A 72,089-nucleotide genomic window follows, 5' to 3' on the forward strand; every position below is an offset into this window, starting at 1 on the left:
TCTTTTTAGTCAATCAATCAGTCAGCAACCATTTTTAAATGATTGATACGATGCTCCTATATAACATTGTTAATGTTTAAATTTTCTTTTTTTATTCTATCTTCTTTTACTGCCCATATCACTTACATTTACTTCTAGATATTACATATGCATGTTACTGTATTAACTACTAATTTCATGTAATCTTATGAATCTCATGAATGCCACATGTTGAAATGTAAATAGACAAAATCCCCAAATCTTGTTTGGACTTGGACGATTTCATGCGGCTATCACTTTTAATACATGCAAAACGGTCATTCGTTACCCAAGCAAATTTACTGAAAGCACCTGGTGACGTTATGGTGGCCTTAGACACATACCATGACCTTTTTTGCACGTCATCCTTCTCTTTCTCTCCCCATATTTTCTTTCCGCCTCTCGACCACACACCATCAATTCAAAGCAAAAATATAATCTGGTTTTTTCCCCCCAAAACCCCTTAGATAAACCTGCCTCCCCTCCAGGTCCAAAAAAACCCAAACTCCATGCGAGTTAAACAAACACCTTTTCCGCAGAAGTTGTGATCTCATCAATATGTCATAATCTTGACTGCTCAAACAATAACATCTGACCAAAGCAGCTAGTCATTGCGTGTAAGATGTACACCCTCAGATTCCGTTGCCTCTCCTGTTCAGTGCTGTCTTTGGCAACACCGACTACCTGCCCTGACACCCAGAGGCACCAGCCCTCTCCCTCAAGCCTTTTGGTGACTCAAACCCAGATACAGTTGTCTCCAGCTGGGGAGACGGTTTTGTTATCTCATCCTCTCCTTGGAGCAGCTGTTGAGGCCACAATCATCACCACCACTGCTTGCAACCTCCCACCGGGCATAGTGGGAGCTAAAGGGCAGGGTGTTATTTTGAGCTCCGAGCTTGCGTGTGGAGGTGTATCATCGTGTAAAGCTGTGTTAAGTTGGCGGTGTGAGCTAGCCAAAGATTAGGGGGAGAGGTTGTATTCACGTATGCAGCACTCTTTAGCAGTAATGGGTGGATAGTATACCACTAAACATACTCCCTGCTCCACCTGCGGTTAAAACTACTCTGCATGCACGTACAGTATGTGTGTTTAAGTGTCTGTGTGTATCAAAGTGTAAGGGAGAGAGAGAGGGGGATGCGCGTGCATATGCATGAAAATATGTGTGCAAGAGATGGGGTTGAGAGAGGTACGGAAGCGGGAGGATGTGTGTGTCTCTGTGTGTGACTATGCACGTGGGTGTGATTCCTGCTTCTTTGTCAATACATGAACTGCATGAGGCTTCAATAGGTTCCTGGATGATGCATCACAACAGACACTGCTTGGTTTGGGATAAGTCTCAGAGGGCTCTCCAGCTATGTTCAGCTACAAACCTTGAAACCAGTACACTGTATTCTTTTGTTCATGATTTATTTTTTTTTAAGGAACCCAACATGGAAACTTATGTTGAAGAAATGTTAACCTTTTTTGTAATGGTTCATTTAGTCAAGTAGATTTTAAGAGTATCAGCAGTTACAAAATTTTGATTTTCATGAAATCCAACCAAGTTTTCGATAATATCTGTGGTCTGCATTTTTTAGCAACAGCCAATGTGTTTACATTCAGTAATTACCTCTTTAAATAGTAGTTTTTATAGACTGATATTGGTGTCGGTCCCCCATTGCCAGTCTGGGTTATAGTTGCCTACCTAAGAACAATTGATTCATGCATGTAATCCAGCACCATTTTATCACATTGATATCAGCCTGACTGTTTATGGTTCACTCCCTTTACACCATAACAGGGAGACACTAAGTCACTGTTCACGCAATGAAAATTTCCTTCAACCTGTTGTTTCACCTTAAAAGAATTCATCTGGCGAAACACGGGGTGGCTTTTGCTGTGAAGCAATCACAGAAAACTGTCACTGATCGTTCATCAGAAATGAACAGCAGATCAGTTTTAAATGTTGCAGAGAGCCATAGAACAAGAAGGAGCTGTTAAATGAAGAGCTGCAGCAACAGACTAAACACCTACAACTTCCCAACAAGCTAACCAAATTCACTGTGTGCTGCTGTTTTGTGGAAAACTGCTTGGGCTGTAGGCAGCATGAAATCAGATTTTGGTTGAAATAATGACTTCTTTGTCAGAATAACATTTGTTTGTTTGGCTGTGCTGTAAACAGATACATTTGGTGCTCCTCTGACAAAGTAGTTGCTCAAGGAGCGTTGGCTGTAGAAATAAACTGCACTTGCCGCAAACGGTAAAACAAAGATGAACAGATGAACATAACTTGCTGTGGATGAAGATCAGAATCCTTATTAGACATCATGCAGGGTTAGTAGTGACTGCAGCCAAAGTATGGCTTGTTACTAGTTAAGTATTGCTGTTATGTAAAGTGCATGGCATTTATTCATTGCAAAAGATACGTAACACACGCGCACACAAAAACAATAACACACTAATTGTGTAATTACATACCATTGTAAAAGGCTGGTAAAGTCATTTCACAGGAATGTGCCCTAAATAAACACAGAAAAGATACTGTGTCAAAACATCAGGGGAGGCTGAAAAACATATGAACACAAGGCACACTTTAGATCCCTTAAACCCAATGATATGTGTAAAGGAGCTAAAGAAGAAAAAAATAGAAACTATGAATTGGGGTGGAAATTTGAACATTATATATGTAGAGATTTCTTTAAATGCTACGCCGTATACATGTTTCGGGGTTAACTAATGTGTTCCATGTTGTTTCTCTTCATTTGTTTAGCCTATTATTGTTAAATGTTAGCCAACATCTGTTTGTGAGGAGTTTTCATTTTTCTTTTGTTTTGCTCTATCCAGTCAGTAACGAGTGACATATCCGTATCCGTATCTGTATCCGTCATTTTTTCGTCAGCACAGAAGCTGCATTTCTGGTTGCTAGGACCAGTTAACATTTTCCACAGCAACTACAAGAATTATGTAGATTAAGTGTTAAATGTTTATGCAAGTTGATTTGTAACACCCTGCATTGAGCTCATACATGCTTGCTGCTATTTTTGTGGCCGCTTTCTTACTGTTGATCTTCATGCATGTATCCAGGTAACTAGGCAATTAAGTAGGAGGATGGTGTCCTCATTATTAAGCCTAGAAATGATTGGTCGCTTTTATTACGTGGTAAACATTCGTCATTGAGCACAACACCAGACCTTTTTGAATTGCTAAAAAAAATCAATTAAGAAGTCTGGAAACGCTTCGGCTACAACTACTTTTGATCTTCCCCAAAGAAGCAAACAGTTGCAACTACATTTTAAATATTACAGGTCAAAGGTCATGACGTGATCAAATTTCTGAACAAAATGTATCCTCATTAAAAGTGTATTCCTGTGCTACACATTTTCCTGAGACTGAAAGTTATTTCTCTTTGGAGCAAACGCGGTGAACACTTCAACGATGACAAACTCTGGCTGACACCAGTGGTTGCAGCCATGCAGCCATTCAACACCATCCGGCATCAGACAGCGCAGCCTCCTGCGTTGTCCACTTCACTTTGCTTGACGCAGAGTCATCAGTGACATCACTGTAGGACACCTGCGAAAACCTCAAAAAATTGAGGTCCCCATGGTTAGAGAGTGCCTTTTGAGGTTTAAGACTTGGTTTTAGGGTTCAGGTTAAAATTAGGTTTAGGTTTGGGCTAGGGTTGGGTTTAGGCATTCAGTTGTGATGGTTAAGGTAAGGTTACGGTAAGGGGCTAGGGAATGCATTATGTCAATGAATGTCCCCACGGGGATAGCGGAACAAGTTTGTGTGTATGCATGTGTGTGTGTGTGTGTGTGTGTGTGTGTGTGTGTGTGTGTGTGTGTGTGTGTGTGTTCGAGGATGGTAGTGGGCTGCTTATCACACTCGAGAGATCAATTTTCATACAGGTTATGAGATATTGTCTTCACATCACACAAAAAGAAACAACACAAACGTTAAAAAAGATATTGTTCCTGCCCAGGACCAAATTAAAAGTTAGAAAATAAGTGTTTCAAATGCATAGATTTTTGATAATGTGCTCATCATTTTAGAGTTTAACACTCTATTATTTTAACAGAATAAAACAGACCTTGTAAAACTTCAAATTTATGATGAATGCCATATCAAGTTCTTGTGTTTAAAGCGCTATCTGGTGACGTGAAATATATCATTCGAGTTGTCCTCACACTTGAGTCATGACACACTGAAACACACAGGCCTGCGTGCAGGCACAGACACACACACACACACACACACAGACAAAGAGAAAGAGAGAGAGAGAGAGAGAATTGCCTATGGTCATAGACACACATATGAAGAAAAAGAGAGAGCGAGGCAGATGGGCGAGGAAAAAGAGAAAAAGAGATTGTGACAAGCCTGTAGGCACTAACACACATTCAGAGAGAGAGAGAGTAAGCCAGTTTGGTAGAGATAGACAGATAGATAAATATATATATAGATAGATAGATGGATAGATAGATAGAGTCTGAGGGCACAAACAGAGCAAAGAAAGCATAAGAAAAGAGAGAAGCAGTACACACAAAGAAGCAGCTTCGATGTATAATCAAGTGGTGACTCATACTCTTTTGTCAAAACACTCACATGCACGTGCACACACACACGTACACACACACACACACACACACACACACACACACACACACACACACACACACACACACACACACACACACACACACACACACACACACACACACACACACAAACACACAGACGTTGCTCTTTTCTGCAGTTGTGAGGAGACTCACTGACATAATGCATCCCATAGCCCCTTATTCTAATTTAAACCTAATTCTAACCCTAATCCGAAAACCAATTTGTCCAGCTAACCGTAGAAAGACATGTACGTGAACACACACACACACACACACACACACACACACACACACACACACACACACACACACACACACACACACACACACACACACACACACACACACCAAAACACAAATCTCTGGCTGCTTTTCTCCCTCAGTTCTTTTCAAACAGCAGATGAAGAGAGACTGAGATGGCAGGGTGACCCACCACCACAAACTGGCTTGATGTAACAGGATGTGACCCACTCAGCTGACCTGCCAAAATCACAACCTGCCCCAGAGCGTCACCCACTGGGCTACAAACCCCACTTCACGTCTTCCTCTCTCCTCACAAAATGGCTGCGTTTTTCCTCGCCCGTAAAAAAAAACTGCCCCCAAAGTCAAGCTTGATCCTGCTGAGATGGCCTGTGTGCCAGAGCATCTTCGGATTGGCTGCCTAGGGAGAAACAGATAGTCACTGACTCCTAATAGGCTCGTTTGGTCTGAAATCTCTTTCTATTGTGACTTAATTACTTGTTGTAGCCAAAAAAGGGTGTTTGTTAAACCCTTGAGCTGCTGAAAGTTGTGTTGTAATTGTGGCAGTTTTAATATTCATTCTGTATTATGTTGCAATCGGAAAGATGATCCAAATACGTGGCAAGATAAATGTCTATCTTTGGTTTCAATCAGGTGTCCCCATGGTGCATTAAACAGTGAATGAGGTATCAAAACAAAGAAGCCCTTTCACTTCAGTGCCCATCTTTGGTGATACCTGGCCAACACACATGGGGGATATGAACAGTTGATCTGGGTGTGACCCTTCGTAGTATCACGTTTAAAATTCTGGAGAGCTGGCAGAGGCCAGCTCCTCTTACAAGGTTCTTCTGAATTGCTTCTTTGTAAAGACAGAATTTAAAGTACGGACCACAAAGTGCAAGTATCGTTTGTTTAAAAGGGATCATTTTTTTCACACAGAAAGTCGTGCAATACCAGTAGGGGCCTATGTGCTGTGTCAGCTAGCTTTTGCTAGTGTCAGCTAGCTTCACTTCAAATGAAGAATGCAATATCTGACTCTATGTTATGTGTGTGGTCTGTTGTCTGTGTTATTAAAGTTATACTAGCCTAGCTTTAGTATAATTATGTGTAATTCTGTGGTATATACATAGAGGGCATGAATTTCTACATATTTCATGAAAATATTAGAAGTATTTGTGTGGGGACATTCATTGACATAACACTTGAGTGATGTTTGGACAGACAAACGTACAGAGAGATCAACAGCAGTGAACTTTAGAGGCAGTGCGAGCTGGTACATGCTGAATGAAAAGATGCAAACAGGGTGGTGTGAACTGACACAAAGATGCATCCACGTGAGTGAGTGTTTCAACTTGAGAGAAAATTTTCTACATACCCCATGAATCTGCTTCACCGAGAGAAAAAGACCAAAAAGGACAGAGACTGGTGGGAAAATACTCAGGCACAGTTGGTGGATCTGTTCGTAGCTAGTTAGCTTACAGCCAATGTCTGTACAGTCGATCCATTAGCTGTTTGGAGCAAATCAACACTTACCGTATAACGTATCCAGAAGTCAAATTCACACGAATGACATCTCAGAGCTCACCTCTAATGGGCCACAACAATCACTATAGAAGAAGAAAGAATCCTGTTGAGTCTCATTAACGTGTGATGCTGATATAATTGCCAGTCTTCAGAGAATCTTGATGTATTGCTGTTACATGTGAGACTGTATCAGACTAAATGTCCTTTGAAATGGCAATCTCGAAGACTTTCATTTAAATTAATGTCTGTTAAGTCACTATCTATCGCCCGATGAGTTAACACAACGGTGATTAAGCCTTTGGCCCACTGATGAAACTATTGCATTTTTTATATATTTGCAGGATTACAAACTGGGTGTCTGTGGTGACATTCCCTGAAAAAATGCTGTGTTAAGTTGTTGTTAATGCAAACCCAACACCTCCTGCTGCAGCTTCGCATTAAAAGCATTTCAATGGCAACGCATGAGTGGACTTTTTTTATGAAGTAGTCACAGGAAATGCAATGCGTTTGTCAGTGAGCTTAGCGCTTACCACTTTCATTCATCAAAAATGCGTCTACAAACCAAGACAAGGGTCATTTTCAGCATATCTGGACAGCGGATCAGTTTGAAATACAGCAGGGGGCAACAGAAGAAGAAGGAGCAGCCACAGAGAGGTGTTAGACGAAGAGTTTCGGGCGACAGGCTGCACACCTCCAACTTCTCAGCCAACTACCCTACTCCTTTCACAGTGCCCCGCTGTTCACAAACCCAGGCCATGTGCAGCGTAAAATCAGATCACAGTTGCTCACAGAATGATTGAAGAAGGCCAGTTATTGACCGACTTCTTTATTAACTCGACAACAGTTTGTTTTGCTGCCCCTAGAATTCTGCGACCCGTAGTATTAAACCACATTTGCTGTTACCACCAGTAACTACAGGCGTCGACAAGTCCACCGGGACGGGAATCTTCCAGATTGCCACTTTCATGTAAGGTTAACATTTACTGTAATGATAATGACAACAAATGCACTGTAAGACCGGTTCTTCTGAAATAGGTCGCAGTTTGCTCTATTACTGTCTATACAGCTCAATATCAGATTTGAACGTGCTCCAACAGGCAAAGACAGGACAAAAATGAGACTGACAATAAGAGGTCACTATGAAGTAGTGGAGACTTCGTAGAAAACACATCAAGTCTTGTCACGAAAGCTTCATTAAGATGTGTGGTGATGACAACGCAGTGTTCCCAGTGTGATTCAACCCCTCCTCATTTCCTGTTGACCACAGTCAGGGACCCAAAAAGCACCGCACGGATCAAGGCGGAGAGAGGGCAGATCAGAGGCAGATAGAGCAAGCGAAAATGTGACGTCTTCATCGTCATGAATGCCGTCGCCCCGGAGAGTCCTCGTTAGTGGCTGAGTGTGATATGATAAGGTGTGAATGACACCGGTTGTCAGGCATACCAGATCTTACGCTGTCGCAGTCTCATGTCTAATTGGACTGGCGGCGGCTTTACTCATGTTGTTGTTGTTGAGGGAGGCAGGGCTGGTTGGAGGATGCTCAGTGACAAGGAAGCATGAAATAACAAAGGAATGTCTGTGATACTCTTTCACACAAATGCAAACCCACACAGGCCTGCACGCACACAAACACGCACACCCACCCACACACAAACACACACGCCCACAAGGAAATGAGCACACTCCCACACGTGTACATACTCGTTCTCTAACGCACAAGCAAGTGCAGGCACAAACATACACTCCACACTGCTACTTTGCGAGCTCTGTACCTGCAGCGCACAGACACGACACACAGAATTTGAATTCCACTCACAGCTTTTCCTCCTCTCATGTAAGAGGAGGGAGAAAGAGGGGGGGTGGGGTGCTGCTGGTGGTGCTGACGTAGCAATTACCATAATGCGTGCTCCAGTATTATAGCCAATCCTTGAGGATTAAGGGTACAGAAGGAGAAGAGTTAGTCATTATCCTTGTATGAGCGTCATCTCTATCATCATACCAGTCATCTGCTGTGTAGATATGTTAATTGAGGGGTTGGTACTGAAGCTGATAAAGGCGGGCAACTTCACTAATGGGCTTTAGGAGACAAGAGAGGATGTAAACTTTTAAACTGCCTCCTGGAGCTTCCTCCAACCTCTGTGTAAAGCAAGATACAGATGATAAGGTGGTGAGGTGCAGAATAAGACCTGCCACACCACCTAGCAGCAGCTTGGTCTAGTGATGTATGGAGATGCATGGTCCAAAATGAAATGACTGGTTCACCCAAATTACAAAGGAAAAACCCATTTTCTCACCATCCCTTCATGGGATCCTGCCGTGCAAATAATTTTGGTTTTATTTGCACAGGCACACAGGTGTTGAGCCTTTTCATGCAGTGTATCAGTGCTTTAAGGAAGTGCCAGATGTTTCTGAGGTGCATATCTCAAAACCTACGCAGAGAAGTGAGAAAATATGTTTTCTTGTAATTCTGTAATTCGAACTCACCCTTTGACTCTGTCAGGTTTCAGTAACAATGTACCAATGTACAATTTAAAATGAAAAAGTTTCCCATACAATTTGAATTTTTACAATGTCCTTGACCAACTAATGCCACACAGGTCAGGTCTTAAATTTCCTACTAAATTTAAATAACAGCACATTAAGCAAACCCAACAAAAATACAACTATTAACTCACTGTTGCATCAAAGAACAGGTGTTCATATTAATATTATAGCTGTATCACAAATCCAAACACGTGCAGTTGTTTTAAGCAGATCTCCACCAAATTTGCACTTCAAGATCAGATTACTCAAAATGGGGAGGTCTACTCAGCTCGTAAAAAATGTATGATATCTGTTTTTCTCTGTTTTAACCTCTTTGACCTTTCTTTCTAAAAGAAAAACCGTTAATTAAAACCATTTAATCTTAGCCTGGCTGAAAATATTGGTAATTTTATTGCATAGACATATTTTTTTTGTCTTTTTTAGTCTTATCTAATTCTTCAAGTCTTTAAATAAAAACCTCAAAAAATACACGTCATAGTAAGACATGCCGGTAGTGTGGTGACAATACTAAATAAGGCATAAGCCTAGAATTCTGGGTCTCACATTAACTGAGATATCCATTGATTTGAGTACTCTCACAGGTTGTGGTTGAGAAAATAATACTACTTTAACAACCTGAATCCAGTATATTTTACTAGTATTGAGTGCTGAACAATTCAGAGCAATACAGTAGATAAATACAGTACATTATGGACACCATGTAGGGGCCGGTCTTTGACTGCTCGGCTCTGCTGTGGAAACAAGGCAGACAAACAGATCCCACCTTCACTCCGTCACATAGCCTGGGGCTCGGTGCCATGTAATGCGTTGGCCCTGGGAACCCAGATCGACGCCTGTAATAGAGACAGAGCAACACTGAGAGAGAGAGAGAGAGAAACTGATAGAGACATGACTGGGCTGATGCTGTGTCTTGTCATAAATACCAACAGAAATGGTGACTCATCAGCCCCCTCTTTCTCCTTTATTTCCTCTACATTACCACATTTTCTCAGCTGAAGGCCCTTTTTTTTTCTTTTTTGTTTTACTTGTTAATGGCTTTATCTGTGTCATGTGGCTCTTTCTATTGCCCTTCAAATATCTTTAGCCCCCACAGATACAGACACACACACACACACACTCAGAGTCAGATGCCTGTGGATGATGTGCTGCTGACACTTTCCATGATGTGTTCCTGTCTCAGTGCTGACATATTTGCTGTACTGCAAACACAGAGCTGCATTCATAAATCTGCTTTCATAAGAACAAACCAGGTGCGCTACCAATGATTCAGCCTCAGAATAACCGAGTGTGAGGCAGCGGCACTCAGGCTGCCCGAGAAAAAAAGAATTGCATGTTCACAATTCAGCTTTTTTGGATTTGATTGAGTATAGATCATTCAACAAACCCTTCTGCTGTTAGGAATAAACAGGAGGAATTGGGTAGTTAGTATTAGCTGATAGGAACCCCTGTGTCTGAACCACAGATGGTCTGAACGAAGTGATGTAAAGAACTTGTAACTTCATCAACAAAAAAATCCATAAAGAAAGGCTTCACAGTACTGGACAGTTTTTCTAACCAAAATTACCATCATGTTCATTTATCTTTATGGCGTCTCACTTTGTAATTTCACAAATGTTGCTTTCTTCAAATGATGGGAATCTCACTTTTTAAAACAACGCACATATACATATGTAGTGTACCCTCAATGTTCTTTGGTGAATAAAATAGAAACCATGTGACATGATGTGTTTGACAGAAGGCTGTTCGCTCTCCAGATGGGCTTGTGGTTGCACACATCACCTGCCAAGCCCTGAAAGTCTGAGTCAACAACATGAATGCGGATGATTATCATCTGAGACATCTCCAGGGCAGCTGCTGCAACTGGCTCAGTCCTTTCTGCCTGCCGTGCCCTTTAAAACTACAGATCTTTCCTCTGCCTCAACAGTACCACTCCTACACTTTAGAAGTACATATGTGCGGAGAAAGAGGGAACCACAGATAGAGAGCTAGATTTCTGTTATCGTAGAGAATGTGAACCGTGTGTTAGAGGATTTCCCTGCTTTGAGAGTTACACACAAAGGAGATGAAGACAGACACAGACAGGTCAAAAATGCATCTAAAGAGACTCTCTGGTCAGGTAAAAGGGAGATAGAAAATACATAAAATACAAGAAAAAAGAATAAATGCCTAAACTGCATAAACAGAAGTTACCTGGATGTAACGCCACTAAAGTGCTATGAATACATAGGTGGCACGTCAGCAGTGAAGCACGTCAGTGGCTGGGGACATGCGAAATAGAAATAGAAATTACAAAATGCTGATAGGTACAAATATAATGTAAAAGTAGCTCATAGCAGTGGTTCATCTATTTGTAAAGTTAACTAATGTTAACTTCATGGTTAGCAACAAGCTGTAAACAAAATATTGACATAATATCACCTTGTAAAGTGGATATGGCTAACGTGTTAGCAAGTAAGTCCCTATTTACACATTCAGTAGTCACAGAGCAACATTAGCATTCATTTGAGGTCAGGGTTCTGGCCACCTGGCGAATGTAAGTCCAATATTCACTCTACATTTTGCTCTGTTTTGGTCTCCATCAGCACTTTACTTGCCAAATGCTCCGCTTTGTTTGCCAGCTGGTCGCAAGCTATGTCCGTCCGGTATTTGGTGTTGTTAATATAAGAGTATTGATTAGAGCAGCTCTAAAGTGAACATGACTGAAATGTTTGAATGCAATATATACACTTTATTCCATCGTATTCGTATTTAAGTGTCCATATCTTAGGTTCAAAATTCATGCGCTATATAGTGGCCTCAAAAATTCCAACAACCGACCAAAACATGTAGTGTCCACAGCACTGGGATGTGTTGTGTGCACACCCCCGCTCACGTCAAAGCTTCACTGTAATGATTCATTTCGAGCGTACAAAGAGTGATGGGGCAATGAGAGGGGAGGACACATATTCAAGGATAAGCAAAGCGAGGAGGATGGATCCCTGCGGCCTTCTTCAAAAAGCTGTGCAGTCATCGCCTCTCCAGAGGCTATGAACTGTGACAAGTCACACTGCATGGCACAGAGAGAGATGGGAAAGAGAAACAGAGGAGAGGAGGAAATCACGCCAAAGAGGAAGTGAGGAGGAGGAGGATATAAGAGAAATAAATAATAAAAGATGAAGAGAAGTGGACAAACAGTCAGTCCTTACATCACTGTAACGACTGTTTGACAAAACATACTAACAGCTAACCTCGAGTGTTCAACAAGGGCAGCCAGTCTGTTTGGCGAGTGACATCGTGACCGAGTCAGTGCAGTGCCACTGTGTGTCACCTGCATGTGTCAGTGGTTGTTATCTGTCTACGTGTCTAAGTGTCTATCTGTGCATGCGTGTGTGTTTGCGTAAGGTGGGGCAGCGGAAAAGACACGTAAATCCATCAGCAAAGTGTTACTTCCCATATTGCAACAATCACATCTAAAGAGACAATGCTCAGAAAAACGGGGGGGGGGGGGGGTAGCAACCTTCCAACTTAACCACGCAGGGACAAGATTTGTCATGGCTGCCCATGCTGTCATGCAGTGAGGCAGACAGGAAGGTAGTGAGCGCTGCTTGTTAGTCATATATGAACCTCTCGAGTGTCTCCGCCTGTAACTTGAGGGACCTCGAAGCGCTGCTGCCGCTCATTTGCATTTCTTTGCATTAGAGGTCCACACACAATTCATGGAACACACACAGAAGGAAGCACCTGCTCAAAGACTGGCTTAACCAGAAGATATACTGTAACTCACCCACACGGACAAGTTCTTCCCACACGAGGTGCCTCGTACATTACCTAAGCATCAGTTCTAAAGCGGAGGTGACTGGGATTTCATTTATCTGTAGTGGTTACTGCCATTTTTTGCTCTAACCAGAGGTGGATTACATCTCTGGTAGGACCCTAAGGCGTAGACTTACAGTTTCTTCCTGCTGATAGCGGCGGCAGACTAGAAATGTATCGTTCTAGAGGGGCATGGAAAAACAATGCATTTTGTCAGTTGATTTTGAAGGCCTCTCTACAAGATGGGGCCTCCAGGTTATGTAATAATACAGTACAAAAAAAAAACCAACAAAAAAAACATTACGCTGTGAACCTGGAGCCTACTGACCCTCTGATGATTCGGGGCAATTGCCCAATCTGCCCAGCACGTAATCTGTTTCCCACCGGATTGCTTCTTCTCCAGCAAATAGTACATTTCCAGAAACATCTCTGAAAATTTCCAGCAGCTATAGACTCACACACAGTTACACACACAGGGTGATAGTGCTTCTGATTTATTAATGTAATCTAACATCAAATCGCTTCATATCAGCAAAGGAATGTTCTTGTTAAAATTGAGCATCAAAGAAAAGGAAAACTCAGATAGCAACAAACAGACAACTCCTAATGTACAAGGCCACAAATTGCACCAAGGTAACTATTTAATTAATTTGTTTTTGGTTTTCTTTGTTTCTCATAACTTTGTATAAACATTTGGCCGTCCTGTCAGAAGCAGCACATTTAGAAACAGTCTAGATAGAAAAAGTTCTGGTTTGTCCCTGTGTCCTACAGTGTGGTGGTCTACAATGCCATGCCATGTGTTATATATGTCCAGAGACCTGTGGGACATGTCCCTCCCCTACTCTCTACCCGTGGATCGTGTCAGTTTCCACTGTAATCCATCAAATAAATACAAAAACGCCAAATGTTTTCAATTTCTTGGAATGCACAGCGAGTGAACATCAAATTCCTACATGTTTGACGGTTTTGAAAAGCAAATGATACACAGAGCATCGCTACCACGACCAACAACCTCCTCTCCATTTCCTTTTATGAAACTGCTCTTTAAAAAAAAAAAAAATTGGGAAAAACTGCCGTTTCCAGGGCATCTAGCATACCAAGTTGATAATATGTGATCACACGGTTGAAAGCATGTGAGGCATCTTCATTCTTCAGCGCTGAAATCTAGTGAAGGCTGTTGCTAATAAAATTTCGGAAGAGAATAATGACAATACAAGCATTCTTGTACAAGTCCAGGTGTTGATAGAGAAAGATTTCATGTCAGAAAGTGATGTATGATTATTTCTGCAGGGGTATTACATTGGTGACTGATCTAATTATCTCCAGCAGCCACAGTCCCGGTCTGAATGAGGTCCAGATGGGTTTTCACCGATAACACCGAAGCAGCTGTCACTTCTATTTTTCTGTGTGTGCTTGAAAGGCTTGCCTGACAGTTTTTGAATTACCTGGTGAATCACTGAGGAGATGGGCTTCAAAATACCACGAACACTGTGGTTTGACTCACAAAAAAATAAAACAAAACAACCTCCCCACCCAAAAAAAAAAAAAAACACAGAAGATTCGGGGGGGGGGGGGGCTTTACATTAATTACAGACATATATATTTGATCCTCAAAAAAAAATTTGTCAGTGCCTCAAATGTGCCAAAGTAATAAATCACTTGCAGGGCTAATGCTCCTGGGCCTACTCATCTAAAGTTTCTTCAGTGATGGTGTAAATAAACTTGAGATGCCAGTAAATCTCCCTGAAAGAGACTGGAAAAATCCTTTGCATCTATTTGATTTGAATATCAAGTATACTCTGCAGCTTTCCTTCAAAGAGTAATAACAGCTTGCCTCAAACAGTCCACCTGTCTCCTCGGGCTTCTCCACCTGCTAAACAGGAAATGTATTTATGGGAGTCTAATAGGATACAGGGACCAGTTGTTGTGTTATTAAGCCGCTCTGTGCCTCCCTAACCACTTTAATGGATGCTCAAATTACAGAAATCATGTTTATTCAAGAAATAGATTTAGCACTTTCTGTACAAGATGTTTGTCCATGCATGAATAAGTACAACCCCAGTGATTTATTCCCGTGGATTAAATTAAAAAAAACATCTGTAAAAAAAATCATAAGTGACGTGTCTACTGTCTGCGAGACATTAGTGTGAACATGTGTCAGTCATGCTTTGGGCAGGTAGCCACAATGGCTCTCAAAAAGAGTATCTGGCAGTCAGGGTAGAGTGTTGAAATGGCCCCAAAGCCCACAGCAACCACAAATGTATGCAATTTTTCTCTCAAGATGAAGAGCATGGCGTAAATGTCCTTTTTTGACTCCTGAGCCACTGTGGAGATATCTTTTCAAACACCCGCTGCGCGTGTCAAAGCCTCTTCTCTTCCTGGTGGATTGGCTACTTGAAGGTTACCGGCAAACAAGCTGATAACGCAAACCTCGCATGAAACCTCGTGACAATTTCTGTTTGTCTGGGTGACTCACAGGTCGGGTTGCGCAAAATTTCCATCCAGGCTTTTCACATTGTCTTCGCCCAAGGACTGAAAGGCCTGGACCGTGGGAGGTGAGGGGGGGACCTTGATGCCCGCCGGGTCTCCTCATCCTGACAGCATGACTAACCCCACAGCAGAGAGAGAGAGAGAGAGAGAGAGACAGACAGACAGGCTGGTCAGGGCATGACGCTGACCAACCTCCAAACCAGTCCTTCTCCCTGCAACTGCAATTACTCTCACTGTCCGTCACACTGATCCCCACAGACGCACTGCCGCACACACACCTGCCTCCTCATTTCAGAATTACAGCACACCTCAGGTCTTGACTGCAGGCCGCCGGTCTCCTGAGAGACGTGATACATAATTTGTTTTGCTGTGAGCCCCCCGCTACTCCCTCATCCATCAGCAGTGAAGGACATTTGTGAGGAGTTGCTTTCCTCCTCTGATAAGGCTGCTGTGATGTCAGAGGCCTAGTCCCCGTGGGGATGATGACTCATGCGCCTCATCAGAGGAACCCACCCTCCTCCCCTTGGCATATCCCCACACAGTCAGCCTCATGACCCTGCTTCATTTTGCCTCCTCATATCCCCTGTCGACTCCCATCAGTGCAGTAATTGGTTGCATGCGTTTGCTTCCCTGGAAGCCGAGTAGAGGGAGGCTGAAAAACAACACACTACAATATGGAGATGAGGTCCAGGGTATGAGTCACGAAGGGAGTGAAAGCAGAACAGAGCTCCTCCTGTGGCATTCATCACAGGCTGCAGAGCCCGCCAACACTCACTCTCTCTTGATTCATTCCAGGAAACTGAAAGCATGCCAGAAACATTTTAATTAGGCAGTGTAGCCTACTTTCTTTAATTGCAATGCACTAGTCAATGAAGAGCAGCGACGGCGCGAGATTCCCGCACAAGCCCGACACGTGTGACCCCAGGGACCTTCACCTGTCAGTGGATCTGGGTGTTTCTAATTTAAACACAGCCAATCCAAAAGCGAAAAAAGATAAGCCAGTATTTTTAGAAGTTTGTCCAAAGTGGCAAAAAAAAAAAAAACAACCAAAAAACAAACACTTTTAAGGAAATTCAAAGGACTCCAGGACGTCTGGTGTTGAAGGAGCTAGAGGTGACCTTGATGGAAGTGCTTCCCACCGGGGAGTAAAACCACACTTTCCAAAACTCACACTTCTGCTTTTGACTTACAGACGCACAGTAAAGACCTCAGACAATCTAGTGTTTAAATTCAGCTTTAACCCTTATCCCGGCTCAGTTTCTAACCAGGTGGCTCTGTTTCCTGCTCCTTCCCAAACTGTCTAGTGTAACTACTGGCTCACTGCGCTCACCTGGAGCCTCCGGTGTAATCACGCCCCGACTGGATGGCGGGTTCCCACCCTCATGTGTCAGGTGAGGGAGCCGGTGAAAGCCGGCAACATCTACGTGCACAGTGAGCACAGCATGTTGTGATGAGTTGTGAAGGCCTTCTCATCATGGCTGAGAGTCCCGTGTGAAAGACATCAAAGACATTTTATACAATTAACCCACACATGTAATGAATTGAGAACATTTAACTCTAGTTGCTACTGCAATTCAGTGAAAAGACGGCAGGGTTCAAAAAGGTTCCTTCAATCATCCTCTGATCCCTGATTTGCAGAGAAACTCAGTGTCCTCGGTGTCCTGTTTATCATAAAAAAACATATGCAGCCTCGCTGGCTCTTAGGACTCACAGGAGCCACGAGAGTCGCGGTGCTACTGTGCAGCCTAGTGGTGCAATACAACGTAGCCGAAGACAACACCTGTCAGAGTCAGACCTGCAGGCTCTTCACGCACCTCAATTTTGTTTCACACCCAGATTCTCCAATGTTTCACTGTGGTCACTAAATAAAGTCAAGTTTTGATTTCAGCCAAAAAGGTAAAGTTGGTGTAAATGAGCAAGAAAACATAGTGAGATGAAATTGGAGAAGTATGTTTTAGTTTTAAAAGGATATCTTGCAGAGCAGAGTTAAACTCTCAGTTAAGTGTGTTCACGCTGCAAACATCAGATCTCTGTTCTAATTTACTGCTCAGATGTGATTTTTTTTTTTTGTCCTTTCGATGATTTGTTTTTCATGGTCACTATCTGAACTGACCAACTAATAGAAAAATAACAATGCCAAAGAAATACAACACAGGATGTAAATGAAAATGAAGCAATTTTGGCTCTTAGCTGAGTCTTTACTTTACATTCTTTACCTTCTTTAAAATGGATTTTAAGGCTCTTAACATGATGTGGACATTGCAGCCACATTATCCTCTGTTGTCCATATGCTCAATATGCTGTTTTTTTTTTTGTCTGTACATTCAGAGTAACTTTCCCACATTAACTGACTGAAACCAGAATTGGAAATCTGGGATTGAATTTGATTAGTTTCTGTCCCACACTGTTTATGAAACAAAATAATTTGCTTACATATATACACCTAAGCGCATCATTAAAAAAACAAACAAACAAAAAAACAAAAAAAAAACATCACAGATGTTGGTCTTGGCGAAAAGTGGATGTGAAGATTGACTGAGTAAAAATCTTTGGGACCGCCTGCTAAGCCAGTGAAATGAAAAATCATTGACACGGTGGCTCGATACATCACCATCAGAGTGTTCAGACGTGTTTAGCAGATTTCTGTCAGTGCCCTGATTTCATAACAAACACAGGCAGCCAGCGGTGACAGTGGAGGCTGTAGAACATCAGTGCGACGTCGAGCATTTCCAGGGCTCTCGTGCCTCCTAGTGGTTTGTTTTGTGGTGCATCACAGTCACATGGTGTGGAAGTAGCAATGCCACCCTGGAGAGGTTTTTAGTTTCCAGTGGGGATTCTGTGAATTGAGGCAGCTGAACTGTTCTACAGTGAATGCCGGGTTTTATTCATTCTGACGGTTTTAACGACAGGCTGCGTATATACAGCGGCTGTGGTTTTTACGCATTAAAGCAGCAGACTAAGTGTCGCCTCTTTTTCTTTAATAAGATGGAGAAGAAGAGAATCAAGTCTCCTGAGCAGTCTGATCTGACATCACTTTTCATCATTACATTTGGTTTTAATTCTGTCACTGTCATCGTGTTCCCATAGTATATCATGTTCTTCATCAACATGTACCATTGTTATTCATACATAGTAAAAAACACACAGAGTCTGCATTATTTTTCTTTTTTCTTTTGTGAGGAAAGTAAAGGACCAGAAGTCTGAGTTTGGCTGTCGAAGGCAGGCTGCTCAGCAGGGACCAGGCTGCTTTTGTCCTCTAGGTGGCAGCATCTCACTGAGTATGACACAGATAAACCAGCCTACATGCAGCAAGTGAGACTGCATTTCAACAGAAGGACTTTATCATGATGTTCCCCCTGAAAATAAAAGTTCGGCTGAAATGGGCTGATACTGGTTATGTATTTCAACATTCATTTCTCTAAACCATTTAAAATTTGTTGTAGGGTGTGAACCTGGAAAAAAAAGACTGTATTTATTACCTTCTCTGATGAGACACCCACGTTCTTCTTTTTTTTTTTTTCTTTTTTTTTTACACGCACTCCAAATCAGTGTCTGCATTTCAGCACATCTCTGTTTCCAGTTTGACATGTTTTTTCTTCCTTTTCACACATTATTTGCAACGCAGACGGACAAAGCCACTGTTCCTAAGCGTTGAAATGCCAGTGACGGTTGATGTGGAGTTGTAATCTGGCCCAGATTATCTGTAGTTACGGCGAGGGAGAACCATCCTTAGTATCATGTTCATTATCTCGCCGTTGTGTAACGGTGTTTTTGTACAACTTGGGAGGTTGAGCCTCTTAACAATTTTTCCCAAGCTGTGACCACTTGAGAGGAATATGGTGGATGCTCATGTGGTCTCTTAAAGAGAAAAGAAATGTAGCCCTCCTTTGATCACACAGACATCATGTGATCTTGGACAGATTTACAGCGCGGGCAGACCGCTGGAGTTAGTCTAACACATGTTCTACACTATTTTAACTAAATGTCACACCTCCAGTATGATAGAATGGTTGGTGACATGATGAAAGTATTACTGCTGAATAAGATGTGTGTTTTTCAAAATAAGAAGTGATAATGGCTGCAAACCACTTCCTGTATGAACTCTGATGTCACTTGTGACAGCTTTGTTGGCTATCCTAATGTATGTACTGCATACAATAATCAACCCAATTAACCCCAGAAAAAATGTTATGCTATCATATCCACTATGTTTTTTTTCAAGCTAAAACAAAAGTAGATAATTTGGTATTTCACTAATCATTTTTATCCTTCCCAGGGGGGAAAACTCTCTAAAATGGGAAAAAACCTTCTTGACTCAATGTCTCTTACTATCTTTTTCCAGAACTTTCAGCCGCTTATCGCAGTTTTCATCAGCAGATGGAGTTTGTTTCAATTGTAAACAGCTGTCAGCTGAGCAAACTCTGATGAAGACAATGACAAGCGATTGAAAGCTCAGTATATAAATTCACATACAGTCTATGGTCTTAATGCAGGGTGATCTATCATATTCATTCAATAACACGTTCTACGAAGGTGGTTCCCGACCTTTTTTGGTTTGTGATCCTTTAAAATGCTGCAACGTGTACTCGGGACCCTTCTCACGACAGGCTGCATTTGTCCATATGTTGTGAGCAGTTCAAGCAGGTTCATTATTGCTTCACTGGTTTTTTAAATTTTAATAATATATAGAGGCCTGAAGAGATAAAACTATGCAGTATTTCATAAGACAAAGCCAACAATTAGAGAAAACTCGGAAAACAGAAACATAATAAGGAGTATTATTATTATTATTACTTTTTTCTTTCCATGTTGCTATAGTCATCTTCCGACACCTTAGATTAATCTTCTGACCCATTAAAGGAGTCCCGACCACCAAGCTGGAAACCCCTCTTCTATGATATATCACATTTTTGACTGAAATTGTCCTGTAGAATGAAGAGAATACATATATTGTGCCAAAAAAGAGCTGGTTTGAGATGCTGCTTCCTTTGGTAACTCTGGTTGGTAGGAATCATGTAGATAAAGGATTACACGATGGATCGTGTAAAAGCCTGACCTTGACATTATTTTTGGATATATCAGCATGAGTCACTGCTATACAGAACATTCAGCACTGAAATGTTATGTGGTATGAACAGTCCGGTTAGTCATTCAGGTTTGAAAATCTTGGTGTTTTTATTGTAAGTATTGCATCCTCAACTTACACGGCTAGAATCATCATCAGAGTGCATGTTTTACAAAGGATGGCCACAGGTTCAGAACAACAGGAGGACTCCCTACATGGGACTGCTCGTTTGGTTCGGCTAACTTGACCTCATGGACCCGTTTGCTCAAAGTCAACCTCCTGAGAGACCGACACCAGAATGGAGAGTGGTTTACAAAAGACACTGCGACTTCCACTTCTCTGGGCTGGTACACTTCTGGCCAAGCTGCAAAACTGGAACTCTGCACTCCTGCAAAGTTAACCCCAACCTGAGCCACAGTCAGGACTGCATGTCTAAACCTAACGTTAAACACAGAGGTAAAAATATAGCTTTGTGATCACCTGCTTATGAAGATATGCTATTGTTTTGAATTTGCAGCATAGCCAGAAACTCCTTATTAGACCTCCCAAATAACCTGGGCTGATCCTAGACCAGTCTGCACAGAACTTAATAGGTCTTTTAACTTTAAATGCAAAATTGTACCTGCAGTTTATGTGGCAGAGACTCCCCCCCCCCCAGTTATCATATCTTACACTGGATACTCTTTTATGACAGACTCTCCAGAAGTCTGATACCTACTGAGTAGTAGGTGGGAAACAGATCAGTGCAGACTAGTCGTGGACCAGGTGCCTTTCTAAAGCTCAGCCTTAGTAAGAACAAGGAGCGCCCACACACTCGCACACACCCGCTCACGCACACACACACACACACACTGTACACTCACATGAGAGAGGACAAACCTGGCTTCCGTCAAATCAGTTCTCATAGTTTGTTTTATCCCGTTTTGGAATACAAGATCAGAATAGTTTGCCTCAACAGACAATACAATGAGTGCCAGAGAGTTTTCACACATTTTTGTGATAAATAACAGACCCAACACTGTCAGATTTGTCCCAATGGAGTAAAAATATTTTGTACTCCAAGCAGGTTAAAACACAAATATCTGATCCAGCTCAGCACAAGGAGTGAAATTCATTCGTCAAACACGGGACCTTTTTACTGTCAGCAGTGCAGGTTCATAAAACCGACGTATGAAGACGAAAACAGAAACAAAGAGAAGATGAAGGTTAATAACTTAAACGGGGGCAGAATAAATGTAAACTGTCCCTCAGAGAGAGAGCGATAAAGAGAGAGGACACTGAGGTGTTCTGAGGTGGTTTTGGCATTTGTTTTTTTTTTTTTTTTAAATAATCAAGCACCAAAAGCGGTGACTTTCTGATTCAGTGCCAAGTCCAATGACCTCAACAGAGCTCTGCAAAGAGCTTTCATGTCAAACTCTACACCTTAATGATGTCCTTCAGAGAATCCAAAGGATTTGTTCTTCTTTGTTTATTTTTTTCTTTAAATCCTCAGTCTGAGGCCTTGTAAATGTAAGACACATTTTGTCAACTAAAACACAAGTCTAATAGAGACTACAATCCTCCTTAATAGAGGAAAGTGGAGTTTTAGACCCCTTTTATTGTGTAGTAGCTGGCTCAATATTTGCCAGTTAAGTCTTGGCTATCAATAAGCCTTGTGCAGAGAAAGCCCCCCACCGCTCAGACCCGAAAACCGGACAGGCTTCGGTCAGCAGGCTGGGCATGGAGGTCCAGCCGCTCTGTCTGTCAGCCTATCCAGTTGTTTTAGATCTGAATTTACCATGACAGGCGTAATGTTACAGGTGGGGGAGTCAGCTCCGGACAAGGCTGGTGACTCTAAACAGGCGAGGCTCAGCACTAGGAGCAGCTTAGGGGCCAATTACATTTCAAGTGTCCATTGAATAAAATACGAAAAAAAGAAAACAAAATGGCTACATTTTCTTCTTATCCCCTCCCACCCTCCCCACCCAAAAAAAAAGGAAAAAAAAAATAACAATAACCCATAAAATATACAATTCGTAAAATAAGGAATGAGGAATAAGCATGAAGAAGAGGAGTAAAATAAGACAGAACCAAAATAAGTTAACTTCTTTTCCCCATTGCTTGTGTTCTTTGAGGGATTGAGAAATAAATATTCAAAAGGGCGGTGTTGTTTTTTTTTTCTTCCACACATGAAAGGATTTAGGAGCGCTGAAAAAGACAATGGAAAAGAGAAAAAAAATTATAATAAAGAGAACTGTGGTTGAAGTGCAATCCTTAATACCAGTGGAGTTGGGATGGCGAACAGTGACATCAATCAACCCGTTCTCTTCTCCCCACACTTCAGACGTTTCCTCCACAGATCACCTGACCACCAGTGGAATGCCATATGCAGCTTTTTATCTCCCATTCATGAACATTACAAACAAGAGAAAAAGTCTAATAAATAGAAAGAGTGCCATACAAACTCAGCATTCTCTAACAGAAGTCCTACTGCGTCGCATCTCGGTAAGTTGTTCTGTCGTTTTTTTCTTTTCTTTTCTTCTCAGGGCAGCAACAGAATGAATAACTTTTGAATGTTTCCATCAATATAGTGTCCATACCACATCCACTGCCACTCTGAAGAGGACAAAATCTTTCCAAAAATGTCATTTAAAATACACAAGAAACACAGGTCAAACAGCAACAGAGGCAATAGTTCTATCCATGAGCTCTACCTTTTTTTTTAAAACTCCTTTTTAAAGTTTAATTTATTAAGCTATTTGTATGTACAAAAAAAAGAAAGAAAAAAACAAAACCAAGAAATTTGCTTGTTTGGACGGTCACACACGGCTTTGGGGAGAAGAGAAACAAAAACAGAAGTTCAAATTGACGAGAAAAAAACGACTACAAGAGTTATTGCTTGTTACTGCTGGGAAGAGGACAGACACCTATTCCAAAGTTTGTTGTTGTTGTTGGACTTTTTCCTTGTTGCTGTTGTTTTTTTGTGTTTTTTTTTTCTTACTTCTTGGTTTGTGCCATTTCTATGGACAGCTCTAAAGTAGGCAAGTGCAGGATGGCTTGTCGTAGCTGCTTGTCAAGGGGAAAGAAACCAAAACAAAACACACACACAAAGTTACAATTTGCACTCTTTGAAAATGCACTGAGCACCCACGTTGGACAGGAATGTTTTTTTTTTACTCCATTTTTTGTGGTTGTTTTCCTCCATGCCTGGTTGGAAACAATCACGGCAGACGCGCTTTGTTTGCTTTAAAAGCATAGTGGTGGTGGATCTGATCTGCTTCCCCATTTGTTTGTTTCACAATAGCACCAATTCGAGTGTCCAAGCTTCTGCGGTGTCGAGCAGAGGTAATGAAAAAAAAAAAAATAGGACAAGGATTAAATTCAGGGCTGGAGGGACGTTTATCAGGAACCAAGCTGTGTTGATATGGCAAAGTTCACCCACAGTGTCCATTAAAGTCCAGATTAGATGTGCTCCTGTTTATCCAGGCCCAACACCAGAACATTAAGATGGGATAGACAGGATCAGCTCAACACACACACACGCACACAGAAGAGAGAACCAAACAGAAAGTCTGAATTATTTCAATATCATATGAATTTAAGTGCATTTGGGATCAAATTAGGGATTGTGAAGCTTTAAAAAATTCAGACATTTGATGGCTCAAGGAAATAAAAGATGTAAACGCAATCATTCATTTCAATTGTGGGTTTAAAAATTAAGATGATGAATGATTTTTCACATCAACCAAGTCTCTGACCCCCCTTGAGAAGATCAAAACCAATTGGCAGTCTCACATCACTGTGTTTGGGTCCCTGGTGTTGGTATGGGGGGGGGGCAACTAAAAGGCTAGGAGCAGGAGGCGGATGCTGCTCAGAGCGATGGGAAAGCCATTACCTTGCGGCCTGGCCGTCATCTGAGGTGACTGGGTATCTGTATGTAGGCATGGCTGGATGGATAAACAGGTGGGAGGGCAGGATGGTTTGGCGGGGAGGTGGCGGGGGTAGTGGTCGTGTGGGGATCTAGGAGGAGAAGGCAAGTTTGACACTGCAGGAGGAGTAGCCCTCATCGCTGGCCATGCTCTGCAGGCTGCTGTGGTCGTCCAGGTCGCTGGTGCTGGCCGTGCTCACACTGTCCAGCTCTCCATGGGAGAACTCCGTGCTTTCCACGTCCACTTCAATTTCCTCTGCAGAACGGAGAAATGGAAACGGAGAAGAAAGGGAAAGAAAAACAAAACAAGAAAAAATTTAACTGTGACTACTAAGAAACAGATTCTGTGCCGTACGTTGTGGCAATTACATATGTAGCTGTGAAAAAAACAGTAGTGTCAGGATACTGGAGCTGCTTTAAGGATAGGGCCCAAAATAAAATGTTTTTTTAATGCCAATGAATCCCATGAATAGACCAAAACCAGCATGACTTTAGTCCATCTTCCACCGTCTGTGGAACTCATTTCCAAGCCCATTTGTTGCTACTGAAGAAGTAAATCTTATACGTGCCACAGATATATACTACTGAGTTTTTTTTATATACATAATCAGGTTTTGGCTACAAAGGCAGTGGTAGAGTCAATTTATTGTTGGTTTTGATGATAAAAACATAGAAGATCAGTCTAGTTATCATTTAAGCAATACAAGATTAAATAGGAAGGGCAGCATTTGTAATAGAACAATCTGTTTAGATGCTGTTTAAATGTGTTGTCTTGCAGCCAAACAGTTAAATGGATAAATATGTATCCATTTCAAATTATAAAATTTGACTCATTAGAACCAAGTTAGAATATAAAAAGTAATATTGAATGTTAGTTACTTCAACTAACCAAACTTTACTTTAAAATCCTTTCAAGAAACATTAGCATTTTAAACCTCTGTCCAGAAAACCTGTGTTGATTATTTTCAACAACACATTACTTCACGTACAGTCCCAGGGGGGCTCTGACCAGTGCAACCTCAGTGTCGTAAAATTAGCCCAAAAACAGCTGGAGGCTTTAGCCTTGGAGTTGCTAAATAAAAAAATCCTGTTCAGAGACAGCGGCCTTACTCACCTTGGTCAGAGTCAGAGCGGTCGGAGCAGAGGGTGGAGCCCACACTGTCCATGCGTATCCTCTCCCCCTCTCCTGGGCTGCTCTGGGTGGCAGCACCACTGCCTCCCCTCAGCAGCTCCAGTTGGCGCTGGAGGTGCCTCTGCTCACGCTCCAGAGACTCCAGCTGGTACTGGCTCTTCCTGTCTGCCTCTTCAAGTTTCTGACAGGGGAGAGTGAAGGGGGAGACAGAGAGAAGGTTAATTATGTGTACCAGGGACCAGGGTGAGAGTAGAATCTGTAGATAAATGTCAACATATAAGTGGGAAGGCAGGCCAGACAAAAATTATGTTGAGAAAAAAGGGGAGAGAAAAGAATAGTGGATGGGGGCAGAGATAGAAGGACAGACTGAGGGCAAGACTATGAGGAAATACAGAGAAGATAAGAGTGAGAGAACGAGAGCTGGAAGAACACCTTCAGCAAGAATGCTGAGATACTGAAGATAGATGTGGCTAGTCTGTAAGGAAATTCCTTTCATATCAAAAGGCTGTCAGGATACAAACACTCCCCAGCACCCGTTTTAACATTCAGCCATTAAACTTGTTGTCACCTCTTGGCTCTTTCTCCTGCCAGCCCTGAAACTCTTAAATAATTTTCTTCACCTGCCTTCTTTACACCATGTTGACCTCTTTACTCGCTGCCTCTGTTCACTTTCTTGTCCCATTACAATATAAGTGAGGCCCGTGGCAGGGACTGATACAGCCGTGTTGTGCTCTAATCTTGTGGCCTTACGTCACGGTCGCTGACGGTGACGAGCGTGACTCCCGGCGACAGACCAAAACAATAGGCCATCAATAAGCGATGAAGAGACTCAAGTTGACAGCAGCAGAAGTGCCGAGTGGTGGCGGTAGTAGTGGGCGAGGGGGGAGGGGGCACAACAACAATATCGGCTTTATGCTTCCCCTCTCTGCTACGTGAATGCACGCTACTCAGGACTTTTCATATGCCGACTGCTCAATCTCAGGCAGTCACATGCCTGTTTTTAAAGTGGATGGGAAGGCGTGAAGCAGGATGTCTTAATGTGTTATACGCTCCTCAACACTGGATTATCAGGCAGGGAAATTAACACCAGTGACCAGCTGATACTGGTTAAAATTTGGCTTCTATCCATAATGTATTATATTTACAAATCCACAACACACTACGGCGAAACTTTTGGATGGATTTATTTATGGGTGTAATGGTATTTCACACTACAATTAAGAACACAAGTTTTTTCACTTCAAATAAAAAAAAAAAAAAAAAAAAATCACCTACAGCCAAATCCTTCCATTACAGAGGCACAACAGTGAATTTATTCTTTTTCACTACTTACATGGTGATAGGCTATAATGATTCTTACTGGTGTTGTGATGAAAATAGGTAGTCAATCAAAGGTGTAATAAATATCCATACTGCAGTCAATAAGCGCATGAAATGCCTCTGCAGCTACACAAATAAATTATGATTAACAGTGATCCGGGTAGTAGGTAGTTGAATCTGGCAGCAAAGGGCAGAACAAATAAATTCCAAGCAGAAATGTATTTTTATGCATGCTTTGCTTAAATCCTACACTTTCTCCTTTCACCCTGTGATTGATATTTGTGTCCAAAAAGGTTACCAGGACCCACTGTAGCTCTAGTTACCCTTTACCTTTATGTGTGCTTTGGCTTTGTTGAGCAGACCCAGGGTGGTGTGGCGGTTGCAGTCAGGTCCTAGGGGTATGAGGGCCTTCAACCGCTCCAGACACAGCCGCAGGTGAGCTCGTCTGCATAGGAAAGACAGAAACAGAAAGAGGAACACAATGGTTAGATAAATCACAGTGGACAATAATGAAGGGCTAAGGCCTGGAAAGTAAAATGTGAAATGCACTACATCCTGGTTTTTCAGGCAGACCTGGGTTAGATTTGTCCAGCTTGTGTGGTGATTTTAACCAGTACAATGTAGTTTCAACCAGTTTCTCTAATTTGCAGTCCATTGCAACCTTTTATCAAAGGCTGGACGGTTTTCAAAGGAAAAGTTCACCCTAAAACACTGTTTAAACCAGCTATTGGTGATACAACTCCCTTTTATCTTCCCCTTATGTTATTCCATGGTATATTTCTCTATTATCTTGTACACATTTAACTGGCTAAACAAAGACGTCAAGCATTTTATGACTTTACATCCACCTCGAGCAAAAGCAACATATTTACAGCTGTTCTCTATGATGACTCTGATGATTTCTAACATGGTAAGAGCATCTTATTTTGGATTTTTTTCCTTTAAAAAATCTGCAGTTCAACAAGCAGTCTTCTGTCACCTTGGGATGTAGGCTCATTAAGACACACGTCCACCAGCTACAGACCCAGCTCATGTGTTGTAAATCCCCAGCTTATAGTTCAGCAACACAGAAGGTTACATATGATTCACATCTCATGTAAAGAGAATGTATCAAGATGATACATTATCCTCTGCTGGTATTTCTTGCATCCAGCTTTAGTTAGCCTTCTCGCATACATTACAAACAACAAGTTTCAGCTGAGAGGGGAGGATCAGGGAGGAAAGGTGTAACGGCATTTCCTGGATCCTGCTTGGCTCGTACACTCCATCATCCTGACAGTCCCTTATTCTGTGACTGGACACAGGCTCCCGGTACTATCTATCCTGCTAATGGCCTCGAGACGGGAGGTAAAGAGAGATAATTGTGGCTATAACACAATCAGCGCTCCATTAGCAGGACCTGCCCTTTAAGCTAGCCTGAAGGGAACAGTGGAGAGACATTAAGAGTCAGTGGACTCAGATGAGCGACCCAGGCTCAGGAACTATCTCGGTGGGAACCCAAAGGAGACAATCCCAAAGGACCAGAGCTGGAATCCACCACACCAACTTCACTGGGCTAAACTGCTCTCTGCTACGCTCTGCTGCTTTAAGACTGGTGGAGACATGTGAGCGCTGGCTAGGGCATATCTGTCTGTCTGTGTGTGTGGAGGGGAGGTTAAGCTATGCATGGATGGTGCTGATAAGAACACGAGAGAAGAGCAAAGCCATTACACCAGTACAGTATGCGTGAGTGTGTGCTTAAACTACCTGAACAAGACAAATGCTGCATGTCTGGGGAGTGAACAAGGAGGTGCCTTGATTCAGTCTGTAGTGCCAAAAGTTTGGAAGTCACAAAACACACACACACACACACACACATACACACACACACAAACACACACGTTTTCAGTTTAGGACTTTGCATGATGACTATCAGTCTGGCTCAGGTCAACTATCTGTGTAATCAGTTGTATTCATGGCGGAGAGCAGAGCCCACCTTTGCTCCTTATCTGTTATCTGTGAAAAGTCTGCATTTGTCTCATCTATACCCCAACACCGCCATCTTTGCCCTGTGAATCCACACACACACACACACACACACACACACACACACACACACACACACACACACACACACACACACACACACACACACACACCAACACACACAAGCAGATTTCAACTGGCAATAGATCACATTGTAGTCTTTCATAGGAGCCTGGGGGGGATACAGGCAGCTCCATCTGGGAGACAGGTGGACATGGCTGAATAGTTGTCTCAGTGATTACAATTCTGCCCAATCAACATTACACTGGTTATTTTGAAACAAGACATTAAGTGTATTTTACAGGAATTTGCCATGTTTGCGATGCAACAATTTCAAATTAAGTGGGCCATGTAAAAGGAATGTTTCAACATTACTGATAAGCCAGTAAATTATTTATTGTGCTGCTGTAGCTGAGACAAATATAATTTCACATTACATGAAAGACCAAAAACATACTTGCTCATGAATGTCCCAGTTTTAGTTTTAAAGCTTGTGCACACTGTAAGGACTTCCTGTTTGCTCTTACTTTTTTCCTTAGTCACAAATATAAACCTATCTTCCCACACATGGGCATGGACTGCCTGATGAAGAAGGCTGTGAGGGGAGAGGAGGACACATTGGTCATGTATGGGCCTGGGTGTCTGTCTGTCAGGCTTGACAGGCGTGGAGTTAACAAACTCCATTCACCGGATATCAAGATCTTCTCCTCCACTCCCATCCAGATTAAAGCAACCATCTCAGCAGACAACCTCAGAAAACCTCCACTTTCAACCACTCCTGTCCTTCTTCCACCCTCCCTTCTCCCTGGCCCAGACATGACGAATGTACAGAGGAAGCAGGAGTACGATGACCGCACAGAGTGCACTGCAGAGTATCACCACATTTCCAGCCGTGGCTGTGACCAAAACATCACATTAGGGTTCTTAGTGCTAAGACTTCTATTAGTGACTGTGATGTGGGGCGTCACTTGTCGGGATGCCGAATAACCACTTTTTGCCAAGTCAATGTGAAACCACAAACAGCCTTCCACACCCATATGATGATGATTAGGAGGAGGAGGAAGAGGAGAAGCAATCTGCCATGCTGTCACCTTCTGCAGCCCTTTGAGTCCTGTTTCTGTCCTTTTCACAGCTACCTTGTGTACTGTGTGATCTCCTCTTATAGCAACACAAGCTGTTGGTTGGCAGCATTTAAACACCCTAACTGTGCTTCTTATTGATAGAGAGACTTGTGAGACGCCTGCATGGCGTTTGTCCTAATCTCTGGGTGCATGACGTGCTCCACTGTGGAACACTCTGATAACTACAGAGGGCAGAGAAGCCCCAAAAAACATTAGAGGGAGTGACAGAGGAACTGTGTGTACTATCGTGTGATTCATAGCCATCGCACTGGACTGTCTGGTGATGGAAAGTCAAACTGGAACTTTTATTCTCAGCATGCAAGTATTTCAAATAAATCATTCGAGCAGACAAATCTGTCGATTATTTCCCTGGAGCCACAGGCAACTTAAGATAAAGGCAGAGACACATTTATCATGTTAGTCTGTACCACCAGCACTGCTATCTCACTAAGGGGTGAAAGGTCAGAAGCTAAGAGCTACTGGTGATGCCCACAAGACAGCCACCTAATCCTTGAAAAGGCTTGTTTATCATGTAGACCCACAGCCAAAGAGCTTAAGCCATTTGCAGCTTACAATATGAGTGGTGGCTTGTGACCATAAATACCTGCGTGCTGCAGCCAGAATCTCTCTTCATCTCCGCCCTCTTGTAGCCACGTAACACAGCGACGAGCAACAGAGCCTACTCTTTCCCCAAGTTCTTAGAAAAGACTTTTTCTAGTTACATAAACAGCTATGGATTTACTGTACAGTCCCATAACTTCATGTCCTCAGCTGCTAAGGCTAAAGGCCTGTCATATCACAGGATCACAGGCAGAGTCAGTAGGGTGCTGTTAGCATAGCTGATGTGGTATCACTTTCATCAAGGGCTAAACTGCTGTCCTAGCAGAGGCTTGTTTAAGAGCCAGAAGTTCTTCAAATCATATAGCAATATTAGCCAAACTGTGGGTTATAAAAATACAAAATATGCAATGTATTTGAAATGTCAAGCTGAGATATAAAGACAGTCCAAGTCCAGCAAGGAGCATATTTTTGTTAATTACACTCATCAAGCTGAGATATAAAGAAATTAAATGAAACAAAAAAAATTCAATTAGGGCTGCAACAAATTTTCATGATCAATTAATCTGCAGATTACTTTCTCGATAAATCAATTAATCGTTTGTTACAAAAAACAGTGATGACAATATGCTACAGTGCCAGGTGAGTCCAAAAACTAAAAATATTGAATTTACTAGCAAATTTGAGATTCTGTTTCCATCAAATTTTGGCCATTTTTGCTTTAAAAAATGATTGAAAAACGATGAATCGCTTATCAAAATAGTTGACCATTTTTTTTTGATCGACTAATCGATTAATCGACTAATCATTGCAGCTTACAGTCAACAGAAAGCAAAACAGCAAAATCAGAGAAAACCTTGAATAACAAGAGCGACTGAGTATGGCAACAGACATGGTGAAAAATGGTTGAAAGAGAAAAAGGATCAGTGACAAGATTTCTCTAATGCAGACCAACAGCAGTGAAGGCTATCGGTCTCCATGTAATACTTGCAGTGTTCAATGAATGGCAAAGCGAGCTGCAGGTTGCCTGAATGGGGATCACTCCATCTGTGGTGGATTACATAACACGTGGCCAGTTGCTACCAGGACCTGTGCTCCAAACTGTCACGCACAGCAGGGATATCAAATCCCTCACTGACAATAAGACAGCTCAGGCAAAACAGCCTTGTTTTTTCCCTGTATTCAGCATGGGGAAATTCCTGGGAATATAAACAAACATAATAGCATGTTTCACTTTATTTTTGTTTGTTTTTCTGCCCTCCGAGTATACCTTTGCATGCTCTCTCAGGCCCTGATGCAGGGAACTTCTGTGGACTTGAGCCTTAATACAGATCGATTTATAATGTAACTGGCTATTCATAGGAAACCACATCTAAAGCTGCTGCTGATCCCCAATGAGTTCATGGGAGTTACCTGGAACTAACTGAGTAAACATTCACAGCTTGTAAATGCATTCGTGAAAGAGCTTTATAGGCAGGAGCATTTAGTTATCGCCTGTGAAGATGGTCAGCTTATTTTAATGCATGCAGGTGATGGTGTGATGCAGGTGATTCACGGGAGCATATGCTGTATAGGAGGTTCATTCTGGTGCCTTCTTATTATCAACAAGAGAACAATCAGCATGAAGGCTGCTTATGATGTTAATTTTGTCCATATTACATGACTAAAAAAAGATTGAGGATTCAGGTGTGTAAAATCCCCCGACAGACGCATATATACACTTCTACTGTATGTTGTATCCCAAAGGCAGGCCCTTCAGGCTCCCCACTAACACAGCCAGCCCTCCCTTTCCTCCTGAGACAATGGGGCACTTACACTCTACCAGTGTGTGTGTATGCATGTGCATCTCTTTCATGCTTTCGTGTGTGTGTGTGTGTGTGTGTGTGTTTGTGTGTGTGTGTTCCTGTGGCTTGTGCTCCTGATGGGCCCCAGATGGGTATGGAGGCAGGCAGCTCTGCCTTTTGGCTTTGACATGTGAGCGAGCAGCCAGTCGGCCCCGGGTCACTGCACCACACCTTTCCTCCTCATCCACCCTCCTCTCTCATCCTGACTCCCCATGAACCACACGCACACATTGCCTTTTTCTCCCCAATCCAACAACTTCAACTTCAATACTTCAATTCAAGTGAATTCAAATACAAAGCTTTGCCTTGTTTGTAAAGTTAAGTAACACTGCAACACGGAGAAGTGATTAGGCAATTAAAATCATGATTGGTAATAGATGAGTATTTATATTAAAAGAAATCTGCTGTAATGTCTGCACTGCTCTCCATCTCCTTTTAGCTGTCTCACTTGTTGCCGAAATGCGTCAAACTGCCTCCAAAGTGACTGAAGTGGAGTCCTTTTAAAGAAGCACTTTGAAGCTCTCCCTGTTGGTATGGAAGAGCTGCCCACCACAGCTCTTACAGAACCTACACACATCATACGTCTCTCGTCAGCACAGTGTACGACAGCTCTGCAATCTTCTCTTTTATCTGTGTAACAGCCATGCACACACATGGAGTACTTGTGCCTTTGGACACACTGACGAGCAAACACACTGCAATATACTGTATACATGCATACACATATTCTGATATATGATACAGTATCTCTGCAGTCAAAAACTAGTGTCAGACACACGCTAATAGACAAATACCCCTTTAAATTTTTGTCAGTATGACATGAACAAAACAGCAAAAAGCGATAATTCCAACATCATCAAGATGACAATAGCAACCATAGCAACCGTTGTATTTTTATTTGAAGACCTCCTTAGTCTTTTTAAAATACCAACACAGGACTGTCTTGTCTTTTAAGGTGATAGACTGTGTACTAGGCCTTTTCAAGCACAGGAACTTTTACACAAGCACCTGAACATTTTTTTTGAAATTCAGGACCTTCACCTGTATTTTGCATGCAGGAACCTTGTTCCAGTTTTTCAGTTGGTCCATAGTGGTTGTCCCCTGCTCCTGCGAAACTAAAACTTTCTAAAGGCCAAGGATCATTCAAAGTAACTCTGTTGCGCTGTTCATTGCTGATTGGGCAAACACAAGCCTACAGAGTGATTCATTCAGTCTGTAAGCAAGCACTAGCTGTCTAACTTTTAGTTGTTTTGATACTGTCAAAAAAACAATCTTTATGGTTTTTAATCCATTATCTGCAATTTGCCAAATTTATTTAGTTGCACATCAGTACACATAAGAACCTTACAGTCCATGAGTTCCTGAGATGATTTGGTTTTTGAATTTCTACATTATCTGATGCTAAAATCATCTAACCATCCTTCCTTTTTCTTGATAGGGCACACATCACCTAAAACTCTCTTTTGTTGGACAGAGCTGTTGTTTTGAAGGTAATTCTGTGGATTAAATTACATGTGTAAAAAATGCACAGCATTTTACTCTCCCAGGTGCATCCTGTTAATTTACTTATTGTACCTTTACATAACTTGATGGCCATTTATACAATTCTGTCTTTGAGCTATTACTGAAACAAACTCAAAGCCTAGCTTGATTACCTTATGTCTGAACAAGACATAAATTTGTGCAGTCCTGAAATTTCCTGTGGGCAGTACGTATTAGAAGGAGAGGGTGGTGAGCAAAAAAAGGAAAATGCATATTCATATAAGTGTTCTTCGTATTTGAATAAAATAATTCACATAAGAGTGACACAGAGAGTGTGTTTTTTCTTCTTTGCAGGAAACAAAAAAAGCTGAAAACAGCACTGACAAAGCAACCCTAGTCTCTGCTTATATTTCATTGAAAGTCCTCTGGAACCAACACCATTAGTCCAGGCTTGAGCAATGGAGGAAAAAAAATGGCTGCCCTAGATTCCAGACCTGTGAATACATAAATAATAGATAACTTCTCAGGCCATCCAAGATGTCTGACATAATTACTGGACGTGCTCTTAAAGGGGAGGGTCAGATTTCCAGCCCAGATACCAGTCGATACACTTCTCTTTGGCAAATCCCCCACTCTCTCAAACCCATTTAACACACACACACACACACACACACACACAGACACACACACACTCCCAATTTGACCTACTTCTAATATGTGCGGAGGGAGAGGAAATCTGACCCTACACCCAGTTATTACACTAATTACACATCACCAATGACCGTCGCAGTGGTAAATCTCCTAAACTGACATGCGAAAGGAAATTAAGACATCATTACACAGGGCCTCTCAGGGAGAAAAAAAAAATAAGAACTTGACTTTATGAGGGAGCTCTATTGTTCCTCCTCTGACTTACGCCTTCTCTACTGTCGAGGCTCATTTAAGGCAGCCATGAATCATGATTAACAGTGATGTCAAAGATTATTGGAGTATTTTGTAATGCAAAGCCTCATTTAGAGTAGACTAAGCCATGTCCATTGAGCCTTACATCGACTCAATGGCAAATTAACTCACAAAATGTGGGCAGAGATGTTTTTTTTTTCCTTTCTGTGCTTTGAGTATTATTTTCCAAAACATTCCAAATCCATTATTTCATGGTTAAAAATAGCAAGCATGAGATGCTGGCTGCTTAAATGGTCCAGACCAGTCGCACATCCGAATCACATGTAAGACCCCTTCTCCCAGATCATACATAGTGAAACAACATGTGAACATGTGGTACACTGATCCATACTCTGCAGATTGTGACATGTAACATACATGGAGAGGGGCAGAGCTCAACACACATTGCAGCCTATACATTTGTTCACCATGATGCTTTGCTGTGACTAGAAACTGCTATTGGAACCAGAATGCATTCAAAAACTCTGGACCATTTTCAGCTAATTCCATTTCACTGACAAAGAAATATAATAAAATGAAGTATCTTCTTTCGACTTCATTTTCAAGTGAATGAAGAATGTAAATAAACCTGAAAAAAAACCCCAACAAAATGACAAAGACAACTGTGCCCTGTGCATTAAATTACAACTACAGGAAACACAACGGCCCTCTGTGTTTGCTCACCACCTTTGTTTACTGGTTCGCTGGGTTAACACAAAGAGCGGATTTGTTTTTTCTGCTAAAGATGCCCCTTCTAGGATTCTCTTCTTTTTATGACTCCTATGTCTTTCTATCATTCTCTTTTAAATGAAGATGGGGGGTTCATTCTCTCCCTCCCATCTCTCTCTCTCTTTCTCTCTCTCTCTCTCACATGACTGCTGTCGGGTTGCAGCCAAGGTCACATGTTTACCCATACAGACAGTGGCACCTGACTAAATAGGTTTTTTTAACAGGGGGAACCAACACTCACTAGGTTGACTGCTGGAACAGTCATCAAAGGGCCTACAGTCTGGCTGCAAAACCGGAGCCCGTCTTATGTGCTTTAGCCCACAACAGCTTTATCATCTGAGCTATAAATGGCAGGTTCAGGAAATTACAAATGCAGATGGAGGCAAGCTTATACATGTATGTTGGTCTGCATTTGGAAGGTAAAATCATTATTCTAGGTTTCCTTTCCCGTGGAAGACAATGTGTTGGTAATGTGTGATTTGACAGATAGTTCAAGCATCAGCCCATTGATGGATGGTACATGACGTGTAACTTGTGTTATAAAGTCATTAATACCAACTGGACAATTCACTGGACCGCGCCACTAACTCTCGAAACTTAGGGGAGTTTTAGGCTTTAAATGACATCCTTGTTGCTGAGGCAACGGCAAACAAATGTGAGAGCTGTACATAGAAGTTAGTCTGTTGAAAGTCCTATTTCGTCCACTGATGAGGGGTCGGGTAGTCCGTCACGTTTTGTGCACAAGCAGATTTGTGTGCACGCAGATTAGAGCAATCTTTGCCCTACAGCAACTGTAGGCACTCTTTTTTTTCTGACTGACTGATGATTCCCCCCTCTCCTTTATGGAACACACAGATGGGATAGATACAGAGAGAGTCAGAGCAACATACAGAGGGCGAGAGATATACTGAGTGGGGGAGGAAGGGGAGTGTACTGTCTGTGTAATCTGCCCAGAAACTAGCCACAGGCACTAACCAGAGCCAGTCTGTCAGGAGTTCCACTAGTTTTAGTAGTAGAAATGACTAAAATCTACTCTGTTCATTTCAAGTTCCCACTCATATGTGACATGTTTATCCAAATACTATGAGCTACCAGAAAAAAAAAAAACATGAAAGACATGCACGCTTTGTGTTGAGTACATTCTTCAAAAATGTCACGAGTGCATGTATTTTACGCATGGGTGGCACCAGTGGAAATTTAACCCCTGACCCTGAAAGATTAAGAGCCATGCTCCACTCATGGAGCTACAAAGGACAGAGCACTAAGACAACAAAGCCAGTAATAGTCTGCTCTGTGTCTGTTTTGACAGTGACAGTAGGTTAGTGCTCATAAGGCTACTTCAACTGTAGGTGGTAAAAAAGTTATGTTTATCTCAAGTTGTTTATTCACCTGACAGTGAATGTGAACAAAACACAACTTTGCGTCTAATGCTAGAAACATACTTTAACACCAGCAACTCCACTTATGACGCTCCTCAGAAAAAGAAAATACTCTCAATTGCCTTCTGTATAATGGCTTGTGGCCCATGTCCTAACCAGTTCAATCATCCCGAGGGTTTTACTACACAGTCCAAACTGACAGTCAATTGTTAAATTTGACGAACAGAGCTGAGCAATGAGGGGAATGCTCATCTCTCTCCCACACACAGCAACTGCTTTCTTGTCTAAGGAATTAAACAGTTATTAACACGCCTTGGGATTCCATGCGAACTATGTTGAATAATGACCTGTATTCTGGTTAGATGGCAGGGAGCAAAAAAGAAATGCAAAGGGGGGAAATATGCATTGGTGAATGTGGGTGGGTGAGTGGGAATGGGATTCTGATATTTCTGAGCATTCACGCAGTTGTGACTTCAATCCCAAAAAAGACATTCAGTGCATGGAAGAGAGAGAGCATCTTTGTGATTGGCAGTGAGGCTCAGGGTAAAAACACATATGGATTCAGGGCTGAAACCACACTGGAAACTGAGGGCAATTAAATGCCAATGGGAGTTCAAAAATCAATGTGCCAAACCAATCCCAAGGCTGCAAGTAGTAAATAAAGTGAAACACAGTTGATTACAAGGCAGACCAATGCTGTTGTCATGCTAAACCCACTGAAGCTGCTCCAAGCCACAAACAGCATCCGTCATGACGCATAGCAACAGTGCAGGAGAGGGATGTAGGGCAGATTGGGATGAAGTGGAAACAGAAGAGACAGAGATGATACAAAAGATGGATGAGTCTGAGAGGAAAGGGAAGAAAGAATATTGCAGCAATTTGCCCTCTTCAAGCAGCCACAGACATAAACACGTGCTCACACACACGTACGCACACACGTGCAGAGTTAACTGGAGTTGAGAGACGGAGCAGGGGTGGTGGTGGGGGGTGGGTGCGCTCACTGTATGGCAGGGCCAAGAGACTCTGGGGCTGAAACCCATCACTAACACATGGATTAGTTCACACGTGCACACTGCCTTTTAATCTGCTCCACTGACAATGGTTGGAAGAGAGAGAGAGAAAAAAGAAGGAGGGCGAAGGACAAAGAGATGGAGTTGAGGAAAGGGATGACCATAGAAACAGAGCCAGAGTGGCGGAGGGGGTAGGGATGGAGTTAGTGGGACAGAGGGGTAGAGAGATGGAGGATGGGGACATGAATTTAGGTGCAATGTACCTAAACTTCAAGAATCGTGTCACCTAAAAGTCAAACAAGCGATGTGATCAATACACTTGTCTTTTGCAAATGACCCAAATTCCTTTAATACTTACTCACATATAGATCATGCACAAAATACACACCCCCATCCATCTGCCCAACTCCTATTTGGGACATTTTGGCCTTATTTTATTTATTTTCATGGGTGACATGCAACCACTGACTCAAACTGGGGATACCCCTATGTCAGCAGGATGCCCCACATCCCTCAATTTCCCCTTTAGCCCTGTGTGACTCCAAGGGTAAGAGCAGAAGCTTTGGATTAAAACTTCAATATTGCGTTGCTCCTCAAGTGGGCCTGGTGTAAAGCCAGGGAGATCCAGCCAGATGTTGGCTCTGGGGTCAGGGTAGGGTGGGGCGTGTGTGTGTGTGTGTGTGTGTGTGTGTGTGTGAGTGCGTGTGTGTGGGAGGGGGTGGCCTTGTCAGACCACATCCTCTTTACAGCTGTGGATGTGTTTTAATACATTCAATAGAGGGTGGGGGTAGGCGTGTAACACAAATATTCTACATCAACCTTTAATGCACAAATACACATTCATGTGTTCAAAAACACAGATGCATCTTCTCACTCACCCAGGTTAAACTCACTTACTTATCTTGTAAAGTCACTTAGCCCAGATGGCACGTAGGTTGTTCCACTGCGGTTAGACTTCAGTTCTTAACATGGAAATGGCAAATAATGACATGCAGTGTATGCTTTGATGATTTGTAAGGATGTGAGGTAGCTGTTGAGAGAGTAAGGGGTGGGGAATTCTCCTACTGCTTCTTCGTCTCACTGCTGTCATTGGTGAAGAACTAACCTCTATGATTGGTCAGAAGGCACTGGTGTTTCCCCCTTCTTCTCCGTATGGCTAAAAATAGAAGCCATAGCCATAGTCAGATTTAGCCTAATTGAGTCTATCTTGTGTCTTCAACACGCATCCTATTTCCCCCTTTTCTATCTTCATCGCTCTCTCTCTCTCTCACTCCTTAAGGTAGAGATTAAGTTAGCTCGGCTGCTAACATGACAAGCTGCTCCAGGAAGGAGAAAGGAAAAAAGAAGCAATTCTTCCTGGAACAGTATGTAACTGCAGCATCATCCATTTGGTCCAAAGTGGGCTTATCAACAACACATTGTCATTAATGGCACAGGTTGAACAACACACTGTGTGGGAAGAACAGAACACTTTGCAGAATAGTGCAGGACAGCCTGAACACACAGTCCCTGTTTCAAGCTGATTAATTTGAACACCTACAAACAACTTGATTTCACTGAAAATGTTCCTATTTCAGTCAGTCAGAATTAAAACAAGCTCTGAGTCAGACAGCCCAAGCTTAAACCTGCTGACTAAGCCCGTATGCCCATCCAGCCTTATTCCGTTTGGTTATACTGTTCTTCCAAAGAATGCTGTAAGGATGCAGTTTTGCCTGATAAGGGCACAACAAGAGGGCACCAAGATAAGATGAGTCAAGGGTCAGAGGAGTGAGACGAGGTGGGAGTGATTGTTCGGCCTTCAACTGCTGACATCCAATCCCCTGTGTAGGGCCTTCTTTACACCTGTCTACAAAACATCTGTGTGGGAAGGGATTCTGAGGATGTGAGGCAAAACAATGGTGACCTCTGATTTTACACTGCCTTCAACCATCTGACAGCAAGCCAGTGGGATTGCCAGGATATGTCCAAAGAACTGCAGAAGTCTGCAATCTTTGCATCAGAGTTCTCACTAGGTACTTCTCAAGTAGCTGCTTCCAATCTCAAATTACAGCATTTGTCATTGATATTACAGTAAAGGAAAACAGATTTGTTGATTGTGGATAATAACAGATGAGAGATGCAATGATACTACTCCTTTTAACATGCTAATTAATAGAAAAAAAAACTGCCATGTGCCAAGCTCAGGAGCTTCAACTGCAAGAAGCAGCTACAGGACACGTTGAGCTTATATTGACAGGATACTAACAAAAACGTCTGATAATTCTTACTTTCTATCATCCCTTAACAATTTTTTATCCCCTTTGTTTAATGTTGATGGCATCTTTTTCCCCCATTTTGGCTTATGACTGAATTAGAAAACCTGGTCTATTTGTTCTATACTTTTTCTCTTTAGGCCTCAGGATTTCTTGATGTTAAAGACAAGTGCCTCTCTTATAAAGGTATGTGAGAGTGTCGATCTATAAAAACTTTCTACTGTCAGTAACCTGGCAACCCATTGGGCAGGTGCAATTGTAGGGTAAATCAATGAAGGATAATTTACCCTTCTTCCACCTCAACTCAGAGCTGCACACCCACATGGTGCAAGAGAAAATGCAAGTATCTTGTCCTATGTACGTTAGTTGTCTTGGCTGAGGTGAATATGTAAATTCCTGTTTTGCACCAGGAGACTACTAGCCACAGCCACAATTGGTGGCAATCTGTGGCGGCTGGTGTGAATATCCCAACCTGATACTGGCTCACATCTTGCTGTGTTAATTACAGGGCAGAAATGCTCCCTGTGCAGACGCTGACACATTTGAAGTGTGGATCAGGCTTGCGTGCTGCTCAAGGCATCCCTTAGTCAGGTGTGTTTGACTTATCCCCCTGCTCATCCCATCAGCCTGTCAATTACTTCCTCGTCCTCTGACACCATTGTTAGCTAAGCCAAAGCATAGCTAGGCTATTAATGACTAGCAGCGTGTGGCCTGGGGTGGGGGGCTTGCCCCAGCACGTGTGCGTGCTCTAGCTGGGCTCACTAGACCAAAGATCAAGTCCCTTAAGCCTCTTTTCTGAGCCAAGAAAAGCTTACAAGTCGTCACGTTGGTCAGAACAAATGGTCCCAGTTTTAGGCCCTGCAGCAGAGCCAGAGAATAGGCTGCACTCACTGGGCAGACAACAGAAAGACTGGTGAAGCAGTTTGGCTTTCTTCAAGGAGTATCAGCACAGCCAGAGAAAGTGTAGCCCAGGCTTATCCATGTTTGAGTGCTGATGAAACCCCAAGGCTGGAAGAACAGTAGTGAATTTGTAGCCCATTGGTTAGAAAGAATAGAAAAACATAAAGGTCTTCAATCCCAACAGAGATATGTACCATTTGGAAAATGTGACACCTATTCTACTTACATTTAGCGGTGAGTTTTTATGTCTTGCGTGGAGTGCATATTCCTAAAACGACTGTGTAATACCAGCCCTGCAGCTGTAACAATTAAGCTGGATATTTTTAAATTAAATAAAAGGAGTAACCTCTAAAATAACCAAACAGTAAATCCTGATAAACTCATATACTTTACAGCAAGAAAAAGAGACCCTCTCTCGCTCACACACACACACACACACACACACACACACACACACACACACACACACACACACACACACACACACGTGTACAAACAATAAAAACAGACATTCGAGAACACCCAAACCAACCGCCAGTTGATGGCAAATGAGGCGTGACTATCTTCATTTACCATTTCAGTATCACTGAGCCAAAATAAACCCAAAAGGGCAAACCTCATGGATGCTCCTTACATGCCACCCAAGGACAACGGGCTTCTGGCTCTAGTGGGCAAAAGTGAGCCTTTTTAAATATTCCACAGGCACACGCTGAAAGGTGTTTAACACACACAGTTTGGCCAGCTCCACTCATAAAGAATCAAGCATAAAAGCTAATATGGCTTCCACTGTCTGGGCACCTAGGGAAAAATTATTTGCCGTGTGTATTATAAGCCCAGCCTCGATAAACAATATTAAAATGAATAGGTTGCAGTGTAGGAGGAGGACAAATTATAAGTGACCGTTCTTGTCGATTTATTGTAGCAAGTAAAAGCTGGTTGTATTGATTATCCTTAAACAGAGTCATCATCCAAAAGGGAAAGAAACCCAAACATATTCAACTCTGAGCCATGGAATACCTTAGTCATTTACTTTAAAACACATCCTCTATATAACAAGCAAGGATCAACCAACAACTAACCTGAGCTGTGGAATTTGTTATCAACATGTTTAAAAGAAAAGGGACTAATGGGTGGGAAGGCTGTGAGATCAAAGCAGTGGAACTACAGCATGCGAGCATACAAGCTTTTTACTGTTAAACCCTACTAAGGAAGTGTAATTTAGTAGTGACAGATGGAACTGAAATAGGGCTGTTAGGAGCTACATGATCAAAGCGGCAGAGCCACCACGTTATCTGGTCCCGCCGCACAGTGCGAGCATCTGGAATGTGGGCTTTTTTTTCCTCTTTCGGTGCCTTTTATCTGCGTCCTGTGGTCTCCGCTGTCACGACGAGTCTGCTCATCACAGAGGTTATCAAGACCTGTGGTAGCCATGCAAGGCAAATCGTCTCGCTGGCAGCAGATATACAGGGTTGATAAGTGTTGGAAAAAAAAGGCCTCAGTCAGAGTGGACCATAAAGGCACTGCCTCCAATTTACAAGACTTGGAAGTCTGCTTCAATGGGACAAAAACTGCTGCCGCTGCTGTTGTAGAGTCATAGTATAAGCCTGACACACTTGGGTGAACAACTACGCCTGATACATATATCTTACAGTGGGGCATGCGCTTAAAGGGAATTGGATTAACTGCTGGCAAAAAAGGGGGGATTATAAACGATTCTGATTTAAGTGTGCTCCTAAAAAGATGGATTACCATTTCATTTTCTACCCTCTTTCTTTGCTAATGGAAATTAAAATTAGTTTTGTACTGTTCAGCTACTAAGCAACAACACCACGCTCACTGTGTCAAACTGAAAACGAAAACAAGAGTAGGGGAAAAAAGCGGGGTGTCAGTATCTGGATAAGGTACAGTGTTGTGTGGTACAGGACGGCCTGTTCCCAGCCCAGTCTGTTCCTCTGTAGCTCTCTCTGAGTCTGCACGGACCAACAAGGTGGAGCCAGTGAAAGGAGGAGGGGGTTTCAATGCAAGTTTCAAATGATATTGTACACATGAATGACTACGGGAATGAAAACTAAAGCTGTCAAATACACAAATGGGTGGGTAAATCACCTTGATAGTCTCTTTACATTTGGCTACAGCAGCTTTATTATGCATGGGGATTCATTCCACTGCTTAATTAAATGATCTATCTAATGGTTAATAACTCTGCAGCAACCATAATTCAGTGCTATGCCACCATCTAGAACCAAGCCAGCCCTGATTCCTTCTGTTCTGCCATCTATAGGCTTTACAATAGTCTGCTCGACAGACATGATTATATGCCATAAATGGCAATACAAACAAAGAATGGCTGCAAGAATGTGGAAGGAGTGATGAAAAAAGCCTTCACACTGTGTTGTAGGAAAAAACAACTATTCTGGCAACTTCTTTTGAATTTCGAGTTTTTGTGGGTGGAACACTGGAAATAAATGCAACCCTGCATCGGTGCCGCAATCTGCTTCGGCCAGTCAGCCGACCAGCTGGCCTTGTGTGGCATCGCATATGAGCACCAAGATGACACATCAACTCTTGTCTATATTTAGTTCACTGGACGCCTCTCCTTCCAGTGTTCCCATCCTTTTAGAAGAGGCTGCCAGGGAGAATGGCGAGAAACACAGGCCGAGGTGATATGTAATTACACTGAATGGATCCAGCCTCCCACATCCTTTCATTGTACCCACACCCTCAGAGATAATGAAATGGAAGGCAAGCTTTTTTTTTCTATTTACCATAAATCCCGAAAGTCTGGCTGCTCTTATTTATGGTGTTGAAGAAAACACTTTACAGCTTGACTCTTGAAGCCTGCAAAGCAACAAAACATAAACACCAGCAAGCAACCTATGTGGGTAGTGGAATCAATCTGATAAGGGCTTCTAAGAAACCAGTGTTCGATCTTCAGAAGAAGATGTAGAAAACCATCACAAGCCATGCTCTCAATGAATACCCCACATTTCTTCCACTGTAGATACTATCTTGAATGCAGACTGTATATCTCAGTATAGAGCTATCCTTAGGCTTGAAAGCCACTGAGAGGACATTTAAGCAGATATAGGACTGACTTTGTTGCCTCTACTACATGCTAATCAAAAAATATCTTTGTATCAAAACAAGCGTTGAACTTTTGACTTTAGTTCCAGCTCTGCCTGCATGCACCTCCACCTGCCCATATAACTCAGAGCCCTAAGGAACAAAACTGTTGCATAACTCTAAAACGATGCATAGCGTGTGTGCACGAGAGGAGGAAATCAAGTAGGTGAAAAGAGGGAATGTCCTTAACTGGACACAACTCGGTCAGCCCTTACTTTTGCTTTTAAACACCTGTTGAATAGGAAGTGCTTATTTGAAGAAGGGCAAAAATCTTGTGAGTCAAAATGAAAGTAGGACATGATGGATTTATTCACATGTGAGGGCAGGGTGTGCACGTGCCTGTAGGCTGTTCTCTATGATTTGAAATGTTTTGAAAATTGAGTGCCAACTCACCTATTCTTCTCCAGCTCATTATGTGTGGACCTGCAAAGACAGAAGACAGAAGTCATCAAATAAAGAGCAAATGTAGACTTTTGCATACTTAACAAGCAAAGTACAATCCTACACTGTCTGTTCCTCATGAAAAGGCAATGCACTCTGGGAAATAAGGTGTAATATTAAGATAATAACTATATGGGGTAGATAAACAGGGGCTGAGAGAGGCACAGTGAATTACCTTGTCCAATTTGATTTATGAATTTATTAATTGATCCCAAATGAGACCAAGTGTAGACCGAGCGCACTGGAGCCTTCACACTAACAAACATGACAGCCAGGCATGCACTGTGGCAATACACAGCCTATTCCTCAATAATGCACAGCACAACCCTGGGAGGATGTGTGTGTGTGTGACACTGCAGCCACATATGCTCACTAAAGTTCACACTGTGCATGTGTGAGTGCATGCGCTGCTGGGCAAGTGGGAGCATGCGCGTGCGCGCACGCACACACACACACACACACACACACACACACACACACACACACACACACACACACACACACACACACACACACACACACACACACACACAAACACACACACACTCTCTCTCTCTCTCTCTGCATGCAGCAGCCAGGGTTCAGTGCTCTGTTAATAATGTAAAGTGAATCAGCCGGTCCCTAAGAGTGTCTCTGTGTGGCAACATACTGAAGGGAGACAAGCCCTCCTCCTGATACTTAAATAGCCGAGTTCCCATCCACACAAACTGCACTCCACCTCGCCTCAGGGGGCACAGGCTATGTGTTTGTGTGGGAGAGGAGGGGGCACAGCCTCTCCTGTGTGTCATGTACTGTGCATTTCTCTATATTGTGGGTTATCAATACTGCAATACACATTCCTGATCTATTTTTTCTTTTAATACTGAGCTCAGCTACCATTTTGGTGATATGGAAGTGGGAAATAATGAGAAAACAGGAGATTAAAATGTGAGGGGAAGGAGGTAGAGAAGAAGACAGAGGGAATACAGACTGTCCGAGGCTGCAGTTCAGTCTGTAAAAATTGGGCCTGCCTTAGAGAAAAAATTTTTTTTCAAGTTGAATTATTTACACCAATAAAAACACCATATGTTGCCATTAGAATACATTATTGTTCATGTAGTTGAGTATTCAAGACTGCATGTTAAGTCAAATGCGGCAGTATATTTGATTTAACATGACAAGGTCTATGGCCAAGTTGAGTAGCTTCTATCACGGCAAAACACAGGGCTCACATGGGCTATTTTCCTGACACCTGCAATAGCCTGAGTGCTGACACGCATGCTGTTTGCAGGTTTCAACTTAGATATTCTATAACCCTGTAAGAGTAATTCATCGCTGTGCTCTGCATCAAAATCACACTAACCACACACATAAAAAAAACAAAAAAAAACAAAACAAAAAAAAAGCCACAAAACTGATAACTCTAAACCAGCTTGATATTTTCTGTTCACTTTCTACTCTCAAAAAACGTCATCTTAAAACTAGATTCAAGAGTTCCAAGATGATTCCTTTAGTGGGAAAATGAATAGTCACAGTCTTTTTTTATGCAGGCTTTTACATACAGTTAGCTACGCAAGTATCTGGACAGTGATACAATTTTCGTAATTTTACCTCTGTAAATCACAAAAATGGATTTGAAACAAAGCCATAAAGATGTGATTGTAGGGTAGACTTTCAGGTTTAATTGAGGGGGGGTGCTCTGTTTCATACCCACTGTGGTGTACAGAGGCAAAATTACAAAAATGATTTCCCTGTCCAAATACTTACGTACCCAACTGTAGATATATAATTACTTTCTAATGGCAGTGGATCCACTGATTTCTGTAAGTGATTGTGAGTCAGAGCAATAGTTTTGCTAAGATGAGTACTTTGGAGTTCATAATTTGCGTCATCAGCTGTTACTGTGCCTGTAGTTTGTGTTGCCTGGTAACCCACTTCCCAATTTGTAATCTTTTCCAAAACTCTTGAGAATTTCACCACAATGTGATTCAGCATGGTGTGTAATTATGTTAGCTTTTTCAGCTGATTACCACTCTTTAAGAAGGATGAAAAATCTATATTGGGGAACTATTATGGCCATGTCAAGCAATGTACCAAATATTTTGGAAAAATACTACTTCATCTTAAAAATGACCGCAGGAAATCAAATGACAGCGTCATCTGAGACAGAAATGATGGCAGGTAAAAACATCCAAGTTTGAAAAGGTGGTGATAATACAGATAGTGAGTAAGAAAGTTATGTGAAAACTCAACTATTTTTCCTATATAGGAAAAACTTTAGAACTGGAAATCCATTTTAGGGAAAAACTGATGCCACTTATACTGTCTATTAATCTGAAACTGACACAGGCCTTGGCCCAGCCCTTGTCCAAGCCTCCGCCCAGTAAAACGTCACACACACTACATCTTAGTATGGCCTCTTATTCAGAGAGATCAACCTAAGTCAGCTTGCTTTCCTATAGGCTTTTATCATCACAAACCCCTCTCCCTGCCTCCTGAATCAAACATCTGCATGTCTGAACCTCAGCAACAATGCAATACAGATTATAAACTGGCTCAAGGCCACACACAACTGCAGCATGTTTCCTTATGTAGGCATGCACGCATCTGTGTGTGTATGTATGTGAATTTATACACACACTCTGAGTGGGTCAATGAGATAAAGCAACCGTGCTATAAACGGTAGGCAAGAGAGGAAAGAGCCAGATAAGCTCATCACTTTAAGCCCCAACACGCTACCGAGAAGGTAGCTAAAGCTGGAGCAAGCTTCTGCCAGAAAGCAAACAGTGTTTAAACAAAACACCAAGCTAATGTAATTATTATAATGAATATATTATCATAATCTCGAGGAGCTCAGATTAACATTAATTGGGGAGCAACTGTAAGTGAGAAATGAACAACAACAGCAATATGACAGAGGTGTAGGTACAGTATGATGCTCTAATTTGAACGCCATCATTCGTTAATAATGAAATCTTCATCTGTTTTTGTCATTACGAATGTGCACACAGAAGATGATAGAGTTGTAGATGTTTTGTTCAAACCTCTCTGGCTGATTAGTGATCTATTTATTTCTGTGGACACTTTAATTTGACATTGTGCGGTGGTGAAAATGGCTCACAGCTTGGGCTAATAAGCAAGATTTCTCACCTATGCTGGCAAACCATGAATAGGACTGTTGAATAAAAGTAGACCGCTAGTGACGCACACGTGTGCCCCGACAGTGACCCTGACAGCACTGTGGATATCCCCAAATGCTGTTTTGTTGGTTTGCAAAGTGTGCAACTCCAGTGGGAAGGAAATAAACTACATCACAATATGCTGAGAAATGGTGTTAGATGCTAAATGGTGTTACCTCACTAAGTGAGTTGTGAGCGTGTCTCTGTGCTTCCTTTAGCCATTTTTCTCCTGCATATGAAAATCCTTCATGAGTGCTCATCTCTAATCTAAAAGTTTTCACCATATAAGCTGTCTTAAAGGCAACTTATTGCTTTTCTGTGATTTAATTTTACATGAAAGAGTACATTTTTCTAAAACATCATTAGTAAATGGTTTGTGCGAATTTGCTTACTGGGACAAAATCTTTAGGAAGCGTTCGTCACTTATATCTGATCATGGCTGTTGCTGTGCAAAACTAGGCAGCATTCCGCGCTCGTGATGAGCAATGCGCAGTTCCTGTTTGTGGCCTACTCTTACATTAATATTAAAAGGCTCAGAAAGACAGAGAGAGTGGGGCTTGCATTTGATGTATGACTGTCAATGGACAGATTAATGTAAGCAGCCTAGCACAAAGGGAAAACACAGTGCCAATGGGTTTTAACTTTGGAGATACTCGCCTGCTTCTCCAACTACTAACTGCAATTTTCTGTCGTCGGTGAAAGCACTGTGCTTGAAAAGGGCCTAATTTTAGTGGCAGCTATTGATGTGATTATCAGACAGTATTACATCAAGAAACACAACAGAATAGATTATAAAACCTATGTTCCTCAACACACATCAACAGCTTTGAACTGATGCAGACAAAAAGTGGATCAATACTTTTCTTTATAGGATATAGCTGTATATAAAGGCGAAGCAGAAAACTACTGATTACCCTAAACATCGTTGGTCCTGAAAAAGGCTCCACGTATTCACCTTTGGATGTCTGCAAACAACACCGGCCATAAATAGCAGCTTTTCCCCTTTAGGGCCAAAGACAAAGCTATCTCTCCCTCCCACAGTGTATGATACATGTGGCATGCGAAAAAAAATTGCAAGAGTACCACACAACTTAAAAAAAAAAGAAAAAAAAGACTCACTTTTACATAAAGTAATATGTTACGGGTTTATTTCATCAGGTGTGAGCGAATGACACAACATAAGAATTGACTTTTTTCGTTTAACAGCCGTCGCTTTCACCACGATCCCTAACCCCAGCCACTGCAGTCCGTTTGACAATCAGCTGATGAAAAGCTAGCAGAACCGTTGCTGCTAACCCCTCCCCCCAGAGCCAGCAGCGGAGCGGTGTGGACGATCATATGTGTCCCTAACAAGTAACACGCAGCCACAGGTTTGAGAAAACATCTTCGTTTCACTTCGCAAACTTTCTTCTTACACAGAAAAGTGTGTGTAAAAGCAACTGTATCCACCCTTCGTTGCCAGCTCGCTTTTTCACCAAACCTTGTATATAAAGCGTCGGCAGCAAGTGTTTAATCGCATGCTGCCTGCAACACACTCATCATCCCGGTACATCACATCATGTAAAAAGACAGTTTAACTAATGACATCTATCATTCACAGCGAATATGAATATATAGCAACAACAACAATAATAATAATAATAATAATAAACACAATATCCCAGGGATGACACCATGGAAGAGAGCAGTTTCTTACCTATTGTGGTTACTGCTGAACTTCTTATTTCGGAATTTTCTTTGCCTCTGGTAGTTTGTGTTCTGATTTGACGGAAATGTCGAAGCATATCCGTGTTCGCACTCTGTTGGAAGAAAAAGTGGTTGAAAGTCAGCCGTGGGAGAGTTTGGACACTTTTTTTACTCGACAGTATGCCACGATCCTTCAGGCTTACGTGAACACTGAGGTAAAACATTTGTGATCATCTTTTTCCTTTTGGAAAACAGCAGAAACGTTACCTATTTTTCAAGCAGCCAACCGGGCAGATGTCAGTGGTGCTCATTGACAATGACTATATTTTCCGCTTTACACACATTTGAACATATAATTACCTCTTTCTCTCCTCTCGAGATATTCCGCAGCTTCTAGTAACCGTTGGATATTTATCAGCTGAACAGCCGTCATCCTCTCCTGAGACTGACCGCCGTTAACACTAGCTATACTTCCTTCAGCGTTTAACGTTAGCTTTGCAAACAGTACCAACGACCGCTCGCTTTTAAATACGGGGAAGACAGTGCATCGGTAATTACTACACTAAATGGTACTTTAAAAGCGCGTAGTTTTATTTTGTTCAGTGTCTTCCCTGGCACATCAGCAGCCTTTGTCGAAAGAAGAGGGGGGAAAAAATCCAGTGTTTCCAAGCTAGCGAGCTCAGCCAATCCTTGCCAGGTTTCGATGTTAGAAAATGTCAAAACCAGTGTATCAAAGTATTAAAAGTTTCTACGAAACGCGATATTAAATTTTTTTATATAAAAAACGGATATAAACAATATAAAACTTCCCCGAGCGGAACGAGAGCCAGCAAAGTGCCTGCCGATACTCGTTTCCTCTCCTCTCCTGTTTGTTTACCTAGCTGCACAGCTGAGAGGCGGGGACCTAGCGGAGGAGAGGCCGGTCCAACTGCGGTGCATTCTGTGAAACCGAGTATTTCGGTGCATTTGTCGAACACGCACAAGATGCGTTATTTTCATGATTAAGCCTGGCTCTACTTTCATTTATCAGCTTGAACTTCGCCCGTTCTTATTCAGTGATTTAGCTGTAATTATGGCAGGCCAGTTTAATGGGTTATTGCATGGGGCAGGCAAGTTCAAAGGTCTAGAGAAATTATTTATAAATGATGGAATTGTGATTATTCATGCTAGTTTAGATCGAGGTTATTGTGCTACAAATGAAAATGAAAAACAATACTCCAATGAATGATAATACTGAAATATTCAACATTATTTTCAGATCACAGACCAGCAATATTGGACGAAAACTGTTCATGTTTTTTTTGTTTTGCAGTAACAAAAAGAGACATTCCTAACTAATTCAGGCCACCGATCATTAACTAATCGATTGAGGCTTTCATTTATATGTTGACATGTTACGGACTACACACTTATTCTACACAGTCTCTGCTCAACGCTCACTGTGTGTCATTAACTCCCCTCACAGACGTTCACGCCACTCTCCTCGGCCGCCCTACAAGTCCCATGATTCACCGGGGCCGTGGGGCCGTACTAGCCGCCCGAAGCCAGGCCCAGCAACACGTGACGTCGCTACCGAGTGGGCGCCTGATTCGTGCGCGGCTTTGACAGGCGTCGAGGGCTGAGCTCGCAGCCGGCCAACCGCAGAGGAGCTTTGCGCCATGTGGAAACCATTGCGGCACGCCCACAAATAGCAGGACGCAAACAATCGAGAGAAGGAGAGCTGGGGATCGCAGACTTCCACGTTACATTATAATAGATGATATCACTCAGGGGACTTTTACAGCGCGCATTGGCCCATATGCCCGACTCTTTGCAAGAAAAGAGCCCTGCACGGACAGACGCATGCGGAAGCGAAGGAAAAACTGCCTATTTCCCAGTGTCTCTAAAGCATGACTTGTTAAAAAAGAGAACGGGGACACCGTTTGCAATTTTTTTTAAAAAATCGTTTTTAATATTGCATTTCCTTAAAATGATCCGCCAATAATTAGATGCAGGCCAGGGACTTCTTGCAATTTGGGAGATTTTGTCATCTGCAGTCAACCCTATATCGAGTAGTTTAATCCCTTATACGCTAGAAATTATAAACAAGCAAATTAAACAGCCAGACATTTCCGTGCCTTATCAAAGTCCGATTCACCGTCCAGTTGTGTCCTAAGCGTTTTATCTATAAAGTTTTCGGTTTTTTCGATTCGAGTCTGCAGGGGCACAATGACATCATCCTAAACTGAGTTGGAGGGCGCTGCAATGTGGTCAGATTTATCATATCGGAGTGGGAGCCAACACACACACCCACACACCTAATCATTATGTCATACCGCTTTATCTATGCTGCGGGGGAAAAATTACAGATTCGTGGGTTGAGAGTTGTGCAGACGCAACGCGATGCACGGTGCCCAGCGCGCAGACAATGCAGATGAATGTAGTCCAGAAAATGATGAAAGCATCTGCGTTTCTGCTCTCCTGCAACTGCAACGAGTAAACGACTCGTATTAGCCTGGGTGCCCAGGCAAAGGCTGTGCTTATGGCAGGCAGTGGTGCTTAGTTGAATGAACTCAGCCCTTTGTTGTCTGAGTCTGTTGACAATGAAGTCTTGTTTTCCCTGAAATGTAAGAGGCAAATGAAAAGGATCGAACGCAGCACAAATGAACTCACTTCCGTCCTTCCTCTCGGCGCTCTCAAGAAACCGAGCAGCCTCCAGCAAAACTTGTACATTTTTCAGAAAAGTGTTGATCTGCTCCATGTGGGAGTCTTTGGAGTTGAAGACGTCATTGAAAGGGCAACTAGACATCTCGAAATCTTGCTGATCCAAGAGAGACGCCTCGGAATCGAAAAAAAACTCCTCACTCTTCAAACTTCTTCCTTGCCTCTCACTTTTGGCCATTTTTCCTCTTAGTTTGTGTGGCTTCTGTTGTGGCGACGGTGCCGGGCGCAGTAAACAGTGAGGCAGCTACCAGTGAACGCTGCTCTTGTCAGATGGTTCCTCTTTTCTTTTTTTCTGTTTTATGAATGCGGGGTGTTTAATGTGGAGCAGTGGCCAGTGTCAGTAGATGGTGGTGCATGGGAAAACGAGAGCCCGGCCCCCCACCTCTGTCTGAGGAGTCCGCAAGGTCCCTGTGCCCGTCTCAAAAGTCTCTGTCTAACACAGATTAAAACAGAACACCAATGACTAGATATTCACATTTACAAGTCAACATTACATTGTATTTACATTAGTTCATTAAATAGTGTACTGGTAGTAAAAGTTGCAAAAGGAAAGATGGTACTAGCAGTCACAGCAGCATCATAGTATTAGTACTGTTATTATACTGATATATTACTTAAAGTAGCTAACTGATGTTAACATCTACACATTATTCTTAAAGGTACTCAAAAGCTGCTTTAAAGTATAAAAGAGTTGTTCAACTGTTGTATTAAAATGTGAAATGTAATAATGTGTAAATATAATCACGTTACGTAAAAAAAAGATCTTGTTGGGTATATGGTATATTCGATTTATTATGGTGTATTAGGATCCCCAATAGAGTTCCTCACAGAAAGTGATGCCGTAACACAGTGAAAGCAAAAAGTCAAAAGAAAAAAAATAGCAATGCAATCTTTAGGGTGTTAGAAGGATGAGTGGACAGAATTCAAACTAGATTTTTTGAAGTGGAAAAATTAGAAATGACTTCTAGTTGTGAAGCCACAATATCCCTTATTACTGACTGAGCAATTTACTGCAACCTGCTCCACAGATTTGCTACTTCACTAAACAGGATCTTTACTGACATTTTTCCTAAAGTAGCCAACTGATGTGCTGATGTGTTACTGATAGTGGTATTCTTAATGCCAGTATTTAGCAGCAGTAGCTAGCAGAGGAGGCGGTACAAGTTATTGCAGTAGCGTCAGTAGTAGCTGTGATAGTTGAGTGTCTGTTTGCTTTTGTGATATTTTAAGCCAGTAAAAAACACTAATCTGAGCCTTGATGAGGGGGGAAAAGAGAGGAACTTCAATTATTGTGTAGTATATCACTATAGTGTGTCTTTAGATCCTCCTGTGACACGAGTGGTAACTGAGAGATAACTCCTTAGCCTTGATCTTGTGCCATTCACAGCAGACCTTTAGCTGAGCTGTTTTTACACTGCGACAAAGTCCATTTTTGAACCGGAACATGTCGAGGCAGAGGCCTGTATTCAGCTCTGAAAGCTCCCCTCTGCCACTTCAAAGAGCCAACGGCAGCCCATGACCGTTTGATGTAAAGTTCACAGAGACAGAAACTTTCAAGTCCAACACACAGGGGAATCTCTGAAGTTTCCTCCCGCCCCTGCTGCACCCCTCCACCCTCAGCCAGGGGAAGCCGTAGAGGAAGGAAACCCATTTAAGAGCGACCCTGTTTGGAGTTTGAAAGGTGCAACCGCCAGCACATTGACAAAACAAGTGGATTTTGAAAAGCCCTCAGCCACATCCTCTTAAGGATTTTAGGCCAGCCTCCCCATTTTGGGTTACAGGGTGCAGTTTTCTGAGCCATGCTTTTTAAGTTGCATTTCCTTCCTGCAGTGATTGCCTTCTGGGCAACTTTGCCTCACTGCAGACATACTTTATTTACCAGCAGAAATGAAAAGTATAGCATGAGAAGCTGCGTCACAAGCCCAACAGGTCACGAGCCAAAGATGGACTGATCAGGTCACGTGGGAAGGAGAATAGAGGAATGCTGGAAAGCGGGAGGGAGTTATGTGTCCCCGTAGGCAACTGTGGTCACAGTGTGAAGGTAGAGATTTAAGAGAGACTATAGCTCAGGGGTATGAATGTCCTACAGACACATTGTTTGTCATTGTTTGCCCCCCCCCCCTGCATAGACAGGTCAAATCATTCCTTTTCACACCGTCCTCCTGATTAAAGGCAGCCCCATGCTCTTTTAATTAAAAGGAAACACCCATGTCAAAACAAGGAGGCAAGCTTAGTCATGAGGCCAGAGAGAACCAGCTCAGACTTCCAGAGGAGAGACAGGGACAGAGGTCAAACATTTTCAATAAGACAAGCTCATTTTTCCAGGCCTAAGGGGCAAACCACAACACCAGCTCATCTGTAAGTTAAAAGGGGGGAAGCAGCTAAGTGGCAAAGGAATGGGAATGTCTGCTCAGTGGAAATGAAATGGTGGGCTGCAGCAAGGATTGTCCATTAACTGTAATGCCCTTTGATCATCAGTAAAAATTTGGCCTGCAACTAATTTGATGATTTGATGATTTTGATTTGATTTGATTTGAAGTTGATAATTTTTTGATTCATCATTTAGTCTATGAAATGTGAATCTTTTAGTCTATAAAGGTGATGTCTTCAAATTGCTTTTTTGTCCAATCATTAATCTAAAACCGAAAAGTATTCCATTTAAAATGATAAAAAAAATAGAGAAAAGCAGTGAATCTTCACATTGAAATTGGAGAAGCTTAAACCAGGGAATGTTTGGAATTTTTAGCCATGTTAGTGGCATGGCTATTTGATAATAATGTTGGTCTGTATATGTACTGTATGTGTACATATCTCAACAATTAATAACTGCCATGAAATTTTGACCAGACATTCCAATGTCCCAAGATGATTAATCCTTTGGTGAGACTTTGGTGAACCCCACAGTGAGGTTGTTTTTATTAAATTATCTCAACAACTATTAAATGGCTTGCTGTGAAAGTTTGTACAGATGTTCATGGTTCCCCATGGGATGAATTATAATTACTTTAGTGATCCCTTGACTTTGCATTTAGCACAATCAGCAGGTCAAACATTTCTGTTGTCCAATACTTTGTTTTATGGTCACACCTGCAAAGCTAATGATATTCCCATCAGCTTTAGCTGTACCTTAAATTTAGAGCTAATTAGCGAATCTTAGCATGGTAGCCTGCTAAACTAAGATGGTGAACATGGTAAACATTACACCTTCTAAGAATCAGAATGTTAGCATGCTGATGCTAGCTCAAAGCTTCACAGAGCTGTTCGGATGTTTGTTGACTCTTAGTTTTGTCACTTGATAAATTTACTTATCAAAAAGTGTATAAAAATTGTTGACTTTTTTTAATTGACTGATCATTTCAGCAGTTGTAAAGTTACTCTGGAGAGTTTAAATCAATAGCAGTAGTTATGCAGATGGTAAATATGATATTGCAGCTTTGCAATGATGAAGAGATAATGTGATGATGATGATGACAATGTGTGACCACAATTTATCATTAGCAACTATGTTTTCAGAGTATATAAAAAGTCTTTGAGGCATATTAAACAATCATCTAATTGCATTTTGCCTGGGAGAAATTGCAGTTTGCTTTACTGGAGCCGTTTTGCATCAGTCCTGAGTCAACATCCTCTATTCAGTCTCTGTGAACTGAGGCCATATTAGAATACCTGGCAAAAGGAAATCCAAATCTTCTGAAGGTGGTAACGTAGTGATGGGAGATGCACTGACACAATAAAAATGCTCTGCTATGATGGGTCTCTCTCGTCCGTTATCGCTTCCTCTGAAAACTCACTGACATTTTCGTAAATGTCACCGATTTACATCATTCTCGGAGGACCACTTCAGCTGATGGTGTTCATGGGTAATTAGGCAAACATCCACCATGTGCACCTCCGCACTCAGGGTGGAAGACCAGGTGGAAGGGAAAGAAACAAAGTAGAACTGTAAGTGATGTAAAAACGGGAAAGAGGGGTATAGGCTTTAAAGAAATGGGGTGATAGCTGAGAGAATATCATTGAATATCTTTACAATAGACAGCGTCCTCCAGAGTGAAACCTTTGTCCTGGAAGTGCGGCGTACAGATTTAAGTGTGGCCATTCATATTGCTGACCTTTTTACAGCCTAGTATTCCTGTCTGTTTAGCCTTCCAAAACACCAGAAGCACCCTCCTGCTTCCCATTCCCCCCGTTGGCCTTTTGACCTCAGCCTACACTGTTTCCACAAGGTGATTTAGTAAAAGTATGGACTTTATTTACAACTACGGAAATTACAGTTAAAACTCAGCAACAGCAGCATGCCTTAAATGCAAAATACTGTAAGCATGTCAAATTAAAAGATGCATTTTAAAGCACATTATAAACAATTATTTCCCAAGTGTGAAGATAGAGAATGTGAGTGTCAGCTGTAGGGTAGCACCACCCTAAATCAACCTTTTGTTTTGGCCTCTGTGGACTGGTTTGGTTAAGTAGGCCTCTGAAAGAGACCCTGATCCTTAACCTTTATGTCCTCTCCTCATCAGCCACAATAGGTATTTGTTCTCCATGGGAGGTCAAGCCTGATCACACAAACACTGAATACATGTCCTGCCCGCTGTTGTTTTCCCTCCACAGATCAATTACTGTAATTGTTGGCTTACATGTGAACCAGCCATGGTGGCTTTTCACATTTACACGTACACACACACACACACACACACAGACAAACAGACACAAACACGCATACACACGCGCACACACACACACACACACACACACACACACACACACACACACACACCCTCCCCCTGCTGTTCATTTTCCTTGAACAAGTATTCCCTCTATCTGATGGACAGTGTTTTGAGCAGGCAGCAATTACGCACAGACACCTGTGCTAGCTTGCCGTCAGTTTGCACAGTGAATTTTGTAAATAAGATATAACTGAAACCTAGTGTTAGCTATTTGTTGTGTAGCTTGGTCAATTCAACTTGGGATTTGTGTGTGTGTGTATGTGTGTGTGTGTGTGTGTGTTTATGTATTTGTATTTCTATCTTTGTGAAGACCAGTTTGACTTTTAGACCTTGGGAACGAGGAAATTTTGGCCAGTCCTCACAACTTCAAAGGCTGTTTGAGGGTTAAGACTTCGTTTTAGGGTTCAGGTTAGAATTAGGTTTAGGTTAGGGTTGGGGTTAGGCATTCAGTTGTGATGGTTTAGGTTAGGGTAAGATACTAGAGAATGTGTTATGTCAAGTAGTTTCCTCACAAAGATAAAAGTACAAGGGTGTGTTTGTGTGTGTGTGTGACAAAGCGTTTTTTCGTGGGAGCCTCTTCAACTGACCTCATGTTGACACCGCAGGCTATGCTACTGTCAGTGTGCTTATTTTCCCAAGGGTCCCAAGCTGTGTGGTTCTCTGCTTTGTCAGTGCTTTCTAGCCAAGATACTAATCTGTCTTCCATCAAGATTGCAGCCAGGCTCTTCTTTTGTTTAGCTCAAACCGTGCAGCCACTGGGGAAAGGCTTCCTGGGTATTATCTCCATTCCAAGATATTCTCAGCCTTTCCTTGTGATACAGTATCAAAACAACACATTATACAGCTGCACCCCGCCCTCTTCCTCAAATCAGTGCTGCTGAATCGACTACTACTGCACCTCTCAGTCTCATTTCTCGCTTCCTCATGTTTACCAATCAACACTCTCCCCGGTGCAAATTTCCACCATTTTTTAAAATTTCAAATAGGTGTCCTAGGTTGAGAGAAGACACTCGAAAAACTCACAGCACCCACTTGCTCACAAAAATGCTGATGAAATGACAGGGTGGGTGAAACATAAACCTGTTAGACGACAGACCGGTGTTGCCCCTCCCCAGGCGATTGCCCTTTGGCTCTTGGTGACCATTGTTTGCCTCTGTTCCCAGGCACTGACATCTGGTGACAATGGCCACGCGGGGAAAAAGGAAAGCGAGTGCACACATGCACAAATCCATACACAGAAACACACACACACACACCCTCCCCTGCTGTTCATTTTCCTTGAACAAGTATTCCCTCTATCTGATGGACAGTGTTTTGAGCAGGCAGCAATTACGCACAGACACCTGTGCTGGCTTGCCGTCAGTTTGCACAGTGAATTTTGTAAATAAGATATAACTGAAACCTAGTGTTAGCTATTTGTTGTGTAGCTTGGTCAATTCAACTTGGGATTTGTGTGTGGTGTGTGTGTGTGTGTGTGTGTGTGTGTGTGTGTTTATGTATTTGTATTTCTATCTTTGTGAAGACCAGTTTGACTTTTAGACCTTGGGAACGAGAAATTTTGGCCAGTCCTCACAACTTCAAAGGCTGTTTGAGGGTTAAGACTTCGTTTTAGGGTTCAGGTTAGAATTAGGTTTTGGTTAGGGTTAGGGTAAGGCATTCAGTTGTGATGGTTTAGGTTAGGTAAGATACTAGAGAATGTGTTATGTCAAGTAGTTTCCTCACAAAGATAAAAGTACAAGGGTGTGTGTGTGTGTGTGTGACAAAGCGTTTTTTCGTGGGAGCCTCTTCAACTGACCTCATGTTGACACCGCAGGCTATGCTACTGTCAGTGTGCTTATTTTCCCAAGGGTCCCAAGCTGTGTGGTTCTCTGCTTTGTCAGTGCTTTCTAGCCAAGATACTAATCTGTCTTCCATCAAGATTGCAGCCAGGCTCTTCTTTTGTTTAGCTCAAACCGTGCAGCCACTGGGGAAAGGCTTCCTGGGTATTATCTCCATTCCAAGATATTCTCAGCCTTTCCTTGTGATACAGTATCAAAACAACACATTATACAGCTGCACCCCGCCCTCTTCCTCAAATCAGTGCTGCTGAATCGACTACTACTGCACCTCTCAGTCTCATTTCTCGCTTCCTCATGTTTACCAATCAACACTCTCCCCGGTGCATATTTCCACCATTTTTTAAAATTTCACATAAGTGTCCTAGGTTGAGAGAAGACACTCGAAATACTCACAGCACCCACTTGCTCACAAAAATGCTGATGAAATGACAGGGTGGGTGAAACATAAACCTGTTAGACGACAGACCGGTGTTGCCCCTCCCCAGGCGATTGCCCTTTGGCTCTTGGTGACCATTGTTTGCCTCTGTTCCCAGGCACTGACATCTGGTGACAATGGCCACGCGGGGAAAAAGGAAAGCGAGTGCACACATGCACAAATCCATACACAGAAACACACACACACCTATTTGCAGGCATTAGAGAAACAGACAAACTTCAGTGGATACAGAACTGAAACAAAGGGCAAAAGCTGAGTGACAACACACATAAGCACGTGTGAAAATTATGAACACACACACAGAACAGGAAACTATCAAAATCTATACACAGAAATGAACTGTTAAGCAAGATCTAAGCCAAAAATGAATGACACCACAAATAAACACACTCACATTTGCAGACGATTACACACACAATCCCCAAGGCATGGGAGGGGCAAGATACTGAGAACGACTGAGAGTGACACACACACACACACACACACACACACACACACACACACACACACACACACACACACACACACACAGGGGTACATGCAGAGCCATACAAATTAATGTACACACAAGCCAGATGTGTAAATGCTTATTAAGACTTTAAAGGATCACACAAAATTAAATACAAATACACAGTCATGCGTATTCTGTCCCAGTTACAGGGGAAAGTTAGACAGAGTATTGGGGACAGGCGGAGTGGGGGAAACACATCCAGCACGTCCTTTCTCTGCTGTCGGCGGCACCAGCAACGACACACCAGTCAGAACATTGTTTGCTTCAGGTGCCGTGCTAGTCTGTCATTTATCCACGAGGGCCTCAGACTGCTGTCTCTGTCTCCGCGGTTCCACTGGAGGTGTGGCGCCGTACCCCCCTAAAACATTAAAACAACCCCCCTTGCAGCCTCTACCCCGTGTCTCTGATGTGGGATACTGCCAAATTAGCAAGGGGTGCCTTGGGGCAATATGTCTCCTCAGCAAATTAGAGAGGAGAGCAGAGGCAGACCAGAGAGAGAGGGTGTGCATGGGACAGGGAGAGAGAGACAGAGAGAAGGATTTCAGGTTCAAAGAACTAATGACCAGCATAGGAGGGCAGCAGTAATGGGAGATGTGCAGAGGGAGTCGGTGGAGAAATAGGACAAGAAAGAGAGATGACCTCATCCCTCTTGTTTGTGTAGCCTGACCAGACCAGAAAGTATCACAATGACATTCAGTTGTGCATTCTCACAAATGAGGGGGTACCGGAAACCTGTTGATGTTGTGACAACAAGGTCCCGGACAGTAGATACTATGTTAACACAGTTCATTCAAGGGAATGTGTTTGCATCATCCACTCCTGTCTCACAACTGACTCCAAACCATGGTGCATATCTTTTGTGAAGCAGTTCATACTTCAGCAGAGCAAGGCTGTATTAAATAGGATGATGTGACACAGCCAATATCATATTTTCCTTTGTTTCGGATACTCTGGTTCTCTCCGTTCCCCCAACGGTCACAGGATAATTTTTGCATTTGGTCAATGGATTTTACATGTCAAGCTTCACCACAGTTGAACTCCAAAGACCAAAGCTCTGCGTGGACTGAATTCGCCTCCGGGAGCAAAGCCACTGATCACTGCAAGTCCAATGAGTAGATTTCTGAGCTGCTAGAAATGCTGGTCTCATTTGGCCCTAAAGCCAGTTTAGTATTTTTATGTTGTATCAAATAATACAAGTTGACTGCATATCTTAAATGTCAAAAATCAACAGTGTCTTAGTTTCTCTGTCAATATTTTTTGAAATCCCTACCCTTTGTGTGGCACTCAGCACCAAATCCATTAGGTCCTACTGAAGATGTAAATCTTTAAAAAACAGTTTGATAATATGTTCTTTAAATGATCTGACCAGCGATGACATGTAAAGCTGCATGCCATCATTCAACCACTGGCTGTTGAGGTGGCGTCCAGCAAATGAAGAGGGCTTTGTAGATGACTGGCTGACTTTTTGGGGAAGACCTGGTCTGATCAGGAGAGACGGCATACATCCCACTTTGGATGGAGCAGCTCTCATATCTAGAAATTTGACTGAGTTTATTAGTAGACCAAAACCATGACAACCCAGAGTTGAGACCAGGAGGCAGAGTTGAAGTCTTACACACTTCTCTGTGCTTCCAGTACAGCACTCCCCCACCTAAACCCCCATAGAGACCTTGTCTGCCCCCTGACCACCTAAATTAATGAACTCAAAAATAAACAGAGGAGGAGTTGTTCACAGAAACCTAATAAAAATTAAGACCACCTCGGAAGAAGTACGGTAAAATAGGAGAATTAAATGTGGACTCTTAAACATTAGATCGCTCCAATCCAAAGCTGTATTAGTAAATGATCTAATATCTGATCATTATATTGATATATTTAGTCTCACTGAAACCTGGCTGTGTCATGATGAATATGTCAGCCTAAATGAATCCACTCCCCCAGTCATATTAATACTCGCATTCCTCGAGGCACTGGTCGAGGAGGTGGAGTTGCGGCCATTTTCAACTCAAGCCTAATAATCAACCCTAAACCTAAACTCAATTATAACTCATTCGAAAGCCCGGTTCTTAGTCTTACACATCCATCATGGAAAACTTTAAAGCCTATTCTATTTGTTATAGTGTACCATGCTCCTGGCCCATACTCTGAATTTTTATCTGAATTCTGATCATGATAGCCTAAGACTCAACTGGGTTCACTCAGAGTGTAAATAAACCAGCTCACTGTTTTAACCACAACCTGGACCTTGTTCTGACTTATGGCATCGAAATTGAACATTTAATAATCTTACCACAGAATCCTCTTTTATCGGACTATTATTTAATAACTTTTGAATTCCTGTTACTGGACTACATACTATTAGGCAAAAATGTCTTTTCTAGATGTCTGTCTGATAGTGCTGTAGCTAAATTTAAGGAACTGATTCCATCAGCACTTAATTCAATGCCATGTTACAATATAACAGAGAACTCCTACGCTAACTTTAGTCCCACCCAAACTGACCATCTTGTTGATAGTGCTGATTGACTGAGTACTGATTTTTTCTCGTTGATGAAGACATCATACCATAAATACCGTTGGAGTTAAATTTGTGCAGTGAATAATCATGTAAGCTTGGTATGACCTGCAGGACGAATAGTTTTATTTCTTTGTTCCGAAGTGGATTTATTGTAATGCTATCTGTAAAATGTCTGCCAACCAGAAAACCTGAGATGTCGCCTCAAGTGTAACCTGCTAGCCTTGGTTGCATGGTCATTAGTTTGTACATTAAAATACCGCCAGTGCATTTCTTTGTTTTAAAGCTTCAGATGAAAGTTTTATACTTTGCCAACATTAGATGATCCTTCAAAAACACCCAGTGCTAACACACAAACCACAAGCATGGTTTTTGTCACCAGCACATACATACACACACACAAATGCAGGCACAATTACGCACACACCTGCTCTCATCTTTCTTGTAGCTGAAGACAAGCAGCCTGAAACCCTAGACACACCACGCTGTGCTGACTGTGTGCACTCATAGAAGCTGATGGGGAGGTGTGAAGAGGAGCCAGCGGAGAGGAAGAAAGCAACAAGGAAACGGAGGAGAGGAAAAGACAGTAGAGGAGATGCTGTGGGAATCCGCTCTCTGTCGTTTTCACGCCAGCTTCCTGTTGTCACTGCTCCAATTTCCTGTCCCAGAGGAACTTGTCTATTCCTCTGCACGCACATCCCAAAATGCTCCTCTTTGTTTATGTTTATCTCGCCTGGTCTGCTAAACGCATTTTTCCATTTTGAGGGGTGACAACCTGAGTTATTTCTGTCCTAATTCATGTGTAAAAATTGATGATTCTTAGTTTTTTTTGACAGGAAACTGTGCCTTGAAGGAGCTATACACTGATCACTAGACACATATGTTAGGTGTGATCTCTCTCTTGTCAAAATCCTTCTCATGTTTACCCATCAAATGGCCTTGCCATCCAGATGACTGATATGATTAGATCAACACACTGAACCACATTACCCCTCTTTTGTATCCTCCCTTCACCTACCTACCACTGTCTTTTATGTTATTTTAGTTTGTCAGTTACTTATCCTTTTGCACTCCACCTTCCTCCCCCAAGGCTCTGTCTGCAAATCTCCTCCACTCCCTCCCCTCCTTTTCCCCTCTGTGGTTTTCTGTCTGTTTTCTGAAGCTGGGTGGGAGGGAGAGGGCGCAGTCTGGCTGGGGATGCTGCCTGCTAGAGGAGCAGTAACCTTTCTTTGGGTCCTTGCTGATTTCATTATTTTCATTATTGGGTGACTCCCACCGTGGCAATCCCATTAGGATAAGCTGGGGCCCAGTAGGAGGGGGCGCGCGGCCTGGAGGGGTGTTGTGTGTGTGTATGCGAGTTTATGGCATCGGTGTTCCGCAGGATAAGAGACTAAACTTAAACATGGCAGCATTTACCCGGATTGTCGGGGGTTCTAAATTTTAAATGTCTCAGTTGTGATATTTGCCTATTCAACTGTAATAACTATTTATTCATCAAAATGATCAATCTGGTATGTGATAACTTACGGACTGAACATTGCTGAGTTTAGTCAAGCACCACAGACTGATACGTAAGTGTAAAGTTTCCTGACAATTAAAAGATTTTCCATAAACTAAAAATTGGCATCACAGTAATTCTTACTCTCGTTTTGTGATGCTGCCAGCAATCCACTAACAAACAGCTGGAAAAGTAGGGTTGCCAAACTGATGATGACATATGACAGTCAGTGGGGTTGCAGGCCACAATACAATAAAGGTGACAGGTGATTAATTTTGCGTATGTGCTATCATTCAGTCAATCCTAACAGATGCAACAATCCATAAAATAAAAAGTATATTAAACACAAGCATTAAACATGAAGCCACTGCTGTATTTACCGTAACATGATATTATGGAATGGCGTATAAACAGCAACACAACTTTCAGCGGCTTTTTGCGTGTCATGTCTACGCATTTTGAGTTTTTCGTGTCTTTTAATGCCGTTTTGGTTTGGGTTGGGGGAGGGTTAGGGGGGAGAGAAATGACGTCATGAAATAACAAGCGCCAAGCAAAAAATGCGTAGTGATAAGATGTTTTAATTTTGACATGATTTAAGGAAATTGGCGTGGTATTCATACACAATTTGGTGATACCGAGATGGTACAGTAGTTCTATATGAACAAAATTTTTGCTGATGTGCTTTATTTACCTGAAAGCAAATTAAGCAAATGCCATTTTTGCATCTTGTGGCCTCAATCTTATTTACTCTTACAGTACACTGTAAGTGAAACCGACATTTATATACTCATCTTTCTGCTCCTTTTATGTTTGGTTCAGCCCAGTGAGCTACTGAAATGACACGTTTCTTTTCTGATCTGTTACGGGTAGTAAAAAAGACTTCAGGTGTAGATTGAAGATGGATAAAAGAAACTGATGAAAGTACTTCTGAGGTTATCAATAGCTCTGACCCCATTTGTGAGTTCAGCAATCCATACTTTACTCCATGATTCATTCACAAGTGTTGCCTACACAAACAGCAGGAGGAGAACTGTTTTATGTCTTTTCTAGTAACATGTTGCATATTTTCCTAAACTCACAGGTGCTTTTTGCCCGCATTGATAAATTGTTTACCTGGGAAAATAGCGATGTCTCTATTCAACATTTCCACGAACTGCTTCGGCCACTGCCCTAGCCTGTATTATCTAGCACAGCGGAGAGGAAGGGCAAAGTATAACAGCACTGATTGTGGAAATATTGGATTTGAAGTCTACTTTCGAGCAAAACATTTCATCACTCTGGGCAGACAGAAGACATCTGTGAAATTACAAAAATACCTTTAAAGTTGCAACCTGCTGCAGGATAACTAGAAACATATAAAGGTTTGACTCCCCCCTATCAGCCAGAGTAACTGAAACCACTTGTGTGGTTGTGTGGGACCTTTAAAGGAAATACCACAGCAGAATGCAAGTACCTACTGCCACCTCTCAGCTACTCTGTGCCTCCGATGAAGCCCTTTAAGAGCTTGTGATCAAGTATGCTTTCCTATAGAGGCTGTCCATGAATCATCGCAGGTTGGTTCAGTGGCTGAAGAATGACTTGATGTTAGCAGACGCTGCGATTACTGCACAGACACTAATGTGTCCATCTCTGTCAAAGCCTCGCTATGGGGTACACTAAAAAGGAGCAGAAAAGGAGGCACAACCCTTGGGGAAAAATGCACAAAGAGTTGATATACAGTATACTAGTATGGCTCCGGGTGAAAAGCACTTAGGTTAAGTGGATAAGACTGGTCTGAATGTATATGACCAGGCGTCAGTCTAATCCAATTAACTCAAATTAACTTTCACCTGGAGACAAACAATAAAGTGTATGTTTCTTGTTTTCTGTCATCTGATGAAGGCCCATGGTCAGGAAGTTCTGTTTATTTAATATATCATATCTTATCTGATAAATCCTCCTGTTGGCTCATATTCCTTGTCTAATCTTACACTGAAAGAGAGCAAATTGATGACTGTAGCGCTCTAAATTAATCTAGGAGCAATGTTTATCACCGTTTTCGGGCAAATGATGCTAACTCCTCACTTAACTATCATTTACAGCCACATCCCTTAGCTCGCTTGCGTCTCTGATGAGGCTCAGATGGAGCAGAGGAGCGTAATAGCCAATGAATCATCATAAAATTGAGGGGGTGTGAACCTCAGCGGCCTCCTTACGACATCATCATCTGGAGCCATACCCCCGCCCTGCACTCATCACCCTGACAGCCCAAACGCCCCATTTAGCGCCCTTCCTGCGGGATGTCTGTGCATGTGTGCATGTGTGTGTGAGCGACGGAGGGGAGCAGGATTGGGTAAATGGCTGAGGGGCCTCATTTCTACCTAAGGAAATGCAGAAACATACTTACATGCATACATTTATGCATACCAGACACATTCCCCTATTATATGGTCACACTGCTACAAATACACAGATACACATACATGCTGGCCCTATAATAGTCTTTGGCACAAGCAGACCCCTGCCCCCAAAACCCATGACTGCAGGTTCTAAATCCTTATGAGTCTAATACTTTGATGTTGCTGTCAGCAAAATAATTTTGTATTACAGGATGTCTGGGTCACGCAAGTGATGATCGTAGGAAATGTATGTACAGTGTTTGCTCGGGTGCTCAACCTCCAATCTGATATTTGGCAGAGTCTGAATAAAACGTACAAATAGGATAGAAAAGACTGGAGAGGTTCCATGCAGATAAAAGCTCAATAATGATATTAGGATTGAGACTGCAACATGCTGTTTGTTATCCTCTTGGTAACCATGGAGATTAAGATCAAGTGTCACCACTACACAAACACACAAAGACGTGTGCTATCTTCATGAGCATCTTCCCTTGACAACATTCATTCCCTATATCCCCTAAACCTCAACCCTCAGCCCTGCATTTGAAATCTGGCTCCTTACTCAAGTCCTAGCTTAATCCTAATTCTAAACTTAATCATAAACCCGAGCCCTAAGTGTAGAGGAACTACTGAAAAAGTGAGCCACGGCAGTGACTGGAATTCTGCCTCTTTTCACACAAAACCAAATTCTGAAGATTTAAAACTCCAACAGATCCTCACAAACATGGAAGGACCAAAACATGCAGAAACACGTAAACCCTTCCCATTTCTGGGTGACTCATCCTGTTTTTCTAAATAAATGAACGATTAAAAGTCTTCAGTGCAGTTATGGCTTGCTCTTCAAAAGGATGTGACTCAGGAAAAACAATGTCTTTGGTTGCTAGGCAAATCTTGGGATTTGGATTTATATAGCTCCACTAAACAATCCAATATGAGAACAATAATCAAATAACTATATGTGATGTCAAAAAGACACTCAGAGTGATGGACCCACAGAGATTATTCACCCAACTCAGCAGATCCTCTCAGCTCTATGGAGCATTTTTGCGTATTGTTTTGGTTCTATGGCCTGCAGCAGGCAGCTGTTTTCAGTGAAAAAGTTCCAATAAACACCTTGTATGCTACCTGCTGACCAACAAATGACTTACAGACAAAATTAGCCGCTGAACATAGTGGAGCATTTAGCAGCTAAAGAGCCAGGTACAGTATTTTTCCCTCAGGAGTTGAGGAGACCAAAAAAGAACTAAAAGAGAGTGAATACTGGACTTAAACAAACAGGTGGTGTATGTCTAAATTGGCATCTGGTTGCTAAGAAGCTCACTAGAACAACTCCATAAGGTGATTTATATCAATGTTGTGTTTACTGCTTGTTTTGCTGCCTCCAAAAACTCAATTAATGCTGCTTTGACTAAAAGTTGGCCATTGACTTACAATAGATTGGTTTCAATTTGCCAAGATGTTCAAAGTGAGACTGTTTGGATGTTTAGTCGGTGAGATGACCAACTGAAATTTAGGAGCCCTTGTCTTAAAGAGTTAGGTGAATTTGCCAAACAGAGACAACCTTAATCCTAACCAACAGACTAAATGTCAAAATAAGCCACTTAATTATTAGCATTCATGTGTTCAAATACTTTCTTCCACCTCCTTGTCTAGCAAATCATATGTAAAAGCTATAGCTAATGGTGCTAATGAACTGACCTCCAATATGGCTGCTAGAAGGTGTGATACATTACCTGAGAGCCTATACGGGCTATTTGCAAGTAATGCTTCATGTTGGTTTCACCTGCTTATTAACCACTTTATTTTTCTACAGTGTGATGGTTTTAATTAAATTAACGGTATAAAGTTAACTTACCAAGATAAGGTCCTAACATTTCAACTCAACTCAACTTAAGCAAACAACTATTTTTGTAAAATTGTATAAAATGTACTTTAGGAAATAAGATACTCTCTTTTCTCCCATTGACCTACAGTGGAAATAGGGTGACCTTGGCAGTATGCTGTTTCTGGGTAAGTAGGTCTAGGATTGGCCTCCAGTGGGGTGGAGGCCCAGCCAAACAATAGGAGCCAAAGAGAAAGAGTGGTGGAGAGGGTCCTCCAACCTCTACAGCCAAAACTAGGTCTTCCATTCACTATTCTCCACAGACAATGGGGCTGGATGGGGGTGAGTGACTGAGTGAGTGAGTAAAGACTTTACAGGCATGTTGAGATTGCCGGTGCCAGGCAAGCACAGGTTTACATTTTAAAGACGTGCGCACACATATGTGCTTTGCTTTTTCTCGAGGGGAAATGGATCTACATGTGCTATACACAGACGCACACACTCATGCACACAAACACAGACAGAGGAAGCCCCTATTGCCGAGCCTTGCAACCCGGTTATGGGTTCGCTGCAGCCTAAATATGTCTCCCTATTGAACATCTGTGCTTTATCAAAAGCAAAGGGCTCTCCTCTATTCATCTCGCACTCTTATAGCTCGTGAATGGTGATTTGATGTGTATTGTTCTGCCCTCTGGTCATGAACCCTGCTCTGTGATATTTTACTCCCAGGGAGGTTTTTAAAAAAAAGTGGAATGGGCCTTTAGTATCCCATTTCCATGGCCGATTACATGTCAGATGTCACTTTTTTCACTCTTTCATCCATTCTGATTCTCATCTGACATTAAAATGAGTTATGAGTTTAACTGCGGCTGTCACTAGGGAGACAGCTGCAGTTGTCTTTTTTGCCTTTGCATCATGTTTGATATTCAAATGTACTAATCTTAATCCACTGTTTGGTGAAAATGACTTTGGTGAGAAGTTATTGCTCCGTTGAATAATTCAAACATTATCTTTGGGGGGGGGGGGGGTTGTCTGGTCTTTTTTCCCCAAAAAGTCTGGGCAGAAACAATGAGCTATGTGAACAATTTCGGCGAGTCAATTGGCAACTCCCAGGCAAACACAGCCGGTCATTGTGTGCCAGTGAGATGGGAGAGACTGAAGAGAAGAAAGAGGAGGGAAAAGTTGATATTTTATACTGACTGAGTGAGAGGAGGGGCAGAGCTGAACTGAGCCAGCTGCAGAGGAAAAGAAATGCTCTCTCAATATGAATCTTTCTTTCTTTCTTTCTTTCTTTCTTTCTTTCTTTCTTTCTTTCTTTCTCAAGATGGAGAAGGATGGGGGGAATCAGAGAGACAGACTGAAAGGGGTGGGATCTCCTAAACCTTGAAGAAAATCTTTAATTCTGTCCTTCTTTTGCAGGCTCTCCTGCTTGTGGTTGTGTATGTGTGTGAGTAGGGGTGTGTAGAAAAGAAATGGGGTGGCTATCCCCCTCCTTAGACAAAGGGCGCAGATGGCTGGCCCTCCTCAGCTTTGGGGTGGGGTGGTGCGAGCAGACGCCTGCGACGAAGCGCCGTGCCCTCCCATGGAGTTCATTTCAGTTCCCCACTGAAAGAGACGGCAGACGGGGGTTGGGGGGGCTGCTTATAACAAGAAGGGCTTAGAGACCCCCTTCAACACCCTGATGCCCCTCACCACTGGCCCATGACCCTTGCTCCTCACCAAGTCACATGCACAGTTACAAAGGTGGGAGGAATGCCAGAGCAGAGGAGGGAGAGAGGGAACGAGAGACAGACAGAAAGACTGAGAACACAGCCTTTGCATAAAAACAGGATGTGATAAGACAAAATTAGTAAAACATACATTGGGTTTCACTACCACCCTTGTCTTCAAGAGGCTCCTTATTTATGTGTCCAGATTAGCTGGAAAGCAAATTTATCTGCAATCCTTGACAACTGTTGCGACCGTTTTTCACTTTGGTGTATGTAAGGAATAGTAGTCACATTTTCTTGAATTAGTTAAATTTCTAAGCTTTAAAAGACATGTAGCAGTTAGCACATGAGAAAAGCAGAAAACGTCCTCAGTACAGCGCAGACCTCCGCCAAGGCCAATGTCAAACAACATACATCAGACTTCAGAAAAAAAAAAAAAAAAAAAATGCATAGTAAACGATCTGCCCCAAAATTTCATGGGTTTTTCCCAGGTGTATTTTTTTTTTTACCTTTACACTGAGTCAGGCTAACTGTTTCACCCCCAGGCTCCACTCTTTATGCTCAGCTAAGCTAACAACCTGCTGGCTCTAGCTTCACTTACATATGGCGGACAGACATGAGAGTGGCATCAGTCTAATCTAACTCTCAGCAAATATGAATAATATCCAAAATGTTGAAATATTCATTTTTAAAAATTGAAAAGAGAATTTAATATGTCATGGTTAAAACCTCAAAAATTATGATATCACATACCAGAAACAAACAGCATCAACAAAGGGCAACATAAGTTGACAGAGAGAGACACAGGAGACAGTAAAGAAAGATACAAAGATGGTAAAGATCAGAGGAAAAATTATAAAAAGAGAGACACTGGCCCAAAATTACCGTTCCCTTCAACTTATCTCAAATACTTTTTTTCATCTTTTGAGGAGGTTGTTTGCATGTGTGCTTATGTTCGAGTCACAATCATCCCTCCTCGACTTAACCCATAGTACTTGTCTGCCCCGTTTTGTTAATTTAACCTACTTCAGATAGCTTGTTCTTGCTTCAAAAGATCTCTCAGATCCACTGGGATAACACGCTCGAACTGTTTCAACTTGCCTGATTAGCGATGAGCCAATCCCACTCATGTTTAGGCTACACCATAACATGTCAAAAATACATTGTCTACTTTCCCTAAGCGGAGTTTGATTAAGGGCAGCATCGATGAGGGATAATCTGCAGGTGATTATCTGGGGTAGACAGGGAAGAGGAGAGGGGATGCACACTCATAATTCCTATGTAATACACAGAACTTAGTCCCTTTGACCCGATGACCCATATCCTGTCTTGTAGAAGGGGGAGCCTATATTGTGATACAGAAAGGCTTACAATGGCTTATCTGGAGGGACCTCAGGCACAGTGAGGCGCTTGTCAGCCCACTCCTGATCCAGGGGGATTTGACCACAATGTGTGCATTATAATGGGCAATGGGATGTATGTAGGCACTCTAGCAGCTGTCCCATACACTGTACAGAAACTGTAGTAGTTGGGGAGGGGGTGAGTGTGTGTGTGTGTTGGGGGAAGGGGGTGTTTGCAAGTCTAAGCGTGTGTATAATAAAGACTGAAAAGGTGGGAGATTACTGTTTGCCATACAAAGGGGGCATGTATTGTGTAAGTGCGTGACTGTGGGCATCTGTGAGTGTGTGTGGGTAGGCTACATGTGCATCCGTGAAATGTATAGAAAAAGGAGTCAGGCCTTAAGTGCGCACATGTGCATCATGTGTTTTCTGAGAACACGTCTAAAAGCTTAAGTGTGCATGTAGACACTGTGTGTGTATGTGTGTGTGTCTATGAGGCTTGTTTAGACCAATTCCTGCTGAGGCGGGAGGAGGACATGAATGTACATATTAAACATTTATGCATATGTACACCCAGATGAGGATTGTTTGCAACTCTGAGTATGTACCGTACAGTATGTGCGCATTGGTGTGAGTATGTGTGTGTATTGTAGTGAGAGGGATAAAGGACATATTGTTGTCAAGGCTGTGAGCATGAAAAACTGTGTAATTGGAATGAGGGAGACGAAGTGCGTAAGAAAAGGTTTTGTGTTTGTACAGTGTGTGTGTGTGTGTGTGTGTGTGTGTGTGTGTGTGTGTGTGTGTGTGTGTGTGTGTGTGTGAATAGAGTCCCAGAGTGTAGCGTTACAGTGTGCAGGGATGGAGCCCTCGTTAGTAGCTGGTGAATGGAGGTCAGTGTGACTCCTGAATAGCAGGGAAGAGAGAGGAAAACATAAAAGATAGAGGATGAATCAACAGCTATTCCTCGCCTCTCTCTCTTTCCCTCCCCCTTTCCACTCCTCTCCTCCCTTCCCCCTTTCGACTCGCTACTCGCTCCATCCCCAGCCACAACTATGTTTCAAAGCAGGGGAACTGGCCAGTACCCAGTAATTCTTAAATTACTGTGTTGCTATTACGCATGAATGTGTGTAACTTTATGAATGTTATTGCTTTCCAGCTGTTTTATTTATTACAAACTTACATTGAAAAATTAAAGTCATGCAGTGCATTATTGAAACAAAACAACTTAAGGTATAGCTACCATTCACTGCAAAAGATCAACCACTATTCAGTCAAAAAAGATGTGAAAAACTAAATGAAAATTACCAAAAGTTGTAAAATATCATGAATTATCATGCA

General features: G+C 42.3%; 1 protein-coding gene across 2 annotated transcripts; it reads right to left on the bottom strand.

Moving 5' to 3' along the window:
• Positions 1–22,238: 22,238 nt before the first annotated feature.
• On the bottom strand, positions 22,239–52,325 carry mxi1 (max interactor 1, dimerization protein). Of its 2 annotated transcripts, none has more exons than XM_040146760.1 (6): positions 51,930–52,325; positions 49,288–49,390; positions 44,386–44,415; positions 26,958–27,072; positions 25,290–25,488; positions 22,239–24,431 (listed from the first exon to the last, which is right to left on the bottom strand). In XM_040146760.1, the coding sequence occupies exons 1-6, from the start codon at positions 52,156–52,158 to the stop codon at positions 24,268–24,270; spliced, it is 840 nt and encodes a 279-aa protein (XP_040002694.1). In that variant the 5' UTR covers positions 52,159–52,325; the 3' UTR covers positions 22,239–24,267. The 2 variants fall into 2 exon arrangements, with proteins under 2 accessions (XP_040002694.1, XP_040002695.1); XM_040146761.1 differs by lacking the exon at positions 51,930–52,325 and adding an exon at positions 49,638–50,172.
• Between the last annotated feature and the right edge of the window lie 19,764 nt (positions 52,326–72,089).

This window comes from Xiphias gladius, chromosome 15, assembly GCF_016859285.1.
Source record: "Xiphias gladius isolate SHS-SW01 ecotype Sanya breed wild chromosome 15, ASM1685928v1, whole genome shotgun sequence".
Taxonomy (NCBI): Eukaryota; Metazoa; Chordata; class Actinopteri; order Istiophoriformes; family Xiphiidae; genus Xiphias; species Xiphias gladius.

Bases quoted from the DNA above. Each gene is read 5' to 3' on its own strand.
- mxi1 (XM_040146760.1), bottom strand. From the start codon at position 52,158: ATGGCCAAAAGTGAGAGGCAAGGAAGAAGTTTGAAGAGTGAGGAGTTT. The intron at 44,416-49,287 runs GTAAGAAACTGC...CTGTCTTTGCAG, and splicing joins TTCAGCAGTAACCACAATAG to GTCCACACATAATGAGCTGG. The intron at 25,489-26,957 runs GTAAAGGGTAAC...CTCCCCTGTCAG, and splicing joins AAGCCAAAGCACACATAAAG to AAACTTGAAGAGGCAGACAG.